Source organism: Oncorhynchus clarkii, chromosome 29, assembly GCF_045791955.1.
Source record: "Oncorhynchus clarkii lewisi isolate Uvic-CL-2024 chromosome 29, UVic_Ocla_1.0, whole genome shotgun sequence".
NCBI lineage: Eukaryota > Metazoa > Chordata > Actinopteri > Salmoniformes > Salmonidae > Oncorhynchus > Oncorhynchus clarkii.
This window is the reverse complement of record NC_092175.1, coordinates 37,355,151-37,425,732: the sequence shown is the minus strand read 5'-3', so window position 1 is coordinate 37,425,732 and position 70,582 is coordinate 37,355,151. Positions and strand designations below refer to the sequence as shown.

Sequence of the window (70,582 nt, the reverse complement as noted above, 5' to 3'; positions counted from 1 at the left end):
TTCAGATTATTTTATGATTTAATGGTATCTACTTTAAAACAATTTTTACAAATCCCAAATCAATATTTCAAGGCTGACCAACTCTGTTCCTGGAGAGCTACTATCCTGTAAGTTTTAGCTCCAAACCAAGTAGTAACTAACGTGATGCAGTTAGTTAGGTGCGCTAGATAAGGGTTTGAACAAAAACCTACACTCCCATTCAAGCCCAAAATCCTATACTTTGTAGTGGAAATTCTAACCAGAAAGGAAGCGACTGTAGATTCTTCAGACAACTTTTTATTAAAAATCTGGAGCAGTGAACAATCCACTCAACATTGCAGCGTACAAGAGTTGGGTCTCAGCTTTTATAACCTTTGTCTACGTGGCAGTTTAGCAGATGTGTGAGATCATGATGGGAACATAGCATACAAACAATTGATAACGGCAGTTGTGTTACTCCTTTCTACTGTTAGAATTGTTACTGCTGCTCAAGCTAGCCTCTGTTCTCTTCATATCTCCACACAGCTGTGCCCTTGAAAGACATGAAAAGAACAGGATGGACCAGAAACCGGTCACTCTCAGACAGTCCTTAGTCACATGGCCAAAGACAAAGTTACTCTCAAACAAGAGAGGAAAAACACTGGCTTCTTACATGACAGAAGCAGACAGTGGAAATGTACAGGTTTAAGGCTTATATAGCGCATGTGCATAATAGTTTGTAATTTTCCCCATCATATTCCTCCCTTTTGAGACTAATTTCAACCTAATACAAAAGTAAGCATGTAAGTAATAAACTTCAACCAAGCAAAATATAAAGCATTGTAGGCTCTCTTACACCAGTACATTATCTTTGTAAATGGCTTCCGTTGAGCCACTGAGTTTTTTTTCCTTCATGGTGCAAAACATTTAAGGGAATCATTTAAACAGTTATAAATCATTTAAACAGTTACACAGGAGTACACTCCTTGGCTGTACAAAGAGGACAATCATCATGTTGACCCTGTCCACACTGCCAGAGTTCAGCATAGACCTACTGCTTCTTCTAGAAATGGGGCGGCTATTGTTTTTTTTAATTTTTTAATTTTATTTCACCTTTATTTAACCAGGTAGGCTAGTTGAGAACAAGTTCTCATTTGCAACTGCGACCTGGCCAAGATAAGGCATAGCAGTGTGAACAGACAACACAGAGTTACACATGGAGTAAACAATTAACAAGTCAATAACACAGTAGAAAAAAGGGGAGTCTATATATACATTGTGTGCAAAAGGCATGAGAAGGTAGGCAAATAATTACAATTATGCAGATTAACACTGGAGTGATAAATGATCAGATGGTTATGTAAAGGTAGAGATATTGGTGTGCAAAAGAGCAGAAAAATAAATAAATAAAAACAGTATGGGGATGAGGTAGGTGAAAATGGGTGGGCTATTTACCAATAGACTATGTACAGCTGCAGCGATCGGTTAGCTGCTCAGATAGCAGATGTTTGAAGTTGGTGAGGGAGATAAAAGTCTCCAACTTCAGTGATTTTTGCAATTCGTTCCAATCACAGGCAGCAGAGAACTGGAACGAAAGGCGGCCAAATGAGGTGTTGGCTTTAGGGATGATCAGTGAGATACACCTGCTGGAGCGCGTGCTACGGATGGGTGTTGCCATCGTAACCAGTGAACTGAGATAAGGCGGAGCTTTACCTAGCATGGACTTGTAGATGAGCTGGAGCCAGTGGGTCTGGCGACGAATATGTAGCGAGGGCCAGCCGATTAGAGCATACAAGTCGCAGTGGTGGGTGGTATAAGGTGCTTTAGTGACAAAACGGATGGCACTGTGATAAACTGCATCCAGTTTGCTGAGTAGAGTGTTGGAAGCAATTTTGTAGATGACATCGCCGAAGTCGAGGATCGGTAGGATAGTCAGTTTTACTAGGGTAAGTTTGGCGGCGTGAGTGAAGGAGGCTTTGTTGCGGAATAGAAAGCCGACTCTTGATTTGATTTTCGATTGGAGATGTTTGATATGGGTCTGGAAGGAGAGTTTAGAGTCTAGCCAGACACCTAGGTACTTATAGATGTCCACATATTCAAGGTCGGAACCATCCAGGGTGGTGATGCTGGTCAGGCGTGCGGGTGCAGGCAGCGAACGGTTGAAAAGCATGCATTTGGTTTTACTAGCGTTTAAGAGCAGTTGGAGGCCACGGAAGGAGTGCTGTATGGCATTGAAGCTCGTTTGGAGGTTAGATAGCACAGTGTCCAAGGACGGGCCGGAAGTATATAGAATGGTGTCGTCTGCGTAGAGGTGGATCAGGGAATCGCCCGCAGCATGAGAAACATCATTGATATATACAGAGAAAAGAGTCGGCCCGAGAATTGAACCCTGTGGCACCCCCATAGAGACTGCCAGAGGACCGGACAGCATGCCCTCCGATTTGACACACTGAACTCTGTCTGCAAAGTAATTGGTGAACCAGGCAAGGCAGTCATCCGAAAAACCGAGGCTACTGAGTCTGCCAATAAGAATACGGTGATTGACAGAGTCGAAAGCCTTGGCAAGGTCTATGAAGACGGCTGCACAGTACTGTCTTTTATCGATGGCGGTTATGATATCGTTTAGTACCTTGAGCGTGGCTGAGGTACACCCGTGACCAGCTCGGAAACCAGATTGCACAGCGGAGAGGGTACGGTGGGATTCAAGATGGTCAGTGATCTGTTTGTTGACTTGGCTTTCGAAGACCTTAGATAGGCAGGGCAGGATGGATATTGGTCTGTAACAGTTTGGGTCCAGGGTGTCGCCCCCTTTGAAGAGGGGGATGACTGCGGCAGCTTTCCAATCCTTGGGGATCTCAGACGATATGAAAGAGAGGTTGAACAGGCTGGTAATAGGGGTTGCGACAATGGCGGCGGATAGTTTCAGGAATAGAGGGTCCAGGTTGTCAAGCCCAGCTGATTTGTACGGGTCCAGGTTTTGCAGCTCTTTCAGAACATCTGCTATCTGGATTTGGGTAAAGGAGAACCTGGAGAGGCTTGGGCGAGTAGCTGCGGGGGGGGGGGAGCTGTTGGACGAGGTTGGAGTAGCCAGGCGGAAGGCATGGCCAGCCGTTGAGAAATGCTTGTTGAAGTTTTCGATAATCATGGATTTATCGGTGGTGACCGTGTTACCTAGCCTCAGTGCAGTGGGCAGCTGGGAGGAGGTGCTCTTGTTCTCCATGGACTTCACAGTGTCCCAGAACTTTTTGGAGTTGGAGCTACAGGATGCAAACTTCTGCATGAAGAAGTTGGCTTTAGCTTTCCTGACTGACTGTGTGTATTGGTTCCTGACTTCCCTGAACAGTTGCATATCGCGGGGACTGTTCGATGTTAGTGCAGTCCGCCACAGGATGTTTTTGTGCTGGTCGAGGGCAGTCAGGTCTGGAGTGAACCAGGGGCTATATCTGTTCTTAGTTCTGCATTTTTTGAACGGAGCATGCTTATCTAAAATGGTGAGGAAGTTACTTTTAAAGAAAGACCAGGCATCCTCAACTGACGGGATGAGGTCAATGTCCTTCCAGGATACCCGGGCCAGGTCGATTAGAAAGGCCTGCTCACAGAAGTGTTTTAGGGAGCGTTTGACAGTGATGAGGGGTGGTCGTTTGACTGCGGCTCCGTAGCGGATACAGGCAATGAGGCAGTGATCGCTGAGATCCTGGTTGAAGACAGCGGAGGTGTATTTGGAGGGCCAGTTGGTCAGGATGACGTCAATGAGGGTGCCCTTGTTTACAGAGTTAGGGTTGTACCTGGTGGGTTCCTTGATGATTTGAGTGAGATTGAGGGCATCTAGCTTAGATTGTAGGACTGCCGGGGTGTTAAGCATATCCCAGTTTAGGTCACCTAACAGAACAAACTCTGAAGCTAGATGGGGGGCGATCAATTCACAAATGGTGTCCAGGGCACAGCTGGGAGCTGAGGGGGGTCGGTAGCAGGCGGCAACAGTGAGAGACTTATTTCTGGAGAGAGTAATTTTCAAAATTAGTAGTTCGAACTGTTTGGGTATGGACCTGGAAAGTATGACATTACTTTGCAGGCTCTCTCTGCAGTAGACTGCAACTCCTCCTCCTTTGGCAGTTCTATCTTGACGGAAGATGTTATAGTTGGGTATGGAAATCTCCGAATTTTTGGTGGCCTTCCTGAGCCAGGATTCAGACACGGCAAGGACATCAGGGTTAGCAGAGTGTGCTAGAGCAGTGAGTAAGACAAACTTAGGGAGGAGGCTTCTGATGTTGACATGCATGAAACCAAGGCTTTTTCGATCACAGAAGTCAACAAATGAGGGTGCCTGGGGACATGCAGGGCCTGGGTTTACCTCCACATCACCCGCGGAACAGAGAAGGAGTAGTATGAGGGTGCGGCTGAAGGCTATCAAAACTGGTCGCCTAGGGCGTTGGGGACAGAGAATAAGAGGATCAGGTTTCTGGGCATGGTAGAATATATTCAGGGCATAATGCGCAAACAGGGGTATGGTGGGGTGCGGGTACAGCGGAGGTAAGCCCAGGCACTGGGTGATGATGAGAGAGGTTGTATCTCTGGACATGCTGGTTGTAATGGGTGAGGTCACCGCATGTGTGGGGGGTGGGACAAAGGAGGTAACAGGGGTATAAAGAGTGGAACTAGGGGCTCCATTGTAAACTAAAACAATGATAACTAACCTGCACAACAGTATACAAGGCATATTGACATTTGAGAGAGACATACAGCGAGGCATACAGTAATCACAGGTGTTGAATTGGGAGAGCTAGCTAAAACAGTAGGTGAGACAACAGCTAATCAGCTAGCACAACAACAGCAGGTAGAATGGTGATTGATTAGGCAGAGAGGGTCGGATTAACTACACACAGAGCCTAAGTGCGGCTGGGGCCGACAGATAAAACATAAACAAGCAGAATGGATTACCGTGATTAATGGACAGTCCAGCATGCATCAGCTATGTAGCCAAGTGATCAGTGTCCAAGGGGCAGCGGTGGATGGGGCAGGGAAGCTGGACTGGCGAGTGTTATCCAGGTTAGAAAACTAACAATGACCAAATAGCTTGTAGCCAGTTAGCTGGTTAGCTTCTGGAGGTTCTTGAGTGTGTTCTAAAAATGTAAAGATAATAGCGGTTCCGTATCACATTGGGTGAGGCAGGTTACCGGAAGGTATAAACAAATAAAAAAATCGAAAAGGGATAGAAAGTAAATATGGGTTCAGTGAGTGTTTGGGACGCGGCGATTCAGACGGTTAGCAGGCCTGTGCTAACAAGCTAACAGTTAGTAGACGGTGCTAAACACGGTAGCAGTTAGCGGACCGGGCTAAACAAGCTAGCAGTTAGCAGGCCGAATTTGCAAGCAAGGAGATAGCAAGGGCTAGAGAGTTAGCCTTTGGGGACGTCGCGATGGGGGTATCTGTTTATTCCTCTTCATGCAGTGACATCGATGGACCGGTCGTGGGTCTGGATATTGTAGCCCAGGAGCTCAAACTGTTCCGTTTGCGATGGGAATCCGGGGATGAAAAATAAAATAAAATAATAAATAGGTCCGTTATGCTCTGGTTAGAGTCGCGTTGTTCGAACTGGCGAGAGCTTTCCGAGCTAAAGATTAGCTGATGACCGGTTAGCTGAAGACCGCTAGCAATGTTTTGCTGAAGCTGGTAGTTCGTTGGCTAGCTTCAGTTGAGGGGTTCCAGGTCCGAAGTAAATATAAATACTTTAGGAAAAATAGCTACGTTGGGTGAGGCGGGTTGCAGGAGAGTATTTAGAAGAAGTTGAGGTTCAGCAAAAAGTTTTAAAGATATGTGAAGAAAAAAACGAAAACAAACGATATATACAAGGGACACTACACGACAATACGTCCTACTGCTACGCCATCTTGGATTTGCTAGACACCCGTCCTGAGCCTGACGTTGGCTCGAGCTGGAGCGGGTGTTACTTATGTCCACCGTGAGACTATGCTGGTGTTTTATACTTCAGTTGCATTGTGGCCACTTCTCCCGGGGCCCATACAACAGCAGCAATGAGAAGTCTGACCACAAAAGCAAAAAAACATGATGCGTAGAGTCTGGTCTTGGTCCTCCCATGGCCACTGGGGTCACCTATGACGATCCATCAGCTGGTACATCTTTGTCTGGATTGTGGAGCACCATCCTGCAGTACCTGGCGTGAACCCACGTAGACCTCTGCCACCTTCACCTCTGTCTGGGTCGTCAGGAGCACCTGGAATAGACCAGTCCGGCGCTGTTGGTGCAAAGTCTTACTGCAATCTTGTATTATGCCCCAGTTATTTCTTAGCTGATTATGGCCCACTTCTCAAATTAAGTCTGATATGTATACTGATCCATATATAAAGACTGGATTAGATAGGTCTTAACAACAGAACTGGACTGTCAGAGAGAGCTGTGGAGGTGAGGGTCATTAATGTTCTGATTTTTATTCTGTGAACATAAGAAAGGGTTATCTCTTTTTGCAATATCTCGCTGGGTTCTGGGCAAAACATTTAGCTTAGAAATACGTAGGAAACTTCCTATGGCCTTACTGATGATTCACCTTTTAGATAAGACATTCATTGAACGCATCCTAACCTTCTGCTTCCTTGGGTGGTATGGTTCGGCAGTGTCATGTCTCAAAGCATCCCATCACTCTACAAATCAAGAACCATACATAAATCCAGACAATTTTACTAAGACACACCCACAATACGACCAGTACCAACTGCTGCTGTCAGGTCGACGGTTCAAACCCCCACTGTAGAACAAACAGGGCACACAAGTCACTTATATCAACGAGCATCAGGTTCCTAAATACAGGAAGTCTAAACTGTAACCCAGCACCTACAGTATACTTCTATCTATTTGTCTGTCTGTCCTTGTGAAGTATGTCCTGTGATATATATGTTGTATTTAAGTGAAGTGTTGAATGTTCTGTGATGTTGCATGTGTGCCATTATTCCCAAACAAACAGGTATGGGGGTGTGGGGGGTGACAGAGCATTTCTTGTCCACAACCCAGAGGACCCCAAACCACTCAGCCCCTACTCTGGAAGGGGAAAGGAATTTATTGGGGGCCAGGATTTGATCGCCATGTTCTGTACACTTTTCTTGTACACATTTTTTTATTTACTTTGGTAACACTCGACCTCAAGCATACAGATGTAGGAACTTACTTTGATCCCCCTGTTTCAGGACAACTTTTCTGCAATGCGGGACATTTTTAACTTGTAGTGTATTTGAGGTTTAATAAGGCTTCTGAAATTTCAGATTTGATTTTCCCTTAAGAAAAATATATCAACCCCTGACAATGTATTATAATCCACATAACAATTCACATTTCCTGTTACTGCAGGATTATTTTCCTGCTGTAGCAAACTGACTCAAAGTAAGATCTGTAATAACCTTTAAACACACTCATACAGTACTGGGCCTTTTTTATTGTTACATCTAGGAAAACCTGCAGCTTCACAGTCAAAGATCAAGGGGTTTGACAAGGCTAGGGTGCAAGGAGTACAAGCCTTATTCAACCATAAGTCTAGTATGTATCATTGTATTTGGAATGTACTGTATATCTGTGATTCAACAATTAAATAACAGTCCTGCACTGCTTTTAAGCAAGCTTAAAAAATGTAACCACTAATATTCACAGACAGAGTTCCTGGTACAAGGGCTGACATTTGATTTATTTAAATTAGCTCAAAACGGATAACTAGTAAAACAAATTGTATAGTGTATACCAAAAGTATAGTGTCTAGTTTAGATATATACAGTTTACTAAGCATTATGAACACCTGGTCCCAGATTCACAAACGTTTTTAAGCAAAAACAAACAATTTCTTTAGAAAAAAAATGAGTTCATAAGAACAGCAATTCCTCAACAATATCTTAAGATTCAATGATTTACTTACAAACTTCTCCAATGTCTTCTTACGAATCTTCTTAAGATGTTTGTTGCTTGGCAACCGATTTAGCTAGCTATCTAGCTAGCAATGGTAATCATGTTGGCATATTTCTTAGTGAGATTACTGTTCTTGGGTTTAAAATAATCAATACTGAAACTTTCAGATGGAGTTCGTGTGAATTAAACAGATTCAATTGCTTTCATTATCTTTTTCTCTCACTGCCCTGAGTTTAAGACAAGGGCTTAACCATCTTGGAATTAAGAACATTTCCAATTAAATTTGATTATGGAAAAATTAAGTTCTCTTAACTTCTTGCTTAAGGAGAAACATAATAAATAGCACAAGAAAATGTCCAAGAATCTTTTTGAGGAATAGCAGCTTTACTTAACTTTCTTCTTAAGTCTAAAGTTGAGGAAAAAATGTCAGTTAAGAAGAAATGTCTTCTTAAGAAGGTTTTGTGAATCTGGGCCCTGCCACACTGACACATTTATTCCATTTAAATCCTTTGGAGTCCCAGGAAAAGCCAGACTACAAAGCCTGTTGGACACTTATTTTGACTTATTTTATTTAGCCTACTAACAGCCTATTGGAGGAGAGATGCATGCTTACTCTTACTTCAAGGCAACTGGGAACTCTGAAAAAAAACAAGCTCCGGCTGGGAAAAAAACTCAGAATTCCAAGTCAGGAACTCGGACCTCTATCTTGATCTCCGACATGAAGATCACGGATGTCATGATTCAACCTTGTACCCCCCCCCCCCCACCAGTTATCTTGAAAGCTCCATATATCCAGAGAATTCCAGAATTTGATGACAAATCTTCCCACAAGAAAGACCGCCGTGCCACCTTCCTGTTCAAGAGAGCACAGCACAACAAGGTGAGTCCAAACATGTATTGTATGCGGCTGCATAAATTATGTAATATGCCAGGGAGATAGTATTACTTTCTTAGCTACAGTATACATAAGTGAATGTTGTGAAGTAAGCTGTTAGTAGCCCACGTGCCTCAACCTAATCATTTGGTCCCTTTCCCCCTTGTAACTTAGCCTATTGTTCTGACTTAATAGACTAATAGTGAAAACATCAAAACTATGAAATAACACATATGGAATCATATAGTAACTTTAAAAAAGTGTTAAACAAATCTAAATATAATTTATGTTTGAGATTCTTCAAAGTAGCCTTGATGACAGCTTTGCACACGCTTGGCATTCTCTCAACCAGCTCCGTGAGGTAGTCACCTGGAATCCATTTCAATTCACAGTTGTGCCTTCTTAAAAGTTAATTTGTGGAATTTCTTTCCTTAATGTATTTGAGGCAATCAGTTGTGTTGTGACAAGGTAGGGGTGGTATACAGAATATAGCCCTATTTGGTAAAAGACCAAGTCCATAATATGGCAAGAACAGCTCAAATAAGCAAAGAGAAACAACAGTCCATCATTACTTTAAGACATGAAGGTCAGTCAATCCAGAAAATTTCAAGAACTTCAAAAGTGTCTTCAAGTGCAGTCACAAAAACCATCAAGCACTATGATGAAACTGTCTCATGAGGACCGCCACAGGAAAGGAAGACCCAGATTTGCCTCTTCTGCAGAGGATAAATTCATTTGAATTACCAGCCTCAGAAATTGCAGCCCAAATACATCCTTCACAGAGTTCATGTAACAGACATCTCAACATGAATCAGGCCTTCATGGTCGAATTGCTGCAAAGAAACCACTACTAAAGGACACCAATAGGAAGAAGAGACTTGCTTGGGCCAAGAAACACGAGCAAAAGACATTAGACTGGTGGAAAGCTGTCCTTTGGTCTGAGTCCAAATGTGAGATTTTTGGTTCCAACCGCTGTGTCTTTGTGAGACGCAGAGTAGGTGAATGGATGATCTCCACATGTGTGGTTCCCACCATGAAACATGGAGTAGGAGGTGTGATGATGCTTTGCTGGTGACAAGGTCAGTGATTTATTTAGAATTTAAGGCACACTTAACCAGCATGGCTATCACAGCATTCTGCAGCGATACGCCATCCCATCTGGTTTGTGCTAGGGGATATATTACCAAGAAGGAGAATGATGGAGTGCTGCATCAGATGACCTGGCCTCCACAATCACCCAACCTCAACCCAATTGAGATGGTTTAGGATGAGTTGGGCCGCAGAGTGAAGGAAAAGCAGCCAACAAGTGCTCAGTACATGTGGGAACTCCTTCAAGACTGTTGGAAAAGCATTCCAGGTGAAGCTGGTTGAGAGAATACCAAGCGTGTGCAAAGCTGTCAAAGCAAAGGGTGGCTACTTTGAAGAATCTAAAATGTTAAATAGATTTTGATTTGTTAAAAACTTTTTTGGTTACTACATGATTTCATATATGTAATTTCATAGTTTTGATGTCTTCACTATTATTCTACAATGTAGAAAATAGTAAAAATAAAGAAAAATCCCTTGAATGAGTAGGTGTGTCCAAACTTTTGACTGGTACTGTATATACATGAGATTGATAGACCTAACTACTAAAAATGGGTAGATGTTTTAGTAAGTGGTGTCAGGTGTGGTCATGGGACGTTTCAAGTGTCCCTCAACTTCTCCAAAGTGGCATGTCTGTAAATTATATTTTCCACTGCTATTGCATATTTGAAATCCCTGAATGCTATTTGCTCTGCATAAAAATACAATTTCTACCATATCAACCTCACTCAAACATTGTGGTAGTGTTATGGGGTATCCAGGGTACATTCAAGTGTCCTATCAACCTCTCCAAAGTGTCTGAATGAGGTAATTGCACTGTTTTTGCACACTGGATGTGCCTAAAAGTTATTGTTCACTATAAAAACAACATTTCTACAACACCAACCTCTCTTAAACATCGTGATGTTGGCAGAGGACATACAAAGGATATCCAAGTGTTTTGTCAACCTAGTCATTCGGTGGACATTTGATGTTGCCATTTAAGTCATACATCATCAGATAACAAAGGCTAGATTTGTTCCTACCAACCTCCGGATTCATTTGATACCCCCCATGTAGCTATTGATCAAAAGCAGACCAAACTGAATCGTACCTTGTAAAATGTTTGCTGTTTGGTGAAAATGTTGTGTAAAATAATAGGGTGGTGATCAATAATGGCAGACAAATAAGATATCCTCATGATCTGTGGAGGCCCGGCTTTCGGTGTGTATCAAGATATTCCGTGTTTATTTCGTTTATGCTTCACAACGATAACCCGGATGTAGGTTGCAGCCGTCTTGAAATGAGGTCATCGGCTCGGCTTTCCCTTATATGTTCGTATGTCCATATATTTGGAAGATTTGAAGGCACCGATCAATAGCCAAGATACTCATCTTTTCCGCAGACACCCAGATAGGGGCTACTGTTCTCATACCAAACTGAATAAAACAAATCAAATAGGGTCCACAAATACGGGGACTTTACAATAGCTCTGAGGTCAGGTCTAGGGTTGAATGGCGGAAACCCAGTTACTGAGATTTACCAGGATTTACCTCTCAAAATCCCTCCCTTTTCCCGGGATAAATAACTTACGAGAAACCGGCAAATTATAGTAAATTATTTATATGAACAGCATGGCGTGAAATGGAACTGTGAAATGATATGCCATGTCTAAATCTGTCTTCTCCACGGTATCTGCATGATGAATCATCAACGAACTGTGAAATGATATGCCATGTCTAAATCTGGCTTCTCCACGGTATCTGCATGATGAATCATCAACGAACTGTGAAATGATATGCCATGTCTAAATCTGTCTTCTCCACGGTATCTGCATGATGAATCATCAACGAACTGTGAAATGATATGCCATGTCTAAATCTGTCTTCTCCACGGTATCTGCATGATGAATCATCAACGAACTGTGAAATTATATGCCATGTCTAAATCTGGCTTCTCCACGGTATCTGCATGATGAATCATCAACGAACTGTGAAATGATATGCCATGTCTAAATCTGTCTTCTCCACGGTATCTGCATGATGAATCATCAACGAACTGTGAAATGATATGCCATGTCTAAATCTGTCTTCTCCACGGTATCTGCATGATGAATCATCAACGAACTGTGAAATGATATGCCATGTCTAAATCTGTCTTCTCCACGGTATCTGCATGATGAATCATCAACGAACTGTGAAATGATATGCCATGTCTAAATCTGGCTTCTCCACGGTATCTGCATGATGAATCATCAACGAACTGTGAAATGATATGCCATGTCTAAATCTGTCTTCTCCACGGTATCTGCATGATGAATCATCAACGAACTGTGAAATGATATGCCATGTCTAAATCTGTCTTCTCCACGGTATCTGCATGATGAATCATCAACGAACTGTGAAATTATATGCCATGTCTAAATCTGTCTTCTCCACGGTATCTGCATGATGAATCAGCAACGTACTGTGAAATGATATGCCATGTCTAAATCTGTCTTCTCCACGGTATCTGCATGATGAATCAGCAACGCTCAGGGTGAGGACAGACCATCTCAGTATGGAGCGCAGTTCACAATGCATGTAGACCTATCATCTCATCATGGTCACTTTTTTTCTTGTGACAGACAGGTAGGCCTACATTTGCTGAAGCATAGCCTATGCTACGGTAACAGGGGTGGAGGAGAAAAGAGATACTAGGTGGTTTGGTGCCCCCTTCTGGCTTAATACCTACACAATAGCCAGCAGGGTTTAACCTTTAACTCCAGTGAGTGGCTAAATCAGTGTTTCTTGGAAGTCTTAAACAAATCTATTTTGAAACAAAAGTCTACACCTCACACACGTGGTTATGGGCTTAAAAAGAAGACAGCTGTAGCACGTCAAATATAGAGTTCAAATTCTGAGTTTGCATCCCAATATTATACTTTATGTACATCACAGCATATTTCACAACGAGCGAGGACAATGAATGCATAATCTCATCAACGCTAAGGGTGGGGACAGAAGGGTGGGGACAGATAGCACATTTCATAGCGAGCGAGGACAATGAATGGATAATCTCATCATTGCTAAGGGTGGGGACAGATAGCACATTTCATAGCGAGCGAGGACAATGAATGGATAATCTCATCAACGCTAAGGGTGGGGACAGATAGCACATTTCATACCGAGCGAGGACAATGAATCGTTAATCTCATCAACGCTAAGAGTGGGGACAGATAGCACATTTCATAGCGAGCGAGCACAATGAATGGATAATCTCATCAACGCTAAGGGTGGGGACAGATAGCACATTTCATAGTGAGCGAGGACAATGAATGGATAATCTCATCAACGCTAAGGGTGGGGACAGATAGCACATTTCATACCGAGCGAGGACAATGAATGGATAATCTCATCAACGCTAAGGGTGGGGACAGATATCACATTTCATACCGAGCGAGGACAATGAATGGATAATCTCATCAACGCTAAGGGTGGGGACAGATATCACATTTCATACCGAGCGAGGACAATGAATGGATAATCTCATCAACGCTAAGGGTGGGGACAGAAGGGTGGGGACAGATAGCACATTTCATAGCGAGCGAGGACAATGAATGGATAATCTCATCAACGCTAAGGGTGGGGACAGATATCACATTTCATACCGAGCGAGGACAATGAATGGATAATCTCATCAACGCTAAGGGTGGGGACAGATATCACATTTCATACCGAGCGAGGACAATGAATGGATAATCTCATCAACGCTAAGGGTGGGGACAAATAGCACATTTCATACCGAGCGAGGACAATGAATGGATAATCTCATCAACGCTAAGGGTGGGGACAGATAGCACATTTCATAGCGAGCGAGGACAATGAATGGATAATCTCATCAACGCTAAGGGTGGGGACAGATAGCACATTTCATACCGAGCGAGGACAATGAATCGTTAATCTCATCAACGCTAAGAGTGGGGACAGATAGCACATTTCATAGCGAGCGAGCACAATGAATGGATAATCTCATCAACGCTAAGGGTGGGGACAGATAGCACATTTCATAGTGAGCGAGGACAATGAATGGATAATCTCATCAACGCTAAGGGTGGGGACAGATAGCACATTTCATACCGAGCGAGGACAATGAATGGATAATCTCATCAACGCTAAGGGTGGGGACAGATATCACATTTCATACCGAGCGAGGACAATGAATGGATAATCTCATCAACGCTAAGGGTGGGGACAGATATCACATTTCATACCGAGCGAGGACAATGAATGGATAATCTCATCAATGCTAAGGGTGGGGACAGATAGCACATTTCATACCGAGCGAGGACAATGAATGGATAATCTCATCAACGCTAAGGGTGGGGACAGAAGGGTGGGGACAGATAGCACATTTCATAGCGAGCGAGGACAATGAATGGATAATCTCATCAACGCTAAGGGTGGGGACAGATAGCACATTTCATAGCGAGCGAGGACAATGAATGGATAATCTCATCAACGCTAAGGGTGGGGACAGATATCACATTTCATACCGAGCGAGGACAATGAATGGATAATCTCATCAACGCTAAGGGTGGGGACAGATATCACATTTCATACCGAGCGAGGACAATGAATGGATAATCTCATCAACGCTAAGGGTGGGGACAAATAGCACATTTCATACCGAGCGAGGACAATGAATGGATAATCTCATCAACGCTAAGGGTGGGGACAGAAGGGTGGGGACAGATAGCACATTTCATAGCGAGCGAGGACAATGAATGGATAATCTCATCAACGCTAAGGGTGGGGACAGAAGGGTGGGGACAGATAGCACATTTCATACCGAGCGAGGACAATGAATGGATAATCTCATCAACGCTAAGGGTGGGGACAGAAGGGTGGGGACAGATAGCACATTTCATAGCGAGCGAGGACAATGAATGGATAATCTCATCAACGCTAAGGGTGGGGACAGAAGGGTGGGGACAGATAGCACATTTCATACCGAGCGAGGACAATGAATGGATAATCTCATCAACGCTAAGGGTGGGGACAGATAGCACATTTCATACCGAGCGAGGACAATGAATGGATAATCTCATCAACGCTAAGGGTGGGGACAGATAGCACATTTCATACCGAGCGAGGACAATGAATGGATAATCTCATCAACGCTAAGGGTGGGGACAGATATCACATTTCATAGCGAGCGAGCACAATGAATGGATAATCTCATCAACTGGTAACTTTTGTTGTTGTCACAAGTCAATTTGCTGCAACATGGCCTATTCTACAGTAAAAGGGAATAATATGTTTGAAAGCACATCTAATTTACACATCTCCATCTGGCTTTCAGGGGTCACCTTATTTTTTTATGTAAATATTATTTATTTTTTAATTGCAGCTGCAGAGTTTAAAAAGTGCCTCTCACTCAAATTTTGTTGCTTTAAATCAAGTGCGCATGTGACCACTCTCTGTCTTTCTCTCTCCCCATCAATTCCATCCAAAATAGATCATCCTGTTCATAGATATACAATATTTAGTATCAGTCAAAAGTTTGGACACACCTAGTAATTGTTTTATTTTTTTATTGTACCTTTATTTAACTTGGCAAGTCTGTTAAGAACAAATTCTTATTTTGAATGAGGGCCTAGGAACAGTGGGTTAACTGCCTTGTTTTTACCTTCAGTTTACCGTCAGTTTAGGGATTCAATATTGCAACCTTTCGGGTTCTAGTTCAAAGCCCCGTCAAGGTTGTTATTTTATTTGTACTATTTTCGACATTGTAGAATAATAGTGAAGACATAAAAACTATTAAACAACACATATGGAATCATGTAGTAACCAAAAAAAGTGTTAAACAAATCAAAATATATTTTACATTTTAGATTCTTCAAAGTAGCCACCCTTTGCCTTAATGACAGCTTTGCGCACTCTTGGCATTCTCTCAACCAGCTTCACCTGGAATGCTTCTCTAACAGTCTTGAAGGAGTTCCCACATATGCTGAGCACTTGTTGGCTGTTTTTCCATCAATCTGCGGTCCAACTCATCCCAAACCATCTCAATTGGGTTGAGGTCAGGTGATTGTGGAGGCCAGGTCATCTGATGCAGCACTCCATCACCCTCCATCTTGGTCAAAAAGCCCTTACACAGCATGGAGCATGTCCTGTTGAAAAACAAATGATAGTCCCACTAAGCGCAAACCAGATGGGATGGCGTATCGCTGCAGAATGCTGTGGTAGCCATGCTGGTTAAGTGTGCCTTGAATTCTAAATAAATCACTGACAGTGTCACCAGCAAAGCACCATCACACCTCCTCCTCCATGCTTCACGGTGGGAACCACACACGCGGACATCATCCGTTCACCTACTCTGTGTCTCAGAAAGACATGGCGGTTGGAACCAAAAATCTCCAAAGGGCAGATTTCCATTGGTTTAATGTCCATTGCTTGTGTTTCTTGGCCCAAGCAAGTCTCTTCTTCTTATTGGTGTCCTTCAGTAGTGGTTGCTTTGAGCAATTGGGCATGAAGAAAAAATGAAAGACATTCTCCAAATTAACTTTTAACAAGGCACACCTGTTAATTGAAATGCATTCCAGGTGACTACCTCATGAAGCTGGTGGAGAGAATGCCGTCATCAAGGCAAAGGTTGACTTTATTGAAGAATCTCTCTTTGGTTACTACATGATTCCATACGTGTTATTTCATAGTTTGGATGTCGTCACTATTATTCTACAATGTATAAATAGTCAAAATAAAGAAATCCTGGAATGAGTAGGTGTGTTCCAACTTTTGACTGTTACTATAGATATATAGCTACAGTATATATGATGTCCTAGCTTACCTCTTTTAGGTAATACATTCAATGCAGTATTAGCCTGATATTTAGCAAATGAATGATGGGTTAATATGCATAAGCTTCACTGTTGCGCAATAGACGCCTGCTCTCCACTGGCTTCTCTGCTTAGCTCTTGTGGAGTCCCAGGAAAAGCTACACTAGAATAGCTTGGACTTTTTTATTCTTCCTGCATTTCTTATACTAATAGGACGAGGGAAGCAATCCGGCTCTTGTGTTAAATACAGCAGCCAAAAGAGCTGGCGGGGAGTTTGAAAGAAGAGACCACGCGATGGCGATAGGCTATAGCAGTTATTTAGTCCGACCCATAAGCATTCATTCTCGTTGAATAGAAGTGAAAGCCGTCTCCATCTAATTTAGTCCTATATTATTCAAGCATGTCATTTTGTAAAACACCAGGAAAAAGAGTGATTTATTCTCAGGATGGAACATTTTGTAAAACACCAGGAAAAAGAGTGATTTATTCTCAGGATGGAACATTTTGTAAAACACCAGGAAAAAGAGTGATTTATTCTCAGGATGGAACATTTTGTAAAACACCAGGAAAAAGAGTGATTTATTCTCAGGATGGAACATTTTGTAAAACACCAGGAAAACATGACATAAAAAATAAAAGCAGCTCCATGACACAAGAAAATGAAAAGTTGAGTCCAACCAGTTACAAAAAAAAAGATTGTTTTAATTGATGTCATCACATGTCTCATATATAATCATTTACAGAACACACTAAAGTCTTCTTAGATTCCATTTTTTTCACAAATTTTTTAAACCCCCCCCCCCCCCCCCCCCCCCCACCTTTTTTGCTTCATCGCACTATTTACATTTTGAGAAGGTTGACTGAGATCCAGAGATGGTTATTACTGAGTGTTGGTCGGTGACGGATGGAGGGATGGGGACAGTGCGTGTGTGTAGCCTATGATACTGTTTGTCCTCTCAACTAGGTTTTCAAAATTCCAGTAACTTTCACAAAATATCAAAGTTTTCCAGAAATCCTACTAACAATTCACTCTCTCACAACCCGACTCAAACATAATTTTTTAACTGACACTCTCTCTAGGTACTGAGCATTGGTTGGGGGGGGGTTGTTTGTGTCTGTGAGTGCGTGTGTGTGTGTGTGAGTGCGTGTGTGTGTGTGAGTGCGTGTGTGTGTGTGTGTGTGTGTGTGTGTGAGTGCGTGTGTGAGTGCGTGTGTGTGTGTAGGGGGGGTGGGGGTTATATGTGTTTGAAGTTAGGGGTTAGTGGGGTTGCTAGCGTGGAATTTATTCAAAGGCAGGTTGCAGAGCTGCGAACTACACAAACGACAATGCACCTTTTAAAAGACAATTTCACAGTTGTTCACGGAGATCACATTCATGGTATACACCCGCGGATTTCAGCTCAATCGTAAATTACCTTTAAAAGTCAAGTGCAATGTGCTTGTTGCTAACAGCTTTGATTGAATGTTGGCCTGGCTGTGTATGTAAGGCAGTAAGGCTATTGTGTAGGGGTGTGGCGGTGTATGTGGATAGTGGAATTGTGTGTGTGGGCTGTTACAGAGTGTTGTCGTGGTGTGTGTGTGTGTGTGTGTGAAGGATGTGTGTGTATTAGGCTGTTCCGTTGGTGTACTTGGACAGTTTATTCTCAAGGTCACAGATTCTCTTCTCCTGAGACAGAACTGTTGCCTTGAGATTCTGAACTTCTTCGAACAACCGCTCTACCAACTGAGGCTGGAGAGAGGGAAGGAGGGAGAGGTAGGGAAGGAGGGAGGGGTAAGGGAGGGGCAGAGTGGGGAAAGAGGAAGGTAGCAAGGGTAAGAAGGGAAAGAAGGAAGGGGAGAAAAAGGTAGGAGAAGGAAAGGAAGGAAGAAACAAGGAAAAAGAGGAAAGATAGGTCAGGAACAGGCAGCTACAGGAAAAAAAATGGAAAACAACAGGAAAACAGGCAGGTAGAGGAAAACAACATGCAGCTACAGGAAAACAACAGAAACAACGTGCAGCTACAGGAAAACAACAAGCAGCTACAGGAAAACAACAGAAACAACAAGCAGCTACAGGAAAACAACAAGCAGCTACAGAAAAACAACATGCAGCTATAGGAACACAACAGGAAAGCAACAGGAAAACAACAGGAAAGCTACAGGAAAACAACATGCAGCTACAGGAAAACAACAGAAACAACAAGCAGCTACAGGAAAACAACAAGCAGCTACAGAAAAACAACATGCAGCTATAGGAACACAACAGGAAAGCAACAGGAAAACAACAGGAAAGCAACAGGAAAACAACATGCAGCTATAGGAAAACAACATGCAGCTATAGGAACACAACAGGAAAGCAACAGGAAAACAACAGGAAAGCAACAGGAAAACAACATGCAGCTATAGGAAAACAACATGCAGCTATAGGAAAACAACAGGAAATAAACAGGAAAACAACAGGAAAGCAACAGGAAAACAACAGGAAAGCAACAGGAAAACAACATGCAGCTTGAAAACAACATGCAGCTACAGGAAAACAACAGGAAAGCAACAGGAAAGCAACAGGAAAACAACATGCAGCTACAGGAAATAACAGGAAAGCAACAGGAAAACTACAGGAAAACATGCAGCTACAGGAAAACATGCAGCAACAGGAAAACAACATGCAGCTTGAAAACAACATGCAGCTACAGGAAAACAACATGAAAACAACATGCAGCTACAGGAAAACAACAAGCAGCTATAGGAAAACAACAAGCAGCTATAGGAAAACAACAGGAAAACAACAGGAAAACAACAGGAAAACAACAGGAAAACAACAAGCAGCTACAGGAAAACAACAAGCAGCTATAGGAAAACAACAGGAAAACAACAGGAAAACAACAGGAAAACAACAAGCAGCTACAGATAAACAACATGCAGCTATAGGAAAACAACAGCAAAACAACAGGAAAACAACAGGAAAACAACATGCAGCTACAGGAAAAAACAGGAAAACAACATGCAGCTACAGGAAAACAACAGGAAAACAACATGCAGCTACAGGAAAACAACATGCAGCTACAGGAAAACAACAGGAAAACATCAGGCAGCTACAGGAAAACAACAGGAAAACATCAGGCAACTACAGGAAAACATGCAGCTACAGGAAAACATGCAGCTACAGGAAAACAACATGAAGCTATAGGAAAACAACAGGAAAACAACATGCAGCTACAGGAAAACAACAGGAAAACAACATGCAGCTACAGGAAAACAACAGGAAAACAACATGCAGCTATAGAAACACAACATGCAGCTACAGGAAAACAACAGGAAAACAACATGCAGCTACAGGAAAACAACAGGAAAACAACATGCAGCTATAGGAACACAACATGCAGCTACAGGAAAACAACATGCAGCTATAGGAACACAACATGCAGCTACAGGAAAACAACAGGAAAACATCAGGTAGCTACAGGAAAACAACAGGCAGCTACAGGAAAACAACAGGAAAACAACATGCAGCTACAGGAAAACAACATGCAGCTACAGGAAAACAACAGGAAAACATCAGGCAGCTACAGGAAAACAACAGGAAAACATCAGGCAACTACAGGAAAACATGCAGCTACAGGAAAACATGCAGCTACAGGAAAACAACATGAAGCTATAGGAAAACAACAGGAAAACAACATGCAGCTACAGGAAAACAACAGGAAAACAACATGCAGCTATAGGAAAACAACAGGAAAACAACAGGAAAACAACAGGAAAACATGCAGCTACAGGAAAACAACAGGAAAACATCAGGTAGCTAAAGGAAAACAACAGGCAGCTACAGGAAAACAACAGGAAAGCAACAGGCAGCTACAGGAGGAAAACAACAGGCATCTATAGGAAAACAACAGGAACACAACATGCAGCTACAGGAAAACAACATGCAGCTATAGGAACACAACATGCAGCTATAGGAAAACAACATGCAGCTACAGGAACACAACATGCAGCTATAGGAAAACAACAGGAAAACATGCAGCTACAGGAAAACAACAGGAAAACAACAGGAAAACATGCAGCTATAGGAAAACAACATGCATCTATAGGAAAACAACAGGAAAGCAACAGGCAGCTACAGGAAAACAACAGGCAGCTACAGGAAAACAACAGGAAAACAACATGCAGCTACAGGAAAACAACATGCAGCTACAAGAAAACAACAGGAAAACAACAGGTAAACATGCAGCTACAGGAAAACATGCAGCTACAGGAAAACAACATGCAGCTATAGGAAAACAACATGCAGCTATAGGAACACAACATGCAGCTATAGGAAAACAACATGCAGCTACAGGAACACAACATGCAGCTACAGGAAAACAACAGGAAAACAACATGCAGCTACAGGATAACAACATGCAGCTATAGGAAAACAACAGGAAAACAACATGCAGCTACAGGAAAACAACAGGAAAACAACAGGAAAACATGCAGCTATAGGAAAACAACATGCATCTATAGGAAAACAACAGGAAAATAACAGGCAGCTACAGGAAAACAACATGCAGCTACAGGTAAACAACAGGAAAACAACATGCAGCTACAGGAAAACAACAGGAAAACAACATGCAGCTACAGGAAAACAACATGCAGCTATAGGAAAACAACAGGAAAACATGCAGCTACAGGAAAACAACAGGAAAACAACATGCAGCTACAGGAAAACAACAGGAAAACAACAGGAAAACATGCAGCTATAGGAAAACAACATGCATCTATAGGAAAACAACAGGAAAGCAACATGCAGCTACAGGAAAACAACAGGCAGCTACAGGAAAACAACATGCAGCTACAGGAAAACAACAGGAAAACATGCAGCTACAAGAAAACGTGCAGCTACAGGAAAACAACATGCAGCTATAGGAAAACAACAGGAAAACATGCAGCTACAGGAAAACATGCAGCTACAGGAAAACAACAGGAAAACAACATGCAGCTACAGGAAAACAACAGGAAAACAACAGGAAAACAAGCAGCTATAGGAAAACAACATGCAGCTACAGGAAAACAACAGGAAAACATCAGGTAGCTACAGGAAAACAACAGGAAAGCAACAGGCAGCTACAGGAGGAAAACAACAGGCATCTATAGGAAAACAACAGGAAAGCAACAGGCAGCTACAGGAAAACAACAGGCAGCTACAGGAAAACAACATGCAGCTAAAGGAGGAAAACAACATGCAGCTACAGGAAAACAACATGCAGCTACAGGAAAACAACAGGAAAATAACAGGCAGCTACAGGAAAACAACATGCAGCTACAGGAAAACAACAGGAAAACAACATGCAGCTACAGGAAAACAACAGGAAAACAACATGCAGCTACAGGAAAACAACATGCAGCTACAGGAAAACAACATGCAGCTACAGGAAAACAACATGCAGCTACAGGAAAACAACATGCAGCTACAGGAAAACAACATGCAGCTATAGGAAAACAACATGCAGCTATAGGAAAACAACAGAAACAACGTGCAGCTACAGGAAAACAACAGGAAAACAACATGCAGCTATAGGAAAACAACAGGCAGCTACAGGAAAACAACAGGAAAACAACAGGCAGCTACAGGAAAACAACATGCAGCTACAGGAAAACAACAGGAAAACATGCAGCTACAAGAAAACGTGCAGCTACAGGAAAACAACATGCAGCTATAGGAAAACAACAGGAAAACATGCAGCTACAGGAAAACATGCAGCTACAGGAAAACAACATGCAGCTATAGGGAAACAACATGCAGCTATAGGAAAACAACAGGAAAACATGCTGCTACAGGAAAACATGCAGCTACAGGAAAACAACATGCAGCTATAGGAAAACAACAGGAAAACATGCAGCTACAGGAAAACATGCAGCTACAGGAAAACAACAGGAAAACAACATGCAGCTACAGGAAAACAACAGGAAAACAACAGGAAAACAACAGGAAAACATGCAGCTATAGGAAAACAACATGCAGCTACAGGAAAACAACAGGAAAACATCAGGTAGCTACAGGAAAACAACAGGAAAGCAACAGGCAGCTACAGGAGGAAAACAACAGGCATCTATAGGAAAACAACAGGAAAGCAACAGGCAGCTACAGGAAAACAACAGGCAGCTACAGGAAAACAACATGCAGCTAAAGGAGGAAAACAACATGCAGCTACAGGAAAACAACATGCAGCTACAGGAAAACAACAGGAAAATAACAGGCAGCTACAGGAAAACAACATGCAGCTACAGGAAAACAACAGGAAAACAACATGCAGCTACAGGAAAACAACAGGAAAACAACATGCAGCTACAGGAAAACAACATGCAGCTACAGGAAAACAACATGCAGCTACAGGAAAACAACATGCAGCTACAGGAAAACAACATGCAGCTATAGGAAAACAACAGAAACAACGTGCAGCTACAGGAAAACAACAGGAAAACAACATGCAGCTATAGGAAAACAACAGGCAGCTACAGGAAAACAACAGGAAAACAACAGGCGGCTAAAGGAGGAAAACAACAGGAACATAACATGCAGCTATAGGAAAACAACAGGAAAGCAACAGGCAGCTACAGGAAAACAACATGCAGCTACAGGTAAACAACAGGAAAACAACATGCAGCTACAGGAAAACAACAGGAAAACAACATGCAGCTACAGGAAAACAACATGCAGCTATAGGAAAACAACAGGAAAACATGCAGCTACAGGAAAACAACAGGAAAACAACATGCAGCTACAGGAAAACAACAGGAAAACAACAGGAAAACATGCAGCTATAGGAAAACAACATGCATCTATAGGAAAACAACAGGCAGCTACAGGAAAACAACAGGCAGCTACAGGAAAACAACATGCAGCTACAGGAAAACAACAGGAAAACATGCAGCTACAAGAAAACGTGCAGCTACAGGAAAACAACATGCAGCTATAGGAAAACATGCAGCTACAGGAAAACAACATGCAGCTACAGGAAAACAACATGCAGCTATAGGGAAACAACATGCAGCTATAGGAAAACAACAGGAAAACATGCTGCTACAGGAAAACATGCAGCTACAGGAAAACAACATGCAGCTATAGGAAAACAACAGGAAAACATGCAGCTACAGGAAAACATGCAGCTACAGGAAAACAACAGGAAAACAACATGCAGCTACAGGAAAACAACAGGAAAACAACAGGAAAACAACAGGAAAGCATGCAGCTATAGGAAAACAACATGCAGCTACAGGAAAACAACAGGAAAACATCAGGTAGCTACAGGAAAACAACAGGAAAGCAACAGGCAGCTACAGGAGGAAAACAACAGGCATCTATAGGAAAACAACAGGAAAGCAACAGGCAGCTACAGGAAAACAACAGGCAGCTACAGGAAAACAACATGCAGCTAAAGGAGGAAAACAACATGCAGCTACAGGAAAACAACATGCAGCTACAGGAAAACAACAGGAAAATAACAGGCAGCTACAGGAAAACAACATGCAGCTACAGGAAAACAACAGGAAAACAACATGCAGCTACAGGAAAACAACAGGAAAACAACATGCAGCTACAGGAAAACAACATGCAGCTACAGGAAAACAACATGCAGCTACAGGAAAACAACATGCAGCTATAGGAAAACAACAGAAACAACGTGCAGCTACAGGAAAACAACAGGCAGCTACAGGAAAACAACAGGAAAACAACAGGCGGCTAAAGGAGGAAAACAACAGGAACATAACATGCAGCTATAGGAAAACAACAGGAAAGCAACAGGCAGCTACAGGAAAACAACATGCAGCTACAGGAAAACAACAGGAAAATAACAGTAGTCAGAATTTCTAAAGATCAGAATAAGGCCTAATGAGAGCGAGAAAAAGGAGAAATTAGAGAGGGAGGGAGAGGAGACATTGGAGAATGAGGGTTGATAAAGGGATGATTATATACATAGTGACTCACAGGCAGGTTGGTGGTTAGGGACAGACAGACAGACAGACAGACAGACAGACAGACAGACAGACAGAGTGTGACTCACAGGCAGGTTGGCTGAGCCGTCGCAGGAGGACATGCTGCGTCTGGTGGTGGGTCTGGAGTCCAGAACGTTCTTCTTGGCCACTTTGAGCTCGCGGCTCTTAGGGGGAACGTAGCCATCTCTCAAGGACTGGAGGGTGGGGTCCTCGTCTCGCCCCTCCAGCCACTCCTCTGGCTCCAGAGCCGGGTCTGAACCCGCCGTGTCTGGATACAGGTCATCCTGAAACAGGTCTGACTGGAGGGAGGAGGAGAGGGTGGAGGGGGAGAGAGAGGGAAGGTAAGGAAGGAGGTGGAGAGAGAGGGAAGGTAAGGATGGAGGGGGAGAGAGAGGGAGGAGGGAGAGGGTGGAGGGGGAGGGGGAGAGAGAGGGAAGGTAAGGATGGAGGGGGAGAGAGAGGGAAGGTAAGGATGGAGGGGGAGAGAGAGGGAGGTAAGGATGGAGGGGGAGAGAGAGAGAGGGAGGTAAGGATGGAGGGGGAGAGAGAGGGAGAGCGAGGGAGGAGGGAGAGGGAGGGAAGGGAGAGATGGAGGATGGGGAGAGAGAGGGAGGAGGAGGGTAGGGGTAGGAAGGGGTGAGCGAGAGTGATGTGGAGGAGATGGGGAAGAGAGGGAGGGAAAGTTTTAACAAGCTGTAAATATAGGGAGGGGAGAGAGGAAGATGAGGAGAGGGAAAAAGATTACCTTTCTAGGTACTGTCATGGCGATGGGCTCACACTTCTTGTCATGAAGCTTATATAACCTGGAGAACAGGGTTGGAGTCAGAGAACAGCCACAACAAACACTCCCACATTACCCTGCTCAGCTAAGCCTACGCATTTTTGTATTTATTATGGATCTCCATTCGTTCTTGCCAAGGCAGCAGCTACTCTTCCTGGGGTCCAGCAAAATTAAGGCAGTTATACAATTAATTACAGTATATGAGAATATATATCACTATTTTTGCCAAAATAATTAAAGACTGTTATTGTTTCCCTTCAATAAAATGCATTCAAAACTACTTTCTGCACATTTCTGCTACTTTCTTAGGCTATACAAGTAGTATCTCTGGCTTAAAAAAAATGTATGTTTACACCTATGCAGTACATTTAACAATAATAACAATAAACCTCTACCTTAGTAAAGAAAACAATTATGACAGTATACCTCTCTGTTGATATCACATACATTATCAAGCATTTCACACATTATCCAGATACTGACTGTTAGCACTTCGTGGTCTATAACAGCTTCCCACACGAATGAGCTTTAGGTGAGACAGATGAACCTGTAGCCATATTACTTCAACAGTATTTAACATGAGATCCTCTAAGCTTTACAGGAATGTGGTTCTGAATATAAACAGTAACACCTCCACTTTTGGCATTTCTGTCTTTTCTGTAGATGTTATAACCGTGTATTGCTACCACTGTATCATCAAAGGTATTGTCTAAGTGAGTGTCCGAGATAGAATATGAATGTCATCTAGCAAATGATTGATTTCATGAACCTTGCTTCTTAAGATACATATGTTATTGTGGGCTATTTTGACCACTTTTCTTCTGGGATGCTTGATTGTTTTCATTGCTTTGCTGGGAAGCTTATCAGAAGTAGATACAGTGCCTTGCGAAAGTATTCGGCCCCATTGAACTTTGCGACCTTTTGCCACATTTCAGGCTTCAAACATAAAGATATAAAACTGTATTTTTTTGTGAAGAATCAACAACAAGTGGGACACAATCATGAAGTGGAACGACATTTATTGGATATTTCAAACTTTTTTAACGAATCAAAAACTGAAAAATTGGGCGTGCAAAATTATTCAGCCCCTTTACTTTCAGTGCAGCAAACTCTCTCCAGAAGTTCAGTGAGGATCTCTGAATGATCCAATGTTGACCTAAATGACTAATGATGATAAATACAATCCACCTGTGTGTAATCAAGTCTCCGTATAAATGCACCTGCACTGTGATAGTCTCAGAGGTCCGTTAAAAGCGCAGAGAGCATCATGAAGAACAAGGAAGACACCAGGCAGGTCCGAGATACTGTTGTGAAGAAGTTTAAAGCCGGATTTGGATACAAAAAGATTTCCCAAGCTTTAAACATCCCAAGGAGCACTGTGCAAGCGATAATATTGAAATGGAAGGAGTATCAGACCACTGCAAATCTACCAAGACCTGGCCGTCCCTCTAAACTTTCAGCTCATACAAGGAGAAGACTGATCAGAGATGCAGCCAAGAGGCCCATGATCACTCTGGATGAACTGCAGAGATCTACAGCTGAGGTGGGTGACTCTGTCCATAGGACAACAATCAGTCATATATTGCACAAATCTGGCCTTTATGGAAGAGTGGCAAGAAGAAAGCCATTTCTTAAAGATATCCATAAAAAGTGTTGTTTCAAGTTTGCCACAAGCCACCTGGGCGACACACCAAACATGTGGAAGAAGGTGCTCTGGTCAGATGAAACCAAAATTGAACTTTTTGGCAACAATGCAAAACGTTATGTTTGGCTTAAAAGGAACACACCATCCCCAATGTAGGGATAGGGAAGATGGTTAAAATTGATGGGAAGATGGATGGAGCCAAATACAGGACCATTCTGGAAGAAAACCTGATGGAGTCTGCAAAAGACCTGAGACTGGGACGTAGATTTGTCTTCCAACAAGACAATGATCCAAAACATAAAGCAAAATCTACAATGGAATGGTTCAAAAATAAACATATCCAGGTGTTAGAATGGCCAAGTCAAAGTCCAGACCTGAATCCAATCGAGAATCTGTGGAAAGAACTGAAAACTGCTGTTCACAAATGCTCTCCATCCAACCTCACTGAGCTCGAGCTGTTTTGCAAGGAGGAATGGGAAAAAATGTCAGTCTCTCGATGTGCAAAACTGATAGAGACATACCCCAAGCGACTTACAGCTGTAATCGCAGCAAAAGGTGGCGCTACAAAGTATTAACTTAAGGGGGCTGAATAATTTTGCACGCCCAATTTTTCAGTTTTTGATTTGTTAAAAAAGTTTGAAATATCCAATAAATGTTGTTCCACTTCATGATTGTGTCCCACTTGTTGATTCTTCACAAAAAAATACAGTTTTATATCTTTATGTTTGAAGCCTGAAATGTGGCAAAAGGTCGCAAAGTTCAAGGGGGCCGAATACTTTCGCAAGGCACTGTATTCTCATGTTATTTCTGTTAGTGCAGGTTGAGCTGCACACAGTGGACTTCCTACTTGGGCACACCGCCTCAGTGCTAACAGTATACATTTGATTCATAGGCACATGATTACTGCATACAATAGCTGTAGGACCAGCAGAGGCGTTCAGGGCAGTTAGAGGGACATAAATTAGGTTACTTACATGGTGTCTACCAACGCCCCTGTGATAATGTACATTTGCTGAAGCATTATCACAACTCAGCAACACAATGGTAGGGATTATCTAAACTGGGCTTGGGTCATTGATAAGTCATTGTCTCAACTCAGCCTTATAGTGCTGTGAAAGGATCCAGGAACCCAAATGATTTGGGTGGATCCCATCTTCCTTATAAAACTTGTTTTGTTTCCAAAAGGTATCGGAATTGCATTGCATATACCTGTGTGTAATGTCCATCCCTGATTGGGAGTGTGTGTGCGTGTGTGTCTGTGCGCGTGTGTGTGCGCAGTTTCCTACCTGGCGATCTCACACTTGCTGACGTCCACCCCTCTCTTAGGCATGAAGCCCATCCCCCTCTGAGGCTCCTTGCTGCTGAAGGTACTGAGGTAGTGGACATAGGGAGGCTCCTCTGTTATCTCAAAGTACCGGATACTACTGTCCCCCTAGATAGGAGGGGAGGAGTGAGTAGAAGAGAGGGGAGGGGAGAAGATGGAAGGGGAGAGGAGGAAAGGAGAGGGGGAAAGGAGGAAAGGAGAGGAGGAAAGGAGAGGAGGAAAGGGGGGAAGGGAGGGGAGAGGAGGAAATAAGAGGGAGGGGAGGGAGAGGAGGGGAGGGGAAGGGTGGGAAAGAAGAGGGGAGGGGAGGATTTACAGTAGTAGTATCAAGGTAATGGATAATACTGTTTTACTGTGTGTGTGTGTGGTGTGGTGTGGTGTGTGCGTGTGTGTGTGTGGTGTGTGTGTGTGTGTGGTGTGTGTGTGTGTGGTGTGTGTGTGTGTTTTATACCTTTCCACAGAGGTAAACCATGTTGGTGTCTGGGTCGTAGTAAGGTAACAACACACCGTTACTTGTGTCCAACTCCAGCAGTGCAATAGGCTCCTCAAAACTTGTCTGGTAGGAACAGAGCAAAGAAGGACAAGATGAGAGAAGAGGGACGAGAGGAATTCATTGGACCGATGTTCACTGTCCTTCAAGAGGAATTACGAGTGAGGGTGCATGCATGTGTGTCCATATGTGTCGACTGTGTTTGTGTGTGTATTTGTGTGTGCTCGTGTGTATTTGTCTGTGTGTGTTACCGGGTCCCACAAGCCCAGCTCTCTCTGACTCATCCTGGTGAAGCCGGTAGTGAACAGGTTTCCGTCTCTGGTAAAGATGGCCCTCATCGGTCGGATCCCGTCGTGTGGAGCCATCCTCTCCTATTGGACCGAACGGACAAGACAGACATCACTAACAGAGTACAGAGCACCCATCAAGGTGGAAAGAGGGCTCATCGTGGCTTCTGTGAAAGCACAAGCAGTCCCATTGAGGCCTGCACGATTTGTACTAAATATCTACACTGAACAAAAATATAAACGCAACATGTAAAGTGTTATTTATCTCAAATTTTGTGCACAAATGTGTTTACATCCCTGTTAGTGAGCATTTCTCCTTTGCCAAGATAATCCATCCACCTGACACTTGTGGCATATCTAGAGGCTGATTAAAAAGCATGATCATTACACAGGTTCACCTTGTACTGGGGACAATAAAAAGGCCACTTTAAAATGTGCAGTTATGTCACACAACACAATGCCACAGATGTCTCAAGTTTTGAGGAAGTGTGCAATTGGCATGCTGACTGCAGGAATGTCCACCAGAACTGTTGCCAAATAATTGAATGTTTGTTTCTTTACCATAAGCCGCCTCCAACGTCGTTTTAGATAATTTGGCAGTACGTCCAACCGGCCTCACATTGCAGACCACGTGCAAACATGCCAACCCAGGACCTCCACATCTGGCTTCTTCAACCGACACCAGCCACCCAGACAGCTAATGTAAGTGTGGCTTTGCACAACTGAAAAAGTTCTGCACAAACTGTCAGAGACTATCTCAGGGAAGTTTTTTTGCATGCTCGTCATCCTCACCGGGGTCTTGACCTGACTGCAGTTTGGCGTCGTAACCGGCTTCAGTTGGCAAATGCTCACCCTCGATGGCCACTGTCACGCTGGAGAAGTGTGGTCTTCATGGATTAACGCCAGTTTCAACTGTACCGGGCAGATGGTAGACAGCGTAACGTGTATGGCATTGTGTGGGCGGGAAGTTTGCTGATGTCAACGTTGTGAACAGAGGGCCCCACGGTGGCGCTGGGGTGATGGTATGGGCAGGCAGTCATAAGCTACGGACAACGAACACAATTGCATTTTATCGATGGCAATTAAAATGCACAGAGATACCATGACGAGATCCTGAGGCCCATTGGTTCTGCCTTTCATCCGCCGCCATCACCTCATTCTGTTACGGTGCGTGAATGAGGACCCAAAAGCGAATTAACGTAAACAGAGCTTCTTTAATAACAAAACATACGTAGGCTCAGATGGACCGGCAGATTCCGACAGGACAAGGTTGCAGCAAACATGACGATAGTCTGGTTCAGGCATGAATAACACAAACAAGAATCCGACAAAGACAGGAGCAGAAACAGAGAGAGATATAGAGGACTAATCAGAGGGAAAAAGGGAACAGGTGGGAAAAGGGGTGACGAGGTAGTTAGGAGGAGACAAGGAACAGCTGGGGGAAAGAGGGGGAGAAAAGGTAACCTAATAACGACCAGCAGAGGGAGACAGGGTGAAGGGAAAGGACAGAAACAAGACACAACATGACAATACATGACAGTACCCCCCCACTCACCGAGCGCCTCCTGGCGCACTCGAGGAGGAAACCTGGCGGCAACGGAGGAAATCATCGATCAGCGCACGGTCCAGCACGTCCCGAGAGGGAACCCAACTCCTCTCCTCAGGACCGTACCCCTCCCAATCTACTAGGTACTGATGACCACGGCCCCGAGGACGCATGTCCAAAATCCTACGGACCCTGTAGATGGGTGCGCCCTCGACAAGGATGGGGGGGGGGGGGGGGAAGACGAGCGGGGGCGCGAAGAACGGGCTTGACACAGGAGACATGGAAGACCGGGTGGACGCGACGAAGATATCGCGGAAGAAGAAGTCGAACTGCGACAGGATTAATGATCTGGGAAATACGGAACGGACCAATGAACCGCGGGGTCAACTTGCGAGAAGCGGTCTTAAGGGGAAGGTTCTGAGTGGAGAGCCAAACTCTCTGACCGCGACAATATCTAGGACTCTTAGTTCTACGCTTATTAGCAGCCCTCACAGTCTGCGCCCTATAACGGCAAAGTGCAGACCTGACCCTCTTCCAGGTGCGCTCGCAACGTTGGACAAAAGCCTGAGCGGAGGGGACGCTGGACTCGGCGAACTGAGATGAGAACAGCGGAGGCTGGTACCCGAGGCTACTCTGAAAAGGAGATAGCCCGGTCGCAGACGAAGGAAGCGAGTTGTGGGCGTATTCTGCCCAGGGGAGCTGTTCTGACCAAGACGCAGGGTTGCGAAAAGAAAGACTGCGTAAGATGCGACCAATAGTCTGATTGGCCCGTTCTGCTTGACCGTTAGACTGGGGGTGAAAGCCGGAAGAGAGACTGACGGAAGCCCCAATCAAACGGCAAAACTCCCTCCAAAATTGAGACGTGAATTGCGGACCTCTGTCCGAAACGACGTCTGACGGAAGGCCATGAATTCTGAAAACATTCTCGATGATGATTTGTGCCGTCTCTTTAGCAGAAGGAAGCTTAGCAAGGGGAATAAAATGAGCCGCCTTAGAGAACCTGTCGACAACCGTAAGAATAACAGTCTTCCCCGCTGACGAAGGCAGTCCGGTGACAAAATCTAAGGCGATGTGAGACCACGGTCGAGAGGGAATGGGAAGCGGCCTGAGACGGCCGGCAGGAGGGGAGTTACCGGACTTAGTCTGCGCGCAGACCGAACAAGCAGCCACGAAGCGACGCGTGTCATGCTCCCGGGTGGGCCACCAAAAACGCTGGCGAATGGAAGCAAGCGTACCCCGAACGCCAGGGTGGCCGGCTAACTTGGCAGAGTGAGCCCACTGAAGAACGGCCAGACGAGTAGGAACGGGAACGAAAAGAAGGTTCCTGGGACAAGCGCGCGGCGACGGAGTTTGAGTGAGTGCTTGCTTTACCTGCCTCTCAATTCCCCAGACAGTCAACCCGACAACACGCCCCTCAGGGAGAATCCCCTCGGGGTCAGTGGAGGCTACTGAAGAACTGAAGAGACGAGATAAAGCATCAGGCTTGGTGTTCTTAGAGCCCGGACGATAAGAAATCACGAACTCGAAACGAGCGAAAAACAGCGCCCAGCGCGCCTGACGCGCATTAAGTCGTTTGGCAGAACGGATGTACTCAAGGTTCCTATGGTCAGTCCAAACGACAAAAGGAACGGTCGCCCCCTCCAACCACTGTCGCCATTCGCCTAGGGCTAAGCGGATGGCGAGCAGTTCGCGGTTTCCCACATCATAGTTACGTTCCGACGGCGACAGGCGATGAGAAAAATACGCGCAAGGGTGGACCTTGTCGTCAGAGAGGGAGCGCTGAGAAAGAATGGCTCCCACGCCCACCTCTGACGCGTCAACCTCGACCACGAACTGTCTAGAGACGTCAGGTGTAACAAGGATAGGAGCGGATGTAAAACGATTCTTGAGGAGATCAAAAGCTCCCTGGGCGGAAACGGACCACTTAAAGCACGTCTTGACAGAAGTAAGGGCTGTGAGAGGAGCTGCCACCTGACCGAAATTACGGATGAAACGACGATAGAAGTTCGCGAAGCCGAGAAAGCGCTGCAGCTCGACGCGTGACTTAGGGACGGGCCAATCAATGACAGCCTGGACCTTAGCGGGATCCATCTTAATGCCTTCAGCAGAAATAACAGAACCGAGAAATGTGACGGAGGAGGCATGAAAAGTGCACTTCTCAGCCTTCACAAAAAGACAATTCTCTAAAAGGCGCTGGAGGACACGTCGAACGTGCTGAACATGAATCTGGAGTGACGGTGAAAAAATCAGGATATCGTCAAGGTAAACGAAAACAAAGATGTTCAGCATGTCTCTCAGGACATCATTGACTAATGCCTGAAAGACAGCTGGAGCGTTAGCGAGGCCGAAAGGAAGAACCCGGTATTCAAAGTGCCCTAACGGAGTGTTAAACGCCGTCTTCCACTCGTCCCCCTCCCTGATGCGCACGAGATGGTAAGCGTTACGAAGGTCCAACTTAGTGAAAAACCTGGCTCCCTGCAGGATCTCGAAGGCTGAAGACATAAGAGGAAGCGGATAACGATTCTTCACTGTTATGTCATTCAGCCCTCGATAATCTATGCAGGGGCGCAGGGACCCGTCCTTCTTCTTAACAAAAAAAAACCCTGCTCCGGCGGGAGAGGAGGAGGGGACTATGGTACCGGCGGCAAGAGCTACAGACAAATAATCTTCGAGAGCCTTACGTTCGGGAGCCGACAGAGAGTATAGTCTACCCCGGGGGGGAGTGGTTCCCGGAAGGAGATCAATACTACAATCATACGACCGGTGTGGAGGAAGAGAGGTGGCCCTGGACCGACTGAACACCGTGCGCAGATCGTGATATTCCTCCGGCACCCCTGTCAAATCACCAGGCTCCTCCTGTGAAGAAGAGACAGAGGAAAGAGGAGGGATAGCAGACATTAAACATTTCACATGACAAGAGACGTTCCAGGAGAGGATAGAATTACTAGACCAATTAATAGAAGGATTATGACAAACTAGCCAGGGATGGCCCAAAACAACAGGTGTAAAAGGTGAACGAAAAATTAAAAAAGAAATGGTTTCGCTATGATTACCAGAGACAGTGAGGGTTAAAGGTAGCGTCTCACGCTGAATCCTGGGGAGAGGACTACCATCCAAGGCGAACAAGGCCGTGGGCTCCCTTAACTGTCTGAGAGGAATGTCATGTTTCCGAGCCCAGGTCTCGTCCATAAAACAGCCCTCCGCCCCAGAGTCTATTAAGGCACTGCAGGAAGCTGACGAACCGGTCCAGCGTAGATGGACCGACAAGGTAGTGCAGGATCTTGAAGGAGAGACAGGAGTAGTAGCGCTCACCAGTAGCCCTCCGCTTACTGATGAGCTCTGGCTTTTACTGGACATGAAGTGACAAAATGACCAGCGGAACCGCAATAGAGACAGAGGCGGTTGGTGATTCTCCGTTCCCTCTCTTTAGTCGAGATGCGGATACCTCCCAGCTGCATAGGCTCAGCACCCGAGCCGGCAGAGGAAGATGGTAGTGATGCGGAGAGGGGGGCAACGGAGAACGCGAGCTCCTTTCCACGAGCTCGGTGACGAAGATCAACCCGTCGCTCAATGCGAATAGCGAGTTCAATCAAGGAATCCACGCTGGAAGGAACCTCCCGGGAGAGAATCTCATCCTTTACCTCTGCGCGGAGACCCTCCAGAAAACGAGCGAGCAAAGCCGGCTCGTTCCAGCCACTGGAGGCAGCAAGAGTGCGAAACTCAATAGAGTAGTCTGTTATGGATCGATTACCTTGACATAGGGAAGACAGGGCCCTGGAAGCCTCCTCCCCAAAAACAGATCGATCAAAAACCCGTATCATCTCCTCCTTAAAGTCCTGATACTGGTTAGTACACTCAGCCCTTGCCTCCCAGATTGCCGTGCCCCACTCACGAGCCCGTCCAGTAAGGAGAGATATGACGTAGGCGATACGAGCAGTGCTCCTGGAGTAAGTGTTGGGCTGGAGAGAAAACACAATATCACACTGGGTGAGGAACGAGCGGCATTCAGTGGGCTCCCCAGAGTAACACGGCGGGTTATTGATTCTGGGCTCCGGAGATTCGAAAGCCCTGGAAGTGGCCGGTGGATCGAGGCGGAGATGGTGAACCTGTTCTGTGAGGTTGGAGACTTGGGTGGCCAGGGTCTCAACGGCATGTCGAGCAGCAGACAATTCCTGCTCGTGTCTGCCTAGCATCGCTCCCTGGATCTCGACGGCTGAGTGGAGAGGATCCGAAGTCGCTGGGTCCATTCTTGGTCGGATTCTTCTGTTACGGTGCGTGAATGAGGACCCAAAAGCGAATTAACGTAAACAGAGCTTCTTTAATAACAAAACATACGTAGGCTCAGATGGACCGGCAGATTCCGACAGGACAGGACAAGGTTGCAGCAAACATGACGATAGTCTGGTTCAGGCATGAATAACACAAACAAGAATCCGACAAAGACAGGAGCAGAAACAGAGAGAGATATAGAGGACTAATCAGAGGGAAAAAGGGAACAGGTGGGAAAAGGGGTGACGAGGTAGTTAGGAGGAGACAAGGAACAGCTGGGGGAAAGAGGGGGAGAAAAGGTAACCTAATAACGACCAGCAGAGGGAGACAGGGTGAAGGGAAAGGACAGAAACAAGACACAACATGACAATACATGACACATTCAGCATGATAATGCGGGGCCCCATGTCGCAAGGATCTGTACGAAATTCCTGGAAGCTGAAAATGTCCCAGTTATTCCATGGCCTGCATACTCACCAGACATGTCACCCATTGAGCATGTTTGGGATGCTCTGGATCGACGTGTACGACAGAAGAGGAGTGGGACAACATTTCAAAGGCCACAGCCAACAGCTGATAAACTCAAAGCGAAGGAGATGTGTCGTGCTGCATGAGGCAAATGGTGGTCACACTAAATGCTTGTGTTCCTAGCACCAACAATGCAGTAATATCTAACAATACACAACAATATACACAAATCAACAAGTAAAATAATGGAATGAAGAAATACTCTTCTGGGCTTTCCACTAGATGTTGGAACATTGCTGCTATAACAGCCTCCAGTCTTCTGGGAAGGCTTTCCACTAGATACTGGAACATTGATGCGGGGACTTGCTTCCATTCAGCCACAAGAGCATTAGTGTTGTCGGGCACTGATGTTGGGTGATTAGGCCTGCCTCAAGGTTGGCGTTCCAATTCATCCCAAAGGTGTTTGATGGGGTTGAGGTCAGGGCTCTCTGCAGGCCAGTCAAGTTTTTCCACACTGATCTCGACAAACCTTTTCTTTATGGGCCTGGCTTTGTGCCTGGGGGGCATTGTCATGCTGAAACAGGAAAGGGCCTTCCCCAAACTGTTGCCACAAAGTTGGAAGCACAGAATCGTCTAGAATGTATGCTGTAGCATTAACTGACGTTGCTACCAGAGGCAGTTTGGAACTCGGTAGTGAGTGTTGCAACTGAGGACAGACGATTTTTACGAGCTACATGCCTCAGCACTCGGCGGTCCCGTTCTGTGAGCTTGTGTGGCCTACCACTTTGCGGCTGAGCCGTTGTTGCTCCTAGACATTTCCACTTCACAATAAATACACTTACAGTTGACCGAGGCATCTACAGCAGGAAAAAAAATAGACGAACTGACTTGTAAAGGTGGTATCCTATGACGGTGCCACGTTAAAAGTCACTTAGCTCTTCAGTAAGGCCATTCTACTGAGAATGTTTGTCTATGGAGATCGCATGGCTGTGTGCTCAATTTTATATACCTGTCAGCAACAGGTGTGGCTGAAATAGCCGAATCCACTAATTTGAAGGGGTGTCCACATATTTTTGTATATAGAGTATATACCATACAATCATGTACATACTACCTAAATTGGCCCGACCAACCAGTGCTCCCGCACATTGGCTAACCGGGCTATCTGCATTGTGTCCCACCACCCGCCAACCCCTCTTTTTACGCTTCTGCTACTCTCTGTTCATCATATATGTACAGTCACTTTAACGATACCTACATGTACATACTACCTCAATAAGCCTGACTAACTGGTGTCTGTATAAAGCCTTGCTACTCTTTTTTCAAATGTCTTTTTACTGTTGTTTTATTTCTTTACTTACACACACACACACACACACACACACACACACACACACACACACACACACACTGATCGTTTGCCACAATTCCACTGATCGTTTGCTGTTGTACATGTGCTGTTGCCAGTGTCTTCTGTCTGTGTTGTCCATTGTGTCTTCCATTGTTTTTTGTTTTGTTATTGTCCCCCGTCTCCACTGGGGGCCTTTTGCCATGTCGTCATTGTAAATAAGAATCACTCACTTTGAGTACAGAGACTAGGTCTGGGAAACTGTGACCTTTGACCTCTCTGAGACCACCTCTCTCTTACCTTGTCATCTTAATTCCCCCCCCCCCCCCCCAGCTCCCCCATTCACCAACTCACCGCGACCACCTCTCTCTTGCCCTGTCATCTTCATTCCCCCCCCCCCCCCCCCCCAGCTCCCCCATTCACCAACTCACCGCGACCACCTCTCTCTTGCCCTGTCATCTTCATTCCCCCCCCCCAGCTCCCCCATTCACCAACTCACCGCGACCACCTCTCTCTTGCGGGGGTCACATACACGGAGGCGTCGGTCTTTACAGGTGGTGCAGAACAGGCTGCCGTTACGGTTCCAGCTGACGTTGTAGATGAGGTCTGGGTGGTCGTCCATGGAGATGAGCGCCTCGCCAGTTCCCACGTTCCAGATTATTATCAGGTTATCACTGCCTGGGGGTAGGGAGGGAGGAGTAGGGTGAGAAAGTGTGCGAGTGAGTGCATGATTGTGTGTGTGTCTGTGTCTGTGTGTACCTGCAGTGAGTAGTATGTTGCGTGCGGTGGGGTGCCAGGTGACAATGCCGACGCGTTTGGAGTGTCCCTCCAGGACCACGATGGGCTCTGATATGGGCCGGGTCCCCATCTGGTCAGGGATCTGCCACACCTGCAGGGGAACACAATATAACTTTATCAATTACAGGGGGACACAAAAAGACGTTACACCTAGAGGGGGAAAAAGCAACGTTACACCTATAGAAGGACACAAAATAATGTTCCACCTAGAGGGGGAAAAAGCTACGTTACACCTATAGAAGGACACAAAATAATGTTCCACCTAGAGGGGGAAAAAGCAACGTTACACCTATAGAAGGACACAAAATAATGTTCCACCTAGAGGGGGAAAAAGCTACGTTACACCTATAGAAGGACACAAAATAATGTTCCACCTACAGGGGGAAAAAGCTACGTTACACCTATAGGTCGCACCTCCAACACTTGGTCACGTCATGTTGTGAACTTTCTCAAGCCGTGTATCCGACATAGTAGTGCCCAAAAGTCAGGATACGCCTTGCTGGGAGCATGGACATCCGATTGGTCTCTCCTCAATCATAGCTAGCTAGCTAACGTTGCATCTAAAGTCAATCTGGCAACATCACAATGGCAAAAGGTTTTCCTATAATTATCTGTCTCCTTTAGAAATGTTATTGTATTTCCAAGCCACAGTAATGCATGTTTGATTAAATATTAATCAGTGCCAAATGACAATGCATTGAAAAGAATGCTCAGTCGGGCATCAGTCCTAAAACGAATGTTACAAACAATATTGTGATGAAACATGCAACCCATGAATAAGGGGACATAATACAATGTTACACCTACAGGAGGACACAATGGGTGTATTCGTAAAGTCAATTTGGAGCGCTCGGGGCGTTCGTAAATTCAATCTGGAGCGCACTCAGAGTGACCTCTGGGTGTTCGCAAAATTCAGAGCATTTGCTCTCGGAGCGTTCAGAGCGCACGCTGGACACTCTGGCCGAGGAGTAGCGTTAATCCGAGCACGACAGTCAAGCACCCAAGCTAACTGGCTAACGTTGGCTAGCTATTTCCAGACACAATTGAGAGAAAACACCTCACTCTGACCATTTTACTCATCCTAGCAGAGCCGGTTAGGCTGTTGTGTTTTTCAGAGTGTTGGTGACTGTAACTGTGCTGCTGGCAACAATTGAATTACTATTTTTTTACTGGCACCGGCCACATTCAACGGGTGTTGAGCGTTTGTAAATTCATCAGTTATTCTGAGCTCCAGGCACAGTTAGATGAGAGTGCTCTGAAATTGGAGTAGATAGCCAGAGTGAATATACGAACTTCACCCAACAATATAACGTTACGCGCCTAAAGGATGCCACATAACAATGTTACACACCTAAAGGATGACACATAACAATGTTACACACCTAAAGGATGACACATAACAAGGTTACACGCCTAAAGGATGACACATAACAACGTTTTACGCCTAAAGGATGACACATAACAACGTTACATGCCTAAAGGATGACACATAACAACGTTACACGCCTAAAGGATGACACATAACAATGTTACACACCTAAAGGATGACACATAACAACGTTTTACGCCTAAAGGATGACACATAACAATGTTACACACCTAAAGGATGACACATAACAACGTTACACGCCTAAAGGATGACACATAACAATGTTACACGCCTAAAGGATGACACATAACAACGTTTTACGCCTAAAGGATGACACATAACAACGTTACATGCCTAAAGGATGACACATAACAACGTTACACGCCTAAAGGATGACACATAACGACATTACACACCTAAAGGATGACACATAACAACGTTACACGCCTAAAGGATGACACATAACAACGTTACATGCCTAAAGGATGACACATAACGTTACACGCATAGAAATAGAATAACTAGAACGGTTTTGGATCCTCTAAGCCTGGCAATTTGACTGGTAGACTCATGGAGATAACCCATATCTATATTCATGTATGAGTTGACTCATGGCGTCAGAATTTGTCCACGCGGGAATGTAGCGATAAGCAGATCACCTGCCTCCCCGCTATTTGGGACAACGTCTCTCATTGTTAAGGGGGACATCATCTCGTCATTATATACAGTATCACGGGTACATTCGCAAATGGCTGCTTGGTTTTGTGACACAATCATTTCCATGGTAATGTAGAATATTCCTTTAAATGATGCGGCTCATGCAATGTATTTTTTGTAATGTCAGTTGAGTTGATTCAACAAATTTCAGCACGTGTAGGTGCTGAACAGATTTTGTTTTTTATCTTTATTTAATTAACTAAGTCAGTTAAGAACAAATTTTTATTTTCAATGACGGCCTAGGAACAGTGGGTTAAGTGCCTTGTTCAGGGGCAGAACGACAGATTGTACCTTATCAGCTTGGGGATTCAAACTTGCAACCTTTCCGGTTACTAGCCCAATGCTCTAACCACTAGGCTACCCTGCCGCCCCAGATTGACTTCCTGCTTTTACTCTCGGCTGAAGGTAACAAAGGGGAGAATCTCAATTGCATTTTCCTCACGTCTTCTCTCCTCCTTTCTCACCTCCCTCTCAAAACCCATTGGATGAGAGGTCTCACCTTAGTCATCTTCAACCATAGAGATAGATAGAGGTCTCGTTGTCTTCACCTTAGTCATCTTCAACCATAGAGATAGATAGAGGTCTCGTTGTCTTCACCTTAGTCATCTTCAACCATAGAGATAGATAGAGGTCTCATTGTCTTCACCTTAGTCATCTTCAACCATAGAGATAGATAGAGGTCTCATTGTCTTCACCTTAGTCATCTTCAACCATAGAGATAGATAGAGGTCTCATTGTCTTCACCTTAGTCATCTTCAACCATAGAGATAGATAGAGGACTCATTTTTATATCTGTGCCATTATAGTGTCTGTGACAGCATGGGCCGTGCCATTTAGGCTATAACCCATAGGAATCCCATCCCAGTTGACTACTTTAATAATATAATATAATGATATATGCCATGGTAGAAGTCCTCAATGGCACTGCCCATAACGATATTTTGGCCACTATCATTCTCTAGGTCTTCAACCTACTGTAGCTTTTACTTCCTGCTTTGCTCCTATGGGTACACCCAAACATGGCCGCCAGTCCACCCATTATGCCATCATTAACTTGAATGGAGACACCCATTCTACTGTTACAGCTACACAGGGACACAATACAATGTTATGCATACAGGGGGACACATAATAATGTTACACCTACACATGGACACAATACAATGTTATACATACAGGGGGACACATAATAATGTTACACCTACACAGGGACACAATACAATGTTATACATACAGGGGGACACATAATAATGTTACACCTACATGGTGACACAATACAATGTTACAGCTACACAAGGACACAATACAATGTTATACATACAGGGGAACAGGGGGACACATAATACTGTAACACATTGGGACACAAAGAACATTGCTATGACCTAATTCCAGTACTATATCTTAGAGAACATTTTTCCATACTAATTCAATTAAATGTGCTACTCCAACCACCCCCCCTCAAAAATCTTTGGTGTGTGTGTGTTTTCAAACACAAACACACACTCTCTCCCCCCTTCACACACACATAATCACACTCTAATGATAGCCAAGTTAGCTGGCCCAGTAAGCCATGTCTTTTTGTCTGTGAAATCCAAAGGATGACATTACAGCTAAGGCCTTCTTCTCTGGTCACAATGTCAAGCCTGGACAGCTGCTATCTACAGTGGGGAGAACAAGTATTTGATACACTGCCGATTTTGCAGGTTTTCCTACTTACAAAGCATGAAGAGGTCTGTAATTTTTATCATAGGTACACTTCAACTGTGAGAGACGGAATCTAAAACAAAAATCCAGAAAATCACATTGTATGATTTTTAAGTAATTAATTTGCATTTTATGGCACCTGTCCACACACTCAATCAAACAGACTCCAACCTCTCCACAATGGCCAAGACCAGAGAGCTGTGTAAGAACATCAGGGTTAAATTGTAGACCTGCACAAGGCTGGGATGGGATACAGGACAATAGGCAAGCAGCTTGGTGAGAAGGCAACAACTGTTGGCGCAATTATTAGAAAATGGAAGAAGTTCAAGATGACGGTCAATCACCCTCGGTCTGGGGCTCCATGCAAGATCTCACCTGGTGGGGCATCAATGATCATGAGGAAGGTGAGGGATCAGCCCAGAACTACACGGCAGGACCTGGTCAATGACCTGCAGAGAGCTGGGACCGACCGACCGACAGACCGACCGAATCCTACTGACTGTATCACCATATGATATCTACTCCTTTAGCTTGATTTCACTGTAATATATACTATATGTGTTATTTATCACAAAATCCCTTGTTTGCATCAACACGTTCCCTCTTTGATAAAACCAGAACGCAAAAAAGCACACACACACACGCATACACACACACACACACACTTGTCCTTGTGCTGCCCTTGTGATGCAAGGTCTTGGTGGACTGTAGTACTAGGTCTGATAAACCACATTCCTTGCAAACACACACAGACACACACACACAAACACGCGCACACACACAGACACCCACACACACAGCTTTGATATCTCATCCCTGCTCATCCTGAGAGGCTCTGTCATCTGATTGGTGGATGAGGCAGAGGGGTATTCAGGGGAGCTGTGTTAACACATGTTTATAAATACCAAGCAGCCGTTACCCCAACAACCCCCCCCCCCCCCGACCGCCCACACCCCATCCCTCTGCAGGCAGCACCCCTTCCCTCCACCTACCACGCCGTCCCCCTAACAACACCCACCTTTCTATTTTCCCACACACACCAAACCTGAGTCCTCAGCCCTTGTTATAAGTGAGGCGAACATCCCACACTACAGTACTATAGTACTCCTCATGGGATCATTACTGACCACGGAGAGTCAGGACCTTTGGTTTAACAGATCGTTAGATGAACAGCAGACCAGGGAAAGTTCTTAAAAACACTGACAGTTCATACATTATAATGTTTTCCTATGATATAACACACACACACACACACACACACACACACAGCCAGCCTTACCATGGCTGTGGTGTCTTCTGAGCAGGATGCCAGGATGTTGTCGTTGTGAGGGCACCAGTCGATGTCCAGGACAGGCCCAGTATGGCCAGTCACCAACGGGTGGTTCTTATCCAGACGACCCATCTACATCACATAGGACAGGACAGACAGGCAGACAGCATCACATTACACTGCAATATACACAGTGTACACTCTAGTTAGAAAAACTCTATATTTTAGCAACGGCAATACAAATGTAGAAGTTATGCCCCACATCTTAGGAGATAGCTATAACAATACAAATGTAGAAGTTATGCCCCACATCTTAGGAGATAGCTATAACAATACAAATGTAGAAGTTATGCCCCACATCTTAGGAGAAAGCTATAACAATACAAATGTAGAAGTTATGCCCCACATTTTAGGAGAAAGCTATATAATAATGATGTGGTTCCTGAGCTGTTAAACATCTGGTCATCTGCACAGTGGGACTGACAATAAAGACTGAACTCAAACCATAACTACACAACGCATCATACACCATTTCACATACTACACTTCTTTATTTTAGCCATGCCTGAAACACACACCAGGAACATGTGCATTCCTGACCAATGATGTCACTTCCTGTTCTGTTAATTCGAACAACGCGTCTCTCAACCCCGTCACACATATACCCACGCACGTATACACGCACACGCACATACATCCTACCATCCTGAGGTGTGTATTTATAGCAGTCTGATGAGGTGTTGAAAGGGGAGTTTTTCTTTTGGCTCGGACCCTGCGCAGGATGGATGGAGAGCAGCACAGATATATATAGACTGACTCTCCAGCCCTCTAATGTACAGTGGGGTCTGAAATGATTGGCACTCTTGATAAAGATTAGCAAAACAGACTGTATAAAATAATACAGATCCTGAATTATATTGTATCCTCAACAAAATGGGGAAATTATATTATTTTATACCAATACCATTTCCCAGAGAAAGATATTTTGTTTAACAGGTAATCATTTCGACGCCAAACCCACCACTAGTGTGCGTGGCCAAAGGGCTCTATTTTCATGTCATCTGACCGAAGCACTGGCTCCAATCCAAGTGCCAATGCTGCTTAGTAAACTCCAGGCGTTTACGTTTGTTGGATGACATGGAAATAGAGCTCTTTGGCCAGTGGTGAGTTTGGCGTCGAAATGAGAATGCATGAGCAGAAAATAACCTCTAACCTACTGTAAAATATGTTGCTGGATCTATGATGTTATGGTCAAGGACATCAGAAACTTGACCCAGTACCAGGACATTTTAGCCAAAAACCTGGTGGCCTCTCCCACTCCTCTTCCCTCTGTGTCCAGCCCTCTAATATACAGTATAACCATGTCTCTCCCACTCCTCTTCCCTCTGTCTGTCCAGCCCTCTAATATACAGTATAACAATGTCTCTCCCTCTCTCCCACTCCTCTTCCCAGCCCTCTAATATACAGTATAACCATGTCTCTCCCACTCCTCTGTGTGTCCAGCCCTCTAATATACAGTATAACCATGTCTCTCCCATTCTCCCACTCCTCTTCCCAGCCCTCTAATATACAGTATAACCATGTCTCTCCCATTCTCCCACTCCACTTCTCTCTGTCTGTCCAGCGCTCTAATATACAGTATAACCATGTCTCTACCTCTCTCCCACTCCTCTGTGTGTCCAGCCCTCTAATATACAGTATAACCATGTCTCTCCCTCCCTCCCACTCCTCTTCCCAGCCCTCTAATATACAGTATAACCATGTCTCTCCCTCTCTCCCACTTCTCTTCTCTCTGTCTGTCCAGCCCTCTAATATACAGTATAACCATGTCTCTCCCTCTCTCACACTCCTCTTCCCTCTGTGTCCAGCCCTCTAATATACAGTATAACCATGTCTCTCCCTCCCTCCCACTCCTCTTCCCTCTCTGTCCAGCCCTCTAATATACAGTATAACCATGTCTCTCCCTCTCTCCCACTCCTCTTCCCTCTGTGTCCAGCCCTCTAATATACAGTATAACCATGTCTCTCCCACTCTCCCACTCCTCTTCCCTCTGTGTGTCCAGCCCTCTAATATACAGTCTAACCATGTCTCTCCCTCTCTCCCACTCCTCTTCCCTCTGTGTGTCCAGCCCTCTAATATACAGTATAACCATGTCTCTCCCACTCCTCTGTGTGTCCAGCCCTCTAATATACAGTATAACCATTTCTCTCCCACTCCTCTTCCCTCTGTCTGTCCAGCGCTCTAATATATATATATATATGTATAAATAAAACTCTCCTCACTCTGAAGTGAACAGGATATTCAGTCATTTCAGTTCGCTCCTCATTTCACACACCTTGGTTGGAGAGCGAGGTAGCGGCAGTGTTCCTCTCTTTCTCTCTCTCTCTCCACCTCGCTCTCTTTGTCTGTCTGTTTTTCAATAATAGATAGACAGACAGTTGTTCAGATTTACTGTCAGTTTCAGAGATCAGAATATGTTTGCATCAATGTGATGTTCCCCGGCCCCAAAACCCTGTCCAGTGGTCACTGCTTATTTTAACTTGTATTTAACTAGACAAGTCAGATAAGAACAAAATATTATTTACAATGACGCCTACCCCGGCCAATCGCAGACGACGCTGGGCCAATTGTGCGCCACCCTATGGGACTCCCAATCACAGCCAGTTGTGATACAGCCTGGAATGGAACCAGGGTCTCTGTACCAGGGTATCGGTACCAGGGTGTCTGTACCAGGGTGTCTGTAGTGACGCCTCTAGCACTGAGATGCAGTACCTTAGACCGCCGCGCCACTCGGGAGCCCTGGTAGAGCGAACTTTTGTGAGAATCTTGTGAGAAATACATTTTTGGGGGCTGCCTCTCGTGCCTGTTGCGCTGCCGTGTTCGTGTCGCCAACTCCATCTCCTGTACCCCTCCTCGCACTGCTCCAGAGAGTCCCAGGCGGGCTCCGGCACTCTCCCTGGGTCGACCGACCACCTTTCTATTTCGTCCCAAGTTGTCACATAGTCCAGATCTCGCTGCTGCCCGATACCACGCTGCTTGGTCCTTGGTTGGTGGGTGATTCTGTCACAGCCGTTGTTGGTGGAAGAAGGTGAGGACCACATCAAGGGTGAAAACAGGCTGCCTAAGTATGGTTCTCAATCAGGGACAACGATTGACAGCTGCCTCTGATTGAGAACCATACCAGGCCAAACACAGAAATACCAAATCATAGAAAAAAGAACATAGACTGCCCACCCAACTCACGCCCTGACCATACTGAAACAAAGACATCACAAAGGAACCAAGGTCAGAACGTGACACCTAAATCCAATGACGTGGTGACATGTTTTGTTATTGTTACGTTGAATTCACGTTCGTTGACAACTCAACAAAAATGTAAATCAAAACCATACGCTGAACTGACGTCTGTGCCCGGTGGCAGTCGCCATACCGTAGATCAAGACCAACAATGTAAAAGTAGGCTACAAAAAAGTTGAATGAAATCATTAAAATCCCGATTAAAATGCAATGACTGTTTCGTGTATTGAAAAGGCTGGCTTTAGGACCATGCAGAGCATCACTCGGAGGGAAGCTACTAGCCCGCGTGACTTTATCTCAGCAGTGAGCAGAGACAGTGCTGTGTTATGCACCTGTTACATTCACATTGGACAGCATAGGCAGCACATCCAATAGACTAGCGGAAGATAACCGCCCCCCCCCGAAGTACATTTTATTACATTTGCAAAGATTAGCTATATAATTACTCATGCATATGCATTAATTAATTAATTAATTAATTCAAAATTCTACACCAGAGAGCATGATTTGGCCACAGAGGATCATTTGCTTCTTTAATTGCTTTAAACGCGCAATTTGGGCAGCGCGTGGCAAATAGCTGATTGTTGCGTTGCAGCAGGCAGTGGAAAGCAGTTCAATATGCCTAGGCCTGTAGCAATATTTATAAATACAATGGTAGGAAAAACATAGTATTTCTCTTTTCAACAAAAGCCATTTGCTATGTCTACTTATGACAAGGTAAAAGGTTTATGTTTCTGTCTCCATATGATATGATAAATATATCCAATGCAACAAACATCTACATTTAAATGGTATTAATATGATTTTACATATATTTCCATTCATTCCCATATATTCCAGTTAATTCCCACAGAAAGTGTCCACCTCTGAATATTCCCCAAAATGTGCAACCCTAATGACAACAAAGACTTTATTGAAGAATCCCTACTGTTGACCAATCACCGACAATGGGGCGTTGACGATGGCTCCGAACTCCGTCTTCCCTCAATAGAAAATGTTGTCTGCCCGAAAAGCCGAACAGTTTCCAAAACAAACAAAAACGTCCCAAAATGTCACCATGCTACAGTATATGCACAAACTCTTCCGAACTGTTTTGGCTGGGAAGCATGCAATAGACTAGGGGAAGATAAACGCTCGGTTTCCCCTAGCCTATTGGACGCCTTCAGGCAGGGGGACCTGTCTTGAGTGAAGGTAGGGAAATCCTGCTTCAGGTAACACCTTGCTGTGTGTGGATAGACTGCGAAGAGAGCAATGCCTGTGCAGAACTGACAGTAACACATCGGGAGCTTTGTCCTCTAGGGAAACACACGAGAACTCAGATAACAACAACTTCAAGAGTTCCAGCTGAATTCTTCCCTTAGCAAGGACACTGAACGAAGGGCACCAAACGTTCCCTGTTATTAACACAGAAAGAACAACAAGGCAGCTTGCTTGGAACTCTACTGCTGCGATGCAATACATCTGTTACTGTAACTAGCTAACTTTTAGACAATAAGCTGCCTTCATCATGAGGCAAACACTAATATAAACATCTAACTAAACCTCGAATGAATGGCAACTATTATCTTACCAGTCTAGAACTTTGTAAATCCTCTAAGTATCCATCTTGTCTTGGCAGGTTTTACTAAACAGGTGGTTAGTTAGTCTGAGCTTTCAGTCGGTGGTAGGAACAATCCCCTCCAGTGTATCCTGGGGAGAGAGCAGGGTACTTACGGCCAGACTAAACGCTCGGTTCCCGCCAGGTGCAAAGGTTCCACCTGTCATCTTGTTTCAGAGGGGAGTGAGATAAGCATGAAACTGTGTTTATCTATACTTATCTATCTAGATGATTTCCTTGTCTCCTTTTAACATATTTATTTTGTTCTATTGTTTCTGTGTGTTATTTCCCGTGGAAAGAAACTGGTGCAGAACTTTGCTCTGGTACACAAAGAAAACACTTGGTGAATCTGGCCCAAGAAAGAAGGGCGAAACGTGAGACTCGGGGAGAGCAGGGGGGGTAGAGAGAAGAGCGAAACGTGAGACTGAGGGAGAGCAGGGGGGGTAGAGAGAAGGGCGAAACGTGAGACTGAGGGAGAGCAGGGGGGGGTAGAGAGAAGGGCGAAACGTGAGACTGAGGGAGAGCAGGAGGGGTAGAGAGAAGGGCGAAACGTGACACTCGGGGAGAGCAGGGGGGTAGAGAGAAGGGCGAAACGTGAAACTCGGGGAGAGCAGGGGGGGTAGAGAGAAGGGCGAAACGTGAGACTCTGGGAGAGCAGGGGGGGTAGAGAGAAAGGCAAAACGTGAGACTCTGGGAGAGCAGGGGGGGTAGAGAGAAGGGCGAAACGTGAGACTCGGGGAGAGCAGGGGGGGTAGAGAGAAGGGCGAAACGTGAGACTCTGGGAGAGCAGGGAGGGTAAAGAGAAGGGCGAAACGTGAAACTCGGGGAGAGCAGGGGGGGTAGAGAGAAGGGCGAAACGTGAGACTCGGGAGAGCAGGGGGGGTAGAGAGAAAGGCGAAACGTGAAACTCGGGGAGAGCAGGGGGGGTAGAGAGAAGGGCGAAACGTGAGACTCGGGGAGAGCAGGGGGGGTAGAGAGAAGGGCGAAACGTGAGACTCGGGGAGAGCAGGGGGGGAGGGGAGAGAGAGGGGAGAGGGGATTCATTTTCTCTCAGCCTCATGGCAAAATGTGCAAAATAACATGACATTAGCTATAAAATTGCAAATTGCTCTCTTTGCCCCATGGCAAAATAAATCCCCCAAAATAATTGTACAAATATTTTTTTTGGGGGGGGGGTTAGCACCTTGCGGGAGGGTCCTGTGAAACTGCGTTATACCACTGATTGGAAGTGAACTCTCACACATAAACAAAATATTGACTGAATATATAACTTTTCAATTGACCTCAATCGTGCCCACACAATGAACGCTGTTCCCATCAGGCATATCAGCTAGACTAGAGAAAGGTAACACACCACTCTGACATTTTAACAAAACACAATCTGGGACCTAAGACTTAGCTCGGACTATAGAAGTTCACTGAGATGTCGATATCTGACAACACAGTCCAATTCAACTGCCCAACACAGAAAGCTCATTGTGTTCAAAATATTTAGTTAAATCACCTCTGAGGAACTTCAAACCAAGGCTGGGATTCAAACAAACTGACATCGCACTGCACTTGACTTTTAAAGGCCATTTCCCTGACTTTAGCAGAGATCACATTCGCTGTAAATGACACGGATATCAGCTGAAGCATAAATCACCTTTAAAAGTCAAGTACAATGCGATGTCGGTGCATTTGAACTTGTCCCTGAGTTTTCCCTATCACTCCCATTTGGTTGGCATTGGCTATTAAGTTAAGTTAGTACTGGTAGTGGCTTTTGAAACAAATCCAAACCATGGATGACAGACGACTTTCAGGATAAGTTCAAATATACAGGCAAAGGTCAAAAACGGATAAAGCGACAATCAGCAGTTGAAACAATAACAAAAGCCTCTGTCTCTTGTTTCTGTAGAAAGCTGAGGGATGTCAAGTTCAAATTCATAGACGACTATGGATGCATAGAGACCATCCATGATATCAAAATTATAGTTTTAACCAGGTTTTGAGGCTATATGGTGGGTTGTAAAAAAAAATGTAAACTTTATTTACAAACATTGGAGTAAAACAAGCTTATATTGTTGGTTCTGATGGGCTACGACAGTTGAACTAAGGTCATGAGGCATTTTAAGTAATATTCTTCAAGAGTCAATGGGTATATGTCATTCATTTATAAGTAAAAAAAAATGGATGTAGCAATTGCAGAATACCTCTTTAAAACTTCTTATGGCTTGAATCCCGTTAACGGGATCGATATGACAACAGCCAGTGAAAGTGCAGGGCGCCAAATTCAAAACAACAGAAATCTCATAATTAAAATTCCTCAAACATAGAAGTATTTTACACCATTTTAAAGATAAACTTGTTGTTACTCCCACCACAGTGTCTGATTTCAAAAAGGCTTTACGACGAAAGCACACCAAACGATTATATTTGGTCTGCACCTAGTCACAGAAAAACACAGCCATTTTTCCAGCCAAAGAGAGGAGTCACAAAAAGCAGAAATGGAGATAAAATTAATCACTACCCTTTGATGATCTTCATCAGATGACACTTATAGGACTTCATGTTACACAATACAGGTATGTTTTGTTCGATAAAGTTCATATTTATATACAAAAATCTGAGTTTACATTGGCTCGTTATGTTTAGTAGTTCCAAAACATCCGGTGATTTTGCAGAGAGCCACATCAATTTACAGAAATACTCATAATAAACATTGCTAAAAGATACAACTATTATGCATGGAATTATAGATACACAGATTTCAAAAAAGCTTTACCGAAAAAGCACACCATGCAATAATCTGAGTACAGCGCTCAGACAACAAATCAAGCCATACAGATATCCGCCATGTTGTGGAGTCAACAGAAGTCAGAAATAACATTATAAATATTCACTTACCTTTGATGATCTTCATCAGAATGCACTCCCAGGAATCCCAGTTCCACAATAAATGTTTGATTTGTTCGGTAAAGTCCATCATTTATGTCCAAATACCTCCTTTTTGTTTGCGCGTTTAGCCCAGTAATCCAAATGCACAATGCGCAAACGCTTAGTTCAGACTAAAAGTTTAAAAAGTTATATTACAGTTCGTAGAAACATGTCAAATGATTTATAGAATCAATCCTTAGGATGTTTTTATCATAAATCTTCAATAATGTTCCAACCGGAGAATCCCTTTGTCTTCAGAAATGCAATGGAACTCAAGCTAACTCTCACGTGAACGCACGTGGTCAGCTCATGCTTCTCTGGCAGACCTCTGTCTCAATCCCCTTTCATTCCCCCCTCCTTCACAGTAGAAGCATCAAGCAAGGTTCTAAAGACTGTTGACATCTAGTGGAAGCCTTAGGAAGTGCAATTTGACCCCATAGACACTGTATATTCGATAGGCAAAGAGTTGAAAAACTACAAATTTCCCACTTCCTGGTTGGATTTTTTCTCAGGTTTTTGCCTGCCATTGAGTTATGTTATACTCACAGACATCATTCAAACAGTTTTAGAAACTTCAGAGTGATTTCTATCCAAATCTAGTAATACTATGCATATATTAGCAACTGGGACTGAGTAGCAGGCAGTTTACTCTGGGCACCTTATTCATCCAAGCTACTCAATACTGCCCCCAGCCATAACAAGTTAAGGTTTGACTGACCTCCAGCCCCATCCCTTAGCTGTTTAAAAAAAAGTGGCAGGGTGTCTACTTTGTTGTTGTTTGAATCCCGAATTGCCCCTTTAAGGGCTGACTTACCTTAGAGAGGGGCAGGACGAGGAAGGCTCCGCCCCCACTGGACTCCACAATGACGGCCAGGAACTTTGGGTTGACGGCACAGAACGAGCTGTCCCACGTCACCTTGGAAACGCGTATGTCATCATAGCCCTGCTCCGTCTTCCCTGCCTGTCCGAAGACGTGCCGGAACTTACTCTGTCGTACGATGCTGCGACTCATCGCTATGGAAACAAAGAAGAGAGGGGGTAAAGATGGAGAGAGATGGAGAGAGGAAGAGTGAGACAGGGGCGACGAGGAGGGGGGTGTGGGGGGACAGAGAGATGGAGTGAGGAAGAGTGAGAGAGGGGCGACGGGGGGGGGGGGGTGGGGGGACAGAGAGATGGAGAGAGGAAGAGTGAGAGCGGGGCGACGAGGAGGGGGGGGTGGGGGGACAGAGAGATGGAGAGAGGAAGAGTGAGAGTGGGGACGAAAAGGATGGGAGAGAGGTGGGGTGAGGGGAGAGAGAGAAGAAGAGTGATTGAAGGAGGGAAACATGATTTAGTGAGGAAGTGACAATTACAGATATGCAATGTCAATCAATCAAGCATTTAATCAATCATTCAAGAGATCATGAAATTCTTATTGACCAAGAGAAGTAATATCAATCCAACTTAAATGATGTGAATCATGGGACTGATCTCACCTCTTCCATTGATAAGCTATGACTCTTGGCATTCTGCGAAACACACACGATGGTATTTTAGGATGGAAGTGTCGTCAAAAGTCAAGTTGAGTCATGTGTCTGTTGCTGATTAGCAATATAACAGTGTTGAGTTGTTGTGTCTGTTGCTGATTAGCAATATAACAGTGTTGAGTTGTTGTGTCTGTTGCTGAGTAGCAATATAACAGTGTTGAGTTGTTGTGTCTGTTGCTGAGTAGCAATATAACAGTGTTGAGTTGTTATGTGTCTGTTGCTGATTAGCAATATAACAGTGTTGAGTTGTTGTGTCTATTGCTGATTAGCAATATAACAGTATTGAGTTGTTGTGTCTGTTGCTGATTAGCAATATAACAGTGTTGAGTTGTTGGGTCTGTTGCTGATTAGCAATATAACAGTGTTGAGTTGTTGTGTCTGTTGCTGATTAGCAATATAACAGTGTTGAGTTGTTGTGTCTGTTGCTGATTAGCATTATAACAGTGTTGACTTGTTGTATCTGTTGCTGATTAGCAATATAACAGTGTTGAGTTGTTGTGTCTGTTGCTGATTAGCAATATAACAGTGTTGAGTTGTTGTGTGTCTGTTGCTGATTAGCAATATAACAGTGTTGAGTTGTTGTGTCTGTTGCTGATTAGCAATATAACAGTGTTGACTTGTTGTGTCTGTTGCTGATTAGCAATATAACAGTGTTGAGTTGTTGTGTCTGTTGCTGATAGTAATTTAACATTGTTGAGTTGTTATGTGTCTGTTGCTGATGTACTGTTGTCATGTTATTGTCCGGGGCAACGGGCCAGAACAATGTAAGCCGTGAAAACACAGGAGACACATTCTACATCTCTGATGATCCATCAGCACAGATATTAATAGTGTGATTGTCCCACACAAACACCCACATGCGCACGTACACTCACATACACACACACACAGATACAGACACACAGACACACACACAAACACCCACATGTGCACGTACACTCACATACACACACACACAGATACAGACACACAGACACACACACAAACACCCACATGTGCACGTACACTCACATACACACACACACAGATACAGACACACAGACACACACACAAACACCCACATGCGCACGTACACTCACATACACACACACACAGATACAGACACACAGACACACACACAAACACCCACATGCGCACGTACACTCACATACACACACACACAGATACAGACACACAGACACACACACAAACACCCACATGTGCACGTACACTCACATACACACACACACACAGATACAGACACACACACACATACACAAACACAGCTGATGAAGATATGGGATCAGACCACAAGATAAATGAGGAAAGCATTAAGACAAGATATAAACTCAAACTGCAGTAGTCTGTATGTAACGTAATACTACATAGAAGTAAGTACTGTTGGTTAATATGTACATCTGTGATAAACAGAATATTTCCTGTATATAAGGAAACGAAGGGTGCGTGGACATGAACACACACATACAGAAGAAAGGCCATAGGCTGGCACTAAAACCCATATCCAGAATTACCCAGCTGCCCCTGCAGACAGGAGCCCAGGAGAATTAGGACCTGAGCAATCTCTCTGAAAGGTGAAATAAAATGCTGTAGTAAAACAACTCTCCGTTCAGAGAAGAAAGTCAAGTTATATGCTGTTGGGATTTTTGGAGATGGGAGACCTTTTTGGAGACCCAATGAAGACCGAAACATTGGCAAACAAATACACATAGCAGCATAGAATGCTGTGGCTCCACTGGACAACTGAAGATGAACAAACCCGTCCTGTCAACCATGAGTCCTTGGTGTAAACATGCTTCTGATATTGACTCAATTAACCTCAGTTTACAGGAACAACTTGCCCTTCCATAATGTATCTCTAATACGAGCTCTTACTATCAGATAGATGCCGAAAAAGTAGTCCAAGACTAGAAACCATTGAAACTACCTGTAAATCCACAACTGGCTTAATCTGTTTCCAAGGAAACAGCCAAATATGTGCTCACCCAAGTGCTTTATGATTTTACCACTGTATGTATGTATGCATGTATGTATGTATGTATGTATGTATGTATGTATGCAGCATTACACGACCCGACAGTTGATAGGGTGGATGAACTGATAGGCCTTAGTTCCGCTTGTTTCTGGGGTGTGTGTTATCAGGGAATTCCAGTCACCACATACAAAAGGTCTCTAGGTCTCTGCTGTGTGAGTCCTGATCCCAGCTCTACTCAGCAACATGACACAGTTATCATAAGAAATGTGACCAGAGTGTAATAGAGTGTAACCGAGTGTAACCGAGAATAACCGAGAGTAAATAGAGTGTAACTGAGTGTAAATAGAGTGTAAGAGTGTAATAGAGTGTAACAGATGGTAATATAATGTGAGTATAATAGAGTGTAATACAGTGTAAAAGAGTGTAATAGGGTGTAATAGAGTGTAAATAGAGTATAAGAGAGTGTAGTAGAGTGTAATAGAGTAACAGAGCGTAATAGAGTGTAAATAGAGTGTAACAGAGTGTAATAGAGTGTAAATAGAGTGTAACAGAGTGTAATAGAGTATAACAGAGGGTAATATAGTGTGAGTATAATAGAGTGTAATACAATGTAACAGAGTGTAAATAGAGTGTAATAGAGTGTAATAGGGTGTAACAGAGGGTAATATAGTGTGAGTATAATAGAGTGTAATATAGTGTAAAAGAGTGTAACAGAGTGTAAATAGAGTGTAATAGGGTATAATAGAGTGTAACAGATGGTAATATAGTGTGAGTATAATAGAGTGTAACAGATGGTAATATAGTGTGAGTATAATAGAGTGTAACAGATGGTAATATAGTGTGAGTATAATAGAGTGTAACAGAGGGTAATATAGTGTGAGTATAACAGAGTGTAACAGAGTGTAAATAGAGTGTAACAAAGGGTAATATTGTGTGAGTATAATAGTGTAATACAGTGTAATAGGGTGTAATAGGGTGTAACAGAGTGTAATAGGGTGTAATAGATTGTTACAGAGTGTAACAGAGTGCAATAGGGTGTAACAGAGTGCAATAGGGTGTAACAGAGTGCAATAGGGTGTAACAGAGTGTAATAGGGTGTAACAGAGTGTAATAGGGTGTAATAGATTGTTACAGAGTGTAACAGAGTGCAATAGGGTGTAACAGAGTGCAATAGGGTGTAACAGAGTGCAATAGGGTGTAACAGAGTGTAATAGGGTGTAATAGATTGTTACAGAGTGTAACAGAGTGTAATAGGGTGTAACAGAGTGTAATATGGTGTAATAGATTGTTACAGAGTGTAACAGAGTGCAATAGGGTTTAACAGAGTGCAATAGGGTGTAACAGAGTGCAATAGGGTGTAACAGAGTGTAATAGGGTGTAATAGATTGTAACAGAGTGTAATAGGGTGTAACAGAGTGTAATAGGGTGTAATAGAGTGGAATGCAGTGTAATAGAGTGTAATACAGTGTAACAGAGAAATACCTAGTCAGCTGACTGTCAGTTTATAACAGTATAATAAGGTAGGCCTACTCTTTATAAAACAGTTTATAACAGTATAATAAGGTAGGCCTACTCTTTATTAAACAGTTTATAACAGTATAATAAGGTAGGCCTACTCTTTATTAAACAGTTTATAACAGTATAATAAGGTAGGCCTACTCTTTATAAAACAGTTTATAACAGTATAATAAGGTAGGCCTACTCTTTATAAAACAGTTTATAACAGTATAATAAGGTAGGCCTACTCTTTATAAAACAGTTTATAACAGTATAATAAGGTAGGCCTACTCTTTATAAAACAGTTTATAACAGTATAATAAGGTAGGCCTACTCTTTAGAAACAGTTTATAACAGTATAATAAGGTAGGCCTACTCTTTATGAAACAGTTTATAACAGTATAATAAGGTAGGCCTACTCTTTATAAAACAGTTTATAACAGTATAATAAGGTAGGCCTACTCTTTATAAAACAGTTTATAACAGTATAATAAGGTAGGCCTACTCTTTATGAAACAGTTTATAACAGTATAATAAGGTAGGCCTACTCTTTAAACAGTTTATAACAGTATAATAAGGTAGGCCTACTCTTTAAACAGTTTATAACAGTATAATAAGGTAGGCCTACTCTTTATGAAACAGTTTATAACAGTATAATAAGGTAGGCCTACTCTTTAAACAGTTTATAACAGTATAATAAGGTAGGCCTACTCTTTAAACAGTTTATAACAGTATGATAAGGTAGGCCTACTCTTTAAACAGTTTATAACAGTATAATAAGGTAGGCCTACTCTTTATAAAACAGTTTATAACAGTATAATAAGGTAGGCCTACTCTTTATTAAACAGTTTATAACAGTATAATAAGGTAGGCCTACTCTTTATAAAACAGTTTATAACAGTATAATAAGGTAGGCCTACTCTTTATAAAACAGTTTATAACAGTATAATAAGGTAGGCCTACTCTTTATTAAACAGTTTATAACAGTATAATAAGGTAGGCCTACTCTTTATAAAACAGTTTATAACAGTATAATAAGGTAGGCCTACTCTTTATTAACAGTTTATAACAGTATAATAAGGTAGGCCTACTCTTTATGAAACAGTTTATAACAGTATAATAAGGTAGGCCTACTCTTTATGAAACAGTTTATAACAGTATAATAAGGTAGGCCTACTCTTTATTAAACAGTTTATAACAGTATAATAAGGTAGGCCTACTCTTTATTAACAGTTTATAACAGTATAATAAGGTAGGCCTACTCTTTACTAAACAGTTTATAACAGTATAATAAGGTAGGCCTACTATTTATGAAACAGTTTATAACAGTATAATAAGGTAGGCCTACTCTTTATTAACAGTTTATAACAGTATAATAAGGTAGGCCTACTCTTTATGAAACAGTTTATAACAGTATAATAAGGTAGGCCTACTCTTTATGAAACAGTTTATAACAGTATAATAAGGTAGGCCTACTCTTTATAAAACAGTTTATAACAGTATAATAAGGTAGGCCTACTCTTTATAAACAGTTTATAACAGTATAATAAGGTAGGCCTACTCTTTATTAAACAGTTTATAACAGTATAATAAGGTAGGCCTACTCTTTATAAAACAGTTTATAACAGTATAATAAGGTAGGCCTACTCTTTATTAAACAGTTTATAACAGTATAATAAGGTAGGCCTACTCTTTATAAAACAGTTTATAACAGTATAATAAGGTAGGCCTACTCTTTATTAAACAGTTTATAACAGTATAATAAGGTAGGCCTACTCTTTATAAAACAGTTTATAACAGTATAATAAGGTAGGCCTACTCTTTATAAAACAGTTTATAACAGTATAATAAGGTAGGCCTACTCTTTATAAAACAGTGTATAACAGTATAATAAGGTAGGCCTACTCTTTATTAAACAGTTTATAACAGTATAATAAGGTAGGCCTACTCTTTATGAAACAGTTTATAACAGTATAATAAGGTAGGCCTACTCTTTAAACAGTTTATAACAGTATAATAAGGTAGGCCTACTCTTTATTAACAGTTTATAACAGTATAATAAGGTAGGCCTACTCTTTATGAAACAGTTTATAACAGTATAATAAGGTAGGCCTACTCTTTAAACAGTTTATAACAGTATAATAAGGTAGGCCTACTCTTTATTAACAGTTTATAACAGTATAATAAGGTAGGCCTACTCTTTATGAAACAGTTTATAACAGTATAATAAGGTAGGCCTACTCTTTATGAAACAGTTTATAACAGTATAATAAGGTATGCCTACTCTTTATTAACAGTTTATAACAGTATAATAAGGTAGGCCTACTCTTTATGAAACAGTTTATAACAGTATAATAAGGTAGGCCTACTCTTTATGAAACAGTTTATAACAGTATAATAAGGTAGGCCTACTCTTTATAAAACAGTTTATAACAGTATAATAAGGTAGGCCTACTCTTTATAAAACAGTTTATAACAGTATAATAAGGTAGGCCTACTCTTTATGAAACAGTTTATAACAGTATAATAAGGTAGGCCTACTCTTTATAAAACAGTTTATAACAGTATAATAAGGTAGGCCTACTCTTTATAAAACAGTTTATAACAGTATAATAAGGTAGGCCTACTCTTTATGAAACAGTTTATAACAGTATAATAAGGTAGGCCTACTCTTTAAACAGTTTATAACAGTATAATAAGGTAGGCCTACTCTTTATAAAACAGTTTATAACAGTATAATAAGGTAGGCCTACTCTTTATGAAACAGTTTATAACAGTATAATAAGGTAGGCCTACTCTTTAAACAGTTTATAACAGTATAATAAGGTAGGCCTACTCTTTAAACAGTTTATAACAGTATAATAAGGTAGGCCTACTCTTTAAACAGTTTATAACAGTATAATAAGGTAGGCCTACTCTTTATGAAACAGTTTATAACAGTATAATAAGGTAGGTCTACTCTTTAAACAGTTTATAACAGTATAATAAGGTAGGCCTACTCTTTATGAAACAGTTTATAACAGTATAATAAGGTAGGCCTACTCTTTAGAAACAGTTTATAACAGTATAATAAGGTAGGCCTACTCTTTATAAAACAGTTTATAACAGTATAATAAGGTAGGCCTACTCTTTAAACAGTTTATAACAGTATAATAAGGTAGGCCTACTATTTAAACAGTTTATAACAGTATAATAAGGTAGGCCTACTCTTTATAAAACAGTTTATAACAATATAATAAGGTAGGCCTACTCTTTATGAAACAGTTTATAACAGTATAATAAGGTAGGCCTACTCTTTATGAAACAGTTTATAACAGTATAATAAGGTAGGCCTACTCTTTATAAAACAGTTTATAACAGTATAATAAGGTAGGCCTACTCTTTATGAAACAGTTTATAACAGTATAATAAGGTAGGCCTACTCTTTAAACAGTTTATAACAGTATAATAAGGTAGGCCTACTCTTTAAACAGTTTATAACAGAATAATAAGGTAGGCCTACTCTTTATTAAACAGTTTATAACAGTATAATAAGGTAGGCCTACTCTTTATAAAACAGTTTATAACAGTATAATAAGGTAGGCCTACTCTTTATAAAACAGTTTATAACTGTATAATAAGGTAGGCCTACTCTTTATAAAACAGTTTATAACAGTATAATAAGGTAGGCCTACTCTTTATGAAACAGTTTATAACAGTATAATAAGGTAGGCCTACTCTTTATAAAACAGTTTATAACAGTATAATAAGGTAGGCCTACTCTTTATAAAACAGTTTATAACAGTATAATAAGGTAGGCCTACTCTTTATAAAACAGTTTATAACAGTATAATAAGGTAGGCCTACTCTTTATGAAACAGTTTATAACAGTATAATAAGGTAGGCCTACTCTTTATAAAACAGTTTATAACAGTATAATAAGGTAGGCCTACTCTTTATGAAACAGTTTATAACAGTATAATAAGGTAGGCCTACTCTTTATAAAACAGTTTATAACAGTATAATAAGGTAGGCCTACTCTTTAAACAGTTTATAACAGTATAATAAGGTAGGCCTACTCTTTATAAAACAGTTTATAACAGTATAATAAGGTAGGCCTACTCTTTATAAACAGTTTATAACAGTATAATAAGGTAGGCCTACTCTTTATAAAACAGTTTATAACAGTATAATAAGGTAGGCCTACTCTTTATAAAACAGTTTATAACAGTATAATAAGGTAGGCCTACTCTTTATAAAACAGTTTATAACAGTATAATAAGGTAGGCCTACTCTTTATGAAACAGTTTATAACAGTATAATAAGGTAGGCCTACTCTTTATAAAACAGTTTATAACAGTATAATAAGGTAGGCCTACTCTTTAAACAGTTTATAACAGTATAATAAGGTAGGCCTACTCTTTATGAAACAGTTTATAACAGTATAATAAGGTAGGCCTACTCTTTATAAAACAGTTTATAACAGTATAATAAGGTAGGCCTACTCTTTAGAAACAGTTTATAACAGTATAATAAGGTAGGCCTACTCTTTAGAAACAAACCGTTCAGGGCAAAAAGATAGGAATGCATAGATTCCCATTACTGCATGTTTGTTCATATCCCAGAAACCATTCCATTTACATTGTTACCACCTAGGGAACGCTCTTGTCCAGAGAGACTAACAATCAATGCATTCAACCACCTCCATTACAGTACAGACAAGTTCTGTCTGTCTGTCTGTCTGTCTGTCTGTCTGTCTGTCTGTCTGTCTGTCTGTCGCTGTGATAGGCCTTAGCTCTTATATTCTCTGCTCTGTTCTGGCATGGCTCTCCAGACAGAGCAAAAAATTGACATGGTCACTTTCCTAATATAGACATGCCAAACTGTCCGTTCCCACCCCCAGCTCTAACCCCAGCCCTACCCTTACCACTCTGGGGCTTTGGGGAGAGGGCCTAACCATCCCCAATAGGAAAATGAAACAGATCTCCCTGATCTGTCAATAACAAGAATATTGGCGACTACACGCACGCACACAATCCTTAAACTCGTATGCGCAAGCACGCACACTCACACATCTGGAAACCTACCACAGTAGCCTAATAATGTTACCCCTATAAGGAAAGAAGGGGGGCAACCCCCCCCCCCCCCCCCCCCCCCCCCAACGTGCTCCATTTGGTTCAGCAGTCACAACTTAAAGCTCGACACTGTCCGCGGATAAAAAGTGCGCAGTCACATTGTGACAATCTATGACTTTCCCAGCATTACGCACACACTGGCAATGCGGTAAAAGAAGCTGTCGCAGCATTCAACTGCGGCGTCGACGGTTATTGACGTTATTAATTATAGTAGAACACGGCTGCTTTAGGTCAATTGAGGCAACTCACTCAGCTCGGTATTTGTTGGGTATTCCCACCGGTCGTTCGCCCTCCGAATTCTCCACTCCCCCTTCCCTTGGTAGTTTTCTGTTCTCGGTAACGCGCCGTGCTTATTGGAGTGTTTTCTCTGGTTCTCTGTGGTCCAGTTTTGTACACTTGGTGCGGACTTGGCGGCGGGCGCGAGGTACAACTATGACGCGGCGAGACAAGCAAGAAGGGAGGGGGTCTGAAAGGAGGACAGAGAGAGAAGGAGCGGAGGGAGGGGATATGGGAAAGGGGTCAAAGTGGTCCCGTCTATTTTCGAAAGGCCCTGTCTGGCTATCTCTCGTATGCCTGGGACAGAGCTATAGGTTGAGCTGCGATCGCGCGCAGGAGTCAGGTGGTCACTGGCTAGGCTGTGCCACACAAGCGCGTGAAGAGGAAGAGGGGGTTACATTAAAACTTAGACGATCTGCCATGTTCGTAAACTATAGTCTACTTATAAACTGCCAGATATGCTATGGCCATGAATAAATTATTTAGACGATTAAAACATATTTTTTTCCAAATGTGGGCCAATACACTTTGTTTTCCAAGACTGCTGTCAAAATTTGGCAGCCATTTCCTAAACTATCCAGTGTGAGACCTGGTAACAGGCCGACATAAATTCCGTGGGCTACTCCGCCAGTCAGTGGCACAACGGACCAACTGTCACTCCGTTACAAACTATCATCTGTCCTAGTTCGGTTTGACAGCTGCATGCGGCTCCATCCAGTGCTGAGCTGAGATGAACTGCATGCACCCAGACCTAATACCGATAGAGGGCGACAAACTCAGCACTGACCGAGTGAAGTCTAGTAGGCCTAGTGAAGTCTAGTAGGCCTAGTGAAGTCTAGTAGGCCTGGTGAAGTCTAGTAGGCCTAGTGAAGTCTAGTAGGCCTGGTGAAGTCTAGTAGGCCTAGTGAAGTCTAGTAGGCCTAGTGAAGTCTAGTAGGCCTAGTGAAGTATAGTAGGCCTAGTGAAGTCTAGTAGGCCTAGTGAAGTCTAGTAGGCCTAGTGAAGTCTAGTAGGCCTAGTGAAGTCTAGTAGGCCTAGTGAAGTATAGTAGGCCTAGTGAAGTCTAGTAGGCCTGGTGAAGTCTAGGAGGCCTGGTGAAGTCTAGTAGGCCTGGTGAAGTATAGTAGGCCTAGTGAAGTCTAGTAGGCCTAGTGAAGTCTAGTAGGCCTAGTGAAGTCTAGTAGGCCTAGTGAAGTCTAGTAGGCCTAGTGAAGTCTAGTAGGCCTAGTGAAGTCTAGTAGGCCTAGTGAAGTCTAGTAGGCCTGGGGAAGTCTAGTAGGCCTGGGGAAGTCTAGTAGGCCTAGTGAAGTCTAGTAGGCCTGGGGAAGTCTAGTAGGCCTGGGGAAGTCTAGTAGGCCTAGTGAAGTCTAGTAGGCCTAGTGAAGTCTATGAGGCCTGGTGAAGTCTAGTAGGCCTAGTGAAGTCTAGGAGGCCTGGTGAAGTCTAGTAGGCCTGGGGAAGTCTATGAGGCCTGGTGAAGTCTAGGAGGCCTGGTGAAGTCTAGTAGGCCTAGTGAAGTCTAGTAGGCCTAGTGAAGTCTATGAGGCCTGGTGAAGTCTAGTAGGCCTAGTGAAGTCTAGGAGGCCTGGTGAAGTCTATGGGCCAATGAAGACCGTAACACACAATTTGTTCACTTCTTCAGTTTACAGTATTGGCCTTTGGAGGAATTAAAAAAATAAAATGAAGATGCAAGACAACATGACAACAGGTCACACAACAGGTCACACAACAGGACACACAACAGGTCACCCAACAGGTTACACACAACAGGACACACAACAGGTCACACAACAGGTCACACAACAGGTCACACAACAGGTCACACAACAGGTCACACAACAGGTCACACAACAGGTCACACAACAGGACACCCAACAGGTCACACAACAGGACACCCAACAGGTCACACAACAGGACACACAGGACACACAACAGGTCACACAACAGGTCACACAACAGGTCACACAACAGGACACACAACAGGACACACAACAGGACACACAACAGGACACACAACAGGACACACAACAGGTCACACAACAGGTCACACAACAGGTCACACAACAGGACACCCAACAGGTCACACAACAGGTCACTCGACCATAAAGCCCTTATTGGAAGAGTGCTGCAGAGGGGATTGTTCTTCTGGAAGGGTCTCCAATCACCACAGAAAAACTCTGGAGTTCTGTCAGAGTGACCATCTGGTTCTTGGTCAAGGCCATTTAAAAAAAAATGTAACCTTTATTTATCTAGGCAAGTCAGTGAATAACAAATTCTTATTTACAATGACGGCCTACACCGGCCAAACCTGGACGACGCTGGGCCAATTGTGCGCCGCCCTATGGAACTCCCATTCACGTTCAGTTGTGATACAGCCTGGATTCGAACCAGGGTGTCTGTAGTGACTAACACTGAGATGCTTAGACCACTGCGCCACTCAGAATGAGCCCTTCTCCCCCGATTGTTCAGTTTGGCCGGGTGGACAGCTCTAGGAAGAATCTTGATGTTTCCAAACTTCTTCCATGTAAGAATGGTGGAGACCACTGTCTTCTTTGGGAACTTCAATGCTGCTGAATTATTTGCTACCCTTCCCCAGATCTGTGCCTCGACACAATCCTGTCTCGGAGCTCTATGGACAATTCCTTTGACATCATGGCCTGGTTTTTGCTCTGTCATGCACTGTCAACTGTGGGACCTTATATAGACAGGTGTGTGCTTTATGGTCGAGTGACCAGACGGAAGCCACTCCTCAGTAAAAGGCACATGACAGCACGCTTGGAGTTTGCCAAAAGCCACCTAAAGGACTTTCAGACCATGAGAAACAAGATTATCTGGTCTGATGAAAGCAAGATTGAACTCTTTGGCCTGAATGCCAGGTGTCACGTCTGGAGGAAACCTGGCACCATCCCCACGGTGAAGCATGGTGGGATGTTTTTCAGGACTGGGACTGGGAGAGAAGTCTGGATTGAGGGAAAGATGAACGGAGCAAAGTACAGAGAGATCCTTGATGAAAACCTGCTCCAGAATGCTCAGGACCTCCGATTGGGGCGAAGGTTCACCTTCCAATAGGACAAGAACCCTAAGCACACAACCAAGACAAGGAGTGGCTTCGGGGCAAGTCTCTGAATGTCTTCGAGTGGCCCAGCCAATGCCCGGACTTCAAACATCTCTGCAGAGACCGGAAAATAGCTGTGCAGCAACGCACCTGTTCCAACCTGACAGAGCTTTCAGAGGATCTGCAGAGAAGAATGGGCGAAACTCCCAAAATACAGGTGTACCAAGGTTGTAGCGTCATAGCCAAAGGTGCTTCAACAAAGTACTGAGTAAAGGGTCTGAATACTTATGTAAATGTGATATTTCAGTTTTTTATTTTTAATAAATTAGCCAGTTACACCAGCTCTGTCCGGAGGAATGGGCCAAAACTCACCCCACTTATTGTGGGAAGCTTGTGGAAGGCTACCCAAAACATTTGACCCAAGTTAAACAATTGAAAGGCAATGCTACCAAATACTAATTGAGTGTATGTAAACTTCTGACCCACTGGGGAATGTGATGAAAGAAATAAAAGCTGAAATAAATAATTCTCTCTTCTATTATTCTGACATTTCACATTCTTAAAATAAAGTGGTGATCCTAACTAATTTTTACTTGGATTAAATGTCAGAATTGTGAAAAACTGAGTTTAGATGTATTTGGCTGAGATGTATGTAAACTTCCGACTTCAACTGTAGGTGTTCCTTTTGACCAGATGTGAAAGGGCAGTGTGGAGTGCGATTGAGTGTCATCTGTGGATCTGTTGGGGCGGTATATGAATTGGAGTGGGTCTTGGTTTTCCGGGATGATGGATGCTGATGTGAGTCATATCCAGCCTATCAAAGCACTTCATGGCTACAAACATGAGTGCTATGGGGCGGTAGTCAGGTTATAAACGAGATATTCTAGATATCACCTTTTCTTCCAAGAGTGTGCAGATGAAAGAGAGATGTATTTTATGAGTTGTTACGTGTCTGTCCTGCACTACACGTTTATCACCCACTGTCACTGTACCTGAAGTCCTGATAGACTGCAGTATCTCTCAGTGCATTGATCTGGGCCTTGAATACTTCTGGGTTAGTGGTCTGCATCAGGCTCACAATGTCTTGTAGCACAAAGAAATTGGATAGGATACAAAAGAAACACTGTACATTACTTAACATTCTACATAAATAACACGTTATCCATGGTACACTGGTCTTGTACGACCACATACAGAACAAAGGAAAAACATGGACTTCCAACAATTTTCATGGTTTGATCAGATTGTGTGGACTACATATGAATGATTACCGACTCAATACGTGTACAGGTTGTACAATATAAGATTGTATGGTTTCTTTTTTTTGTAAATTATTTTTGGAATTCAGTACTTTTTAGAATGTAGGGACAGTGGTGGTCCAAAATAGGGGAGGATTGTCAAACTTATTTTTGTGGTTTGGGGAGGGTTGTCAAACTTATTTTTGTGGTTTGGGGAGGGTTGTGTGTTTTTTTTATTGGACACAGGGGAAGAAAGGGCATTTTTCCCAGATTTACATTCACCATTTTGCAGGTTTTACTTTATAATTTATTTCATTCGAGCCACATTTCCTCATCTGCTTGCATGCTCCTCCCCTATATCAAGGTGTTTTGGTACTTCCTTTATGCACTACTCTTTTCTGTGTGCTAACTTTTACCATACCGCAGGTCAGTATATTCTACCAGTCTAACAGTCTATCCTGCCCTCTATCCACCAGTCAGTGCAAATAGTGGGTAGTTTGTCCAGATCTGCAAAATGCAACTATCAATCATACCACACATAAATAATTCAAAGCTGCACCAATGTTCAATATAAAAGAGGAGAAGCCAGGTTCATCGTTGCGCATGAAAGAACAGGTAAGACACGAGACATGCAGCTTGTTTAGTAAAATTGTTGACAATTGTTGAAATTGTTGCGTTTATATTTGTGTTCACTATACAAACAAACTATTATGTTATAAGTCTTGTTAACTGGCCTCTCCTAGCCACTATGGCTAGTCCTGACTGTGTGAAGGAGACAGGCCAGTTAACAAGACTTATAACATATTATAACATAATAGTTTGTTTATATAGTGAACAAAAATATAGACGCAACAATTTCAACAATTGTCAACAATTTTACTGACTTACAGTTCATATAAGGAAATCAGTCAATGTAAATAAATGAATTAGGTGTAATCTTTGGATTTCACATGGCTGGGCAGGGGTGCAGCCATGGATGGGCCTGGGAGGGCATAGGAGCAAATATTTGGGAGCAAGGCCCACTCGCTGGGGTGCCAGGCCCAGCCAATCAGAATGTGTTTTACACCCACAAAAGGGCTTTATTACAAACAGAAATACTCTTCATATTCATCAGCTGTCCGGGTGGCTGGTCTCAGACAATCCTGCAGGTGAAGAAGCCAGATGAGGAGGTCCTGTGCTGCCATGGTTACACGTGGTCTGCGGCTGTGAGGCCGGTTGGACGTACTGCCAAATTCTCTAAAAACACGTTGGAGGTCCGTTATGGTAGAGAAATCATTGAATTCTCATGGGATGGACACTTTATCGGTATGCCTGATTATATAAAGCGGTCACAGCAGACGTGTGTGAGGGATTCCAGAAAGCAGGTGCTTTCTACTGTCTGAATGATTGCTGTGGCCAAACTGTATAACCCCCATGTGGTTGTGGTTTCTTGGCAGGTTGGCAAGTTCTGTTCAGTTCAGATTCAGGTTCATTTAACGTCATCAAAAATATACATATAATGTATGATGTCATCTTACATTTATTGAACCTTAAATTACACAAATGTTGGAATATATGCCAATCATCGACCTATTACCTATTAAAGGTAGCGTCTTATTTAGAAGGAAAACAACATCGAAACACATTTCATCATCATCACAATCCTTATTGTCACACTTATCATCCATTCCACGTTGGTTCAACTTCAATTAATTGAAATGACGTGGAAACAATGTGGATTCAACCAGTATCCAGTGGGATGTGAAACTTGTCTCCAGAAATACATTTTGACACAGCATACAAAGAAACAAAGTGAGAAAAGCTCATTTACAGTGGGGCAAAAAAGTATTTAGTCAGCCACCAATTGTGCAAGTTCTCCCACTTAAAAATATGAGAGAGGCCTGTACTTTTCATCATAGGTACACTTCAACTATGACAGACAAAATTAGATTTTTTTTCTCCAGGAAATCACATTAATTTATTTGCAAATGCTTTGTGATTCATCAAAGTCATGTTAACTGACTGATATTATCTCATTAAACATCCTAAGCCTGTTAACCTCAAACCTTATTTTCGGTGTCTGCTGCAATAGCCCATCCGTGACAAGGTGTGATGAGTTGTGCATTCTGAGATGCCATTCTGCACACCACTGTTGTACCGCGCCATTATTTGACTGTTTGTGGCCCGCCTGTTAGCTTACACGATTCTTGACATTCTCCTGTGTTTTGTTTGTCGCGCCATTCTCTGTAAACCCTAGACATAATGGATCCGTCGCGCCTGGCATCGACGATCATACCACGCTCAAAGTGTCTTATGTCACTTGTTTTGCCCATTCTAACGTTCAATCGAACAGTAACTGAATGCTTCGATGCCTACTTTATATAGCAAGCCATGGCCACATGTCTCACTCTCTGAGAGATGGAGGAAGTGGAGGCAGCGTGTCGAGCAAAGTTGGTGAAGACGAATGTTCTGAATGGACAACATTAGTGTCAAAAAATCTAACAAAAAGGAAATTGTCCAAAATTGGAGTGGAGGATATGTGTATGAACGATAATTCATCGTTTCATGTTGGGATGCGTTTGTTGAATAAGGATGCATATGTAGGAGACCCGTTTGAGGTGTCAAATTGTGAATATATGTGCTGGGAAAAACAAGGAGTCTGAGTGACCAGGTGTGGTCTTATTTTATTTGTTGTTTTTATGAATAACAGAGGAAGATTGCAGTTGGCCTCAAAAGAATCCGGACAACAGAAGTATTGCGCTTTGAACTTCAGTGCAGTGCACCTATCAAAGGAGACATCTCAGACAGAGGTACAGGTTGTACACCGAAAGAGACTTCCTGGTGTGGTTGGTGCCCAGCATCTGACCTGCTAGGTCAATGGATAAAAAAAGTCTGTGGGTCCTGTTTTAAAAAAATGAAGAGCACCTACAGTACCAACGCATGTGGAGCTTGGTTATTTAAGATACACCGAAAGATCTTTTGACCCCAAACCACTGCAGTGTAAAATAAATTAAGAATTTGGCCAGGATTTTACATCTGCATTGCTTGCTGTTTGGGGTTTTAGGTTGGGTTTCTGTATAGCACTTTGTGGCATCTGACGATGTAAAAAAATAGCTTTATAAATACATTTGATTGATTGATTGATTGTTTCAAGTGTGTGTAGACGGATGGATTATACTGAAGAAAGTTGTGTAGAAGCATGATAGTCTCTGAGAGATGGTGGAAGTGGATGCTGATTGTGGTGGGGATTATGATCCCAAGAGCCCTGTAAGGGTGAAGGAGATTGAGGTGGAAAAACTTAAGTGGTCAATCGAATTTCCTATGTGGTGATTAAAAGTGTTGAGAAAACAAGTGACGCTAGTAAAGACATGGTATTGGATGGATGTCTTGCCTGTGGTAAATGTTAGCTGCCAGTCAAAAGATATCATGTGTGTTAAAAAGGAGGATTTTGTGTTGTTCATTGCCACAGTTCTAAACTCAAGTCTCAAAGTCAAAGAAACTGGATATTATTGTGGCTGAGGCAGAAAGGTTTTTGGTACTGTGTAGGGATCAGATCTGTTTTGTTTTTAACAGAGCATTTGTTTGATTTAGTTTACGTATTTTGTAGGTAGTTTGTTCGTTTTTGGTAGTTTGTTCCGTTTTTCCTGTTTCCATCCCACGCCGAAGAGTGTGTACACTAAATGGGTGTACACTAAATGGTGCAAACGCCAATATACCATAGAAGAAGAAGACTCGCCGTCTGTTGGAGTGATCAATTTTCGTGAACAGGTTGATGTACTAAATCAACTCGCCTGGCCACTGAGTGTATGTAAAAAAAATCCTAAACATTACGACACTTCTAGTCAATCAAAGAAGCCTCACGTAATTCGACAAACTCTCATTCACCTCCATACAAAAAAAGGGTTTAACTCACGTGGACACATTTTGGGCGGAGTAAATCCTCTCGCTTCGCCTCTTCATCTGATTACCTTGAAAACAACGGTCGGACATCTTGGACGCAGTGTCCAATTCTTGACTTTATACCAGTGGTCGAATCAGTAACTAGTGCTTTGAAAACTTCATCGGAGTATCGGCGCTCCGGTATCACGAGTCCCATCACGAAGCCTCTAGCTCGACCGAACAAAGTACATACCATAACATATATTTTAGTATTTCTTAGCTACTGTAGTTAGCAACAACAATGAGAAACTGCTGTGCGGTGAATTGTGCTAATCGAGCTGGTCAAGGATGGAGATTCTTCACTATACCAAGAGGATCTCATCCCTTCCAAAAGAATAGAAGACGGTTGTGGCTGCAAGCCATAAAACGGGTGGATTGGGGCCCTGATGGTCTGAGGGGTGATTATAGCTTGTGTGGAGCTCATTTCATCTCTGGTAAGTATGCTTTGGATAGTTAGCAAATGCTAATACGTTTGCTAGTTAAAGATAAAATGACGGAATCAATAAAAATAACAGCGCAATACCCGCCTTTGTTTAGCTAAAAAGTTAGGGTATAGGGCTGGAGAAATGTACTGAACCACTGAAATTCACGTGTGTCGTGAACAGCGTGAGCAACAATAGTGGGATCGTCTGTTCGCCTTTAAAATAAAGTTACCCTGTTGACATTTATGCAAACTGATAAAAATGTATGAATCATCACACAATTGGACTAGATAGACCCACATGGTTGGAATGTTAACTTTAAAAAAAATCAACAGACAATAATTAGTTAATTTGACAACGTATTAGAAACGTATTAGACTTCATAATTGCATTGTGGGCAAAAGTTACAACCTTACCCCATTTCATGGACCCAAGACCCATAGGTATCAGCCTACACAGTGACACCCACAGATTACAATTCTTGAAGACTACACACAAATATTAGCGTAGTAGCTTCTTATCGTGGGACTTCAGTATCTCCACCTTTTCCTGTTGAAAAGCAATATCCCAATTCTAAATACAGTAAAGTACACACACTGAAGGGTAAATTAATGCTTTGAGCAAAATAGTATTTCTAGACACAACTGCAAACTTCAATAAGTAGGGCAGAGGTAGGCAACCCGTTCCTGGATTGCCACAAGTACTGCAGGATCTAATAAAAATGTATTTGTCACATGCACAGAATACAACAGACCTTTTCAAGCCATTAACCAACAATACAGTTAAAAAAACCATACTTTTAAAATTATTTCCTAAATATAACACAATACAATAACGAGGCTATATACAGGGGGTACCGGTACCGAGTCAATGTGCAGGGGTACAGGTTAGTACAGGCCCTGACAGGGCCAACCAGGCAGGATAAACCCCATCCACCCCACACCACCAGAGGGATAGGCTGATACCCCCATTTCATGGACCCAAGATCCAAAGGTAAGGCTGTACATTGCAATATGAATGTATTGAATGTCCAATACACACAATAGACTGACTGGGAAGGTGATTTCCCCAAACTGAGGCTATAAAGTGTTTTACATTTACGATGTTTACAAACGTTGGAGTAAAACAAGAGTATATTGTGGGTTCTGATGTGGTATGACAGTTGA

General features: G+C 43.1%; 2 protein-coding genes across 2 annotated transcripts in view; one reads left to right on the top strand and one right to left on the bottom strand.

The window, feature by feature from the left end:
- Positions 1-17,300: 17,300 nt before the first annotated feature.
- On the bottom strand, positions 17,301-61,105 carry LOC139388043 (coronin-6-like). The gene is made up of 11 exons (XM_071134542.1): positions 60,757-61,105; positions 51,213-51,412; positions 42,598-42,720; positions 37,490-37,619; positions 37,230-37,408; positions 29,064-29,183; positions 28,774-28,878; positions 28,285-28,430; positions 25,318-25,375; positions 24,641-24,871; positions 17,301-18,348 (listed from the first exon to the last, which is right to left on the bottom strand). The coding sequence occupies exons 2-11, from the start codon at positions 51,408-51,410 to the stop codon at positions 18,226-18,228; spliced, it is 1,413 nt and encodes a 470-aa protein (XP_070990643.1). The 5' UTR covers positions 51,411-51,412; positions 60,757-61,105; the 3' UTR covers positions 17,301-18,225.
- An 8,074-nt stretch (positions 61,106-69,179) lies between these two features.
- The window catches only part of LOC139388223 (uncharacterized), an 18,753-nt gene continuing 17,350 nt past the window's right edge, over positions 69,180-70,582 (top strand). Inside the window, exon 1 of the mRNA XM_071134773.1 lies at positions 69,180-69,428. Coding sequence (XP_070990874.1) covers positions 69,236-69,428 — 193 coding nt within the window. The 5' untranslated portion in view covers positions 69,180-69,235. The remainder of the gene's footprint in view (positions 69,429-70,582) is intronic.

Excerpts from the sequence above, each read along its gene's own strand:
- LOC139388043 (XM_071134542.1), bottom strand. The coding sequence starts at position 51,410 with ATGAGTCGCAGCATCGTACGACAGAGTAAGTTCCGGCACGTCTTCGGA. Across the intron at positions 42,721-51,212 it reads TCGTCCTGCCCCTCTCTAAG|ATGGGTCGTCTGGATAAGAA; the intron begins GTAAGTCAGCCC and ends TATGTGATGTAG. Across the intron at positions 24,872-25,317 it reads CCATGACAGTACCTAGAAAG|TCAGACCTGTTTCAGGATGA; the intron begins GTAATCTTTTTC and ends TCCTCCCTCCAG.